This window comes from Clupea harengus, chromosome 3 (assembly GCF_900700415.2).
Source record: "Clupea harengus chromosome 3, Ch_v2.0.2, whole genome shotgun sequence".
Classification (NCBI taxonomy): domain Eukaryota; kingdom Metazoa; phylum Chordata; class Actinopteri; order Clupeiformes; family Clupeidae; genus Clupea; species Clupea harengus.
Genome location: NC_045154.1, coordinates 7,792,828 through 7,859,421, shown reverse-complemented (window position 1 = coordinate 7,859,421; position 66,594 = coordinate 7,792,828). Strand labels below are relative to the sequence as shown.

Genomic DNA, 66,594 nt, shown 5'->3' with positions numbered 1-66,594 from the left:
CTTGTGATACAATGTACATATAACTGAAGGCTGTCACAGAATTACATCTGTTATCAGTTATGCATTTCAGCCAGTCCACAAAAGCACAAAAAAAGAGAGTACAATACAATGTTTAAGATGGGTGACAGTCAAAACACTGGGGTTTTGCAGGCATGCAGCCACACAACATACTGTCACTTGACGACATGCAGTCTCACATGGCACTGAACAAACACTGAACACGTTAAAACAGCAGGGTTAAAGAAACCACACATTCTAATGGCACCCTGAGTGACAACAAACTGTGTTAACTCCCTCTGCCTGCAATGTTCCTTTAATGGCGAGTGAGTTGTAAGAGGCGGGGTGGGGGAAGACTACGGGAAAGAGAACCCCTATTGGCTGTAATTAAAGGGCTGTCGTCCATGGTTTCTGAGGGCAAGGGCCTCTGGACGACCCTGAATGGTGCTTGTGGGGGTGGGGTGGGGTGGGGGGGAGGCCATCTGCTCCTTCTCGCGGTTCATTAGCCATGTTTCTGGGTACAGGCAGTGTGCCCTGACATCAACAGGTACAAAAGGACTTTGTCCACCCCAGTGTGAAGATAGATGTCACATTATTTTTTTTAAATCCGCTAAGACGAGGGCAACACCTTCCTCTGTCTACAGCTTTATCATTTCAACCTGAAGTAGGGGTAACATTGAATCTTTAATGTGTGCTGGGACTGAATGCTGAATAAATGTTTGTTGATATAAGTTTGCTGGTTGTTGTGTTGTGGTAATGAGCTGGCTACTTGGATTTACTCCCTTACCTTCCCAGAAGCCCGTAGGTATACTGTGAGTCTGCCAGCAGTAACGCGATCTCTTCCTTCCTCATTGATATTGCACACTCCTCCAATGCCTGAGACAAAGTAGGGGGCAGTAGTCCATAATGTCACACTGGGTTTAAAGTGCAAAACGTAGTTCATGGTGTCAAAAATAAAAACAAATCTAAAAAGCTAGGGTAACAGTTAGGCTAACTACATTCCTGAACATTCTGTGCATGCAGATTCTTTACTGCAAGTGTTTTTATTTTTTTACAAAAGTGTTTACATTTCCCTGCACAACATGCAACTATATAAATTATATATATACAGAACGCAGGGGAATCTTGGGAAAGACTGTACTTTTTTTATGCCTCTGATACCAGAAAATCACTTGACAGTACCACTTCCACTCTCCTTTAATTACACTGATAGTGTGTCATTAAACTCATATTTGCAGTAATTGCGGTGCCATTTTTAGACTATTACCTCTCTCTGAAAGTAAACCAAAATAAGTTAAACAAAGTACTAAACAGCATTCAATGGCCTTGCCTGAGCATATAAATAGCTTTATTTTCAAGCTGCTACTCTATCCTGGGATATGTGTGTCACTTGTGGTTATGTTACTCTCAGCTCACGACATCCCCAACGGATGATCTAACAGTGAGCAGGTGAACTGATGGCGCACAGGTACACCTGCCCCCTCCATGCCCTACCTTACCCTACCACACCACGCCCCACCTAACCCTGTCCTGGCTCAGGTGCTGCTGCAGGTGCCTGCAGTTACTCACTTGGTTAACGTCCCCTTCTCCGATGACGAACACCAGCTTGGTGTCCTTCTCCACCACCATGCGATCCTCCAGGACCCCCTGCATTTTGAGGGTCACCTGCTGGCCCCAGGCTGGGCCCTGAGCCTCGGGTGGACCAGGCTCCTGTACCTTCTTCCTCAGCAGGCGGTCATCTATTCATGGCAAACAGGCAGGGGCAGCATTGGGTGGTGAGAGGGAGGAATAGGAGGAGAAGGAGGGGGTTAATCTACTTGTTGTTGATGAACAGACCCTTGGGTTTCTCGGTAAAGAGAGGCCTCCTTGGCAGAAGGGAGAGAAGGCAGGTGCTCTCTCTCTCTCTCTCTCTCTCTCTCTCTCTCTCTCTCTCTCTGCAAACATGCGTGTCAGCTTACCGCAAACGCACTCCACAAGTCTGGTTAGCATCTTGAGATGGGACAGCTTGTTTGTGTGATATGTTGTTTTTCTCTCTTTTGTTTGTCTTTGTTTTGGATTTAGTTCATTATTTGTCACTTACCTTACTATTTTACCTCAAAACCTCATTTGTTGTCATTGTGGCTCATGGATTATTAACAATATTACATTTAATGTACCTGTACATGGCTTGCATGTTTTGTTAATAAAGTGTGTGTATTGAATCATTATAGATAATGAGATGCCTCAACCACCTCTTACATGGGAAAATAGAAAAAGAGATTCCTTGACCACCTCTTACATAGAAAGAAAACAGTTCACTTTATTCCAGTGATATTTAGCACTAACTCTCAAAATCTGCCTACCTGTAATGTTAATCCACTCTTCGGCCATGAACAGCTCCTCAAAGCTGGAGGAAGTCCATTCGTCAGTCTCGTAGTCAGGAAACAAATTCTCCACTGAGCTATCTCTCTTTTCCTCTGGCTCTGAATCCGAGGGTTCCCGAAACCGCACCGTCTTCATGAAGCTGGATGTCTTCCTCATCTTCAGCCGCTCCTCCGAAGGAACCTCCTCACTCTCGAGGTCAGGGCAAGAGGCAGACTCGTTGGCTTCCTCCATGCCTCCACCATCTTGTTTGTCATCCACTCCTTCCTGGGCCTGTTCTTCCATTTCTCCCTCATCCTCTTCCTGTTCCCCCTCGCCTTGGTTCTCTACTTCTTTTCCTTCCACCGTGTCCACCTGCTCTGCTGACACCATCTCTGTCCCCACCTCCTCCTCCTGACTCAGGTGTGTGTCTCCCTGCTGTGGCTCTTCCGGAGGAGCCTCTTCGCCGGGACTCTCTGCCCAGTCAGGGTCCAGGGAGGGCTCTGTCGGTGTGGACTCAGAGGAGTCCATCCCCTTTGCCTCCATTACCTCTTCCGGTTCAGGTTCCATTTCATGACACGGAGCCAGGGACTCCATCTATGGAGTCTCCCAGTAGCACACTGGCCGAGCTACGCTGCTCTCCACAGCTGACCGTTGGAAGTGACTGTTGGACGAACTGGCTGACCGGACTGTGGGATAAACCAGCTGACCTGATAAGATAGTGACGCAAAGACCCTGCCTAGTGTTGTCTAAACCCCTGCATCCACATGGACTGTAACAGAGTTGAACTCCAAGCACATCGCCAACACCCACGAATCCCAGCTATGCTGATTGTGAAGTCGCAGGGTTGATGCGTAGGTTAATCCAGGTTTGCGGACTGGCGGTGAACAGACTGTCACACGTTTCAGTTTCTGTTATCCCTTCATCCTTGGGCTAAGACCGCATATGTGACAGAAACAGAAAGTGTCGAGAAATGGTCAATGTATGAAAACTATGCTGCGAAGCGCTCTCCGTCAGCGAGGTTGTGCAGTGGTAATCTGTGGGATTAGAAGAGCAAAATCTAATCTGCTAGAATGTCTCTAAGCTTCTTAATGACTTCAGTGCGCAGGTCCATGATGCCGTTTCCATGAGCACCACCCACCAATAGGATCTCAGAGCTTGGCTGTCCTCTGGACCAGCTTTTACCAGTTTAGTTTAAGAGTGATTGCATTTGTCATTTTCTCACTTCTTACATTGTGAGGAAAGTGTTAGTAGGTGAGAGGTGGTCGAACACAATGTGTCCCACTGACAAAGTGACCTACAATATGATATATTTAGTGTTCGATTACTTAACTAAATGTATTGAGTTAATTTTGTTATATTTTGTAAGTGTTTCTTGTGTACACACAATGTTGTAATATAAATATGTAATGAATTAATAACTATACATAATGATTTATTGTGACATTGTGCAGCAAAATTCAGAAAAAAAGAACCACTAGCCTACTCTAACAACAGGAATACAGTCACAATACAGCACAACAGGAATACAGTCACAATACAGCACAACAGGAATACAGTCACAATACAGCACAACAGAACACATGTGGAGACCGGTTTTTCCAGGTAATGCGGAAACTCTCAATGAGCAACTGTGTGTTACAAGACAAGACAGGTCGTTGTCACAGCCTGTGCACAGGTTGCCTCAGAGCAGCCAAAGGAAGGCTAATAAGCATAATGAACAATACATTATTGTTGGTTTAAACTTTCCCAGTCATATTCACCATAAAGACAATATTTTGCCTGTATGACTGCTGAGTATTAAACATGTCATTGTGTGGATTTATGTAATAATTACGTATTTTACGTATTATTACAGTTCTGGTCATACATGAAGTTTAAATTCATGTGACACTGGTGAAAGTGCTCCCTTCCACACTGGCCGAAATGTTTCTACCTGGACCTTGGTGAGAAAATAGAGCTTTTCTTCAGTTGGGAAACCTTTTAGAGTTTTAGCGCAAAACCATGTGATTCCAATAGGCCGTGAAAGTGGTTGCTCTAAAGCCCCTCTAAAGAATCCGTTGAAGTAAGCCGTCATGTTAAATTGAAAGCGATGAGCGACATGCTGGACACAGTAATCATCTTTTTCACTTCTAAAATTGCTGATCCCCACTCTTGCCACAACTAGCAAAGCCAGCAGCAGCAATCCACCCTGATTCCTCCAGGATCAACTGAAATGTTTGCCCCCGGCCCTTGATCCATAAAGACCCTTCATTGATGATGGTTATGACGTATCATTGCAATTGCCTGACAAATGACAAGACCAAAGTACATCCTTTCATCTATACTGTAAACATTCATAAATGTAATAACATTCAGAATCTGTCATCTATTTATTTAAACTATTTGCATTTACACCTACAGAAAAGCCACACATGTCTTTCCAGCAGGTGAAACCATAGCATTCCTGACACAAGAACAGAAATCCCAGTTTAACCCCCGTGACCTGTATTGTGAACATACCCTCCCCCACATCCTTAGCTTCCATTGTAAATACAAGATGGCTAATTTCAGGAATGAAGATGGAATGGATGTCTGTACTTCATCTCAAGCATAGCATCATGTGAATCTATATTCCGAGGTGTGAGGACATTCCTTTGTTTTACAGTCTGCAGTAGACACCCATGGATCTCAGAAGGCCATATGGCAACTGCACCAGCTCCATTAGAGACTATGAGAAAGCTCCTTAATCCACAGGCCAAGCACCTTGTCTGCTAAGGATTAAGGCTGTCTAATTAACCTAAATTCTCATCTTTTTTATCACTGCCCATTTCACCTCATCTGTTTGTGTGCTTATGAAGGTGAGGGGGATATCCAGACCAGATGTGCTTTCTTTATTTTTTTTTTTATTTTTTTTAATTTTTATTATTTCTTCCTCTTTTCCTTAATGCTCCCTAATCTCCGAATTTATGGCGTGACTGCTTTAGCAATAAATCTGAGTCCAGATAACTATATTTGCTCAGTGTGTAATCTGCTGCATATTATCCACAGCACTGTTTTTCTTCCTCCGGAGACTGAATGTGAAATTATGGATCCACTTTGTTGATATGAATTTTGGAGAATCAAAACATTTATTTATACAGAAAAATCATTGCTCTCTTTTTCCATCTATTTACTTTTTTGTACTTTCAAAATGATGAAGCAGTCCTTCCATGTCGTTGGCCATAATGGTTCGTGGAGTGTTTCTTCTATATCAGTAAACTATAAAATGAGGGTGGTGTGTGCTCCAGGAGAAGGCTAACCCTCTGAAGGTTACACAGGTGATGGGGTTATATGGGATGCATATATTTCTGTGGGGAGACACTGGACAAATTATTATTTTGGAATACAGTACACCAATATATCTTAATCTGGTCTCTAGTATCAAGTTACGTTGAATACCAAAATACCATAAAGAAACATGTTACAATAAACCAGGTATTCCATGGAACTGAAATTCTTTCCCCTTCTTTGATGGTGAAGAATAGAAAACTCAATCCAACAATCCACATCATATGGCTCTTCTGACTAAAAAAAAGAAATGAGTTACATACAGTATATGACCCATACCTGTGTTCCGTTGTGCTGTGCAGAAATATCAATGTTGCTCAGACAAAATGTTTTGGACCACTATAAATGAGAGTGTATCACAAATGTAACATTCAGATATGTGAACTGCAGATTATGAAATTACAGGAACCTCTTATTTGAGATAATTGGGTAATTTTACACACATGTAATCAATTTTATAGCACAGCATGTATACTGTGGCAACATGGGGGTTTTATTTTTTCAATATTGCCTTAGCAAGTGTGTGTGTGTAGGGCCTAGGTGTGTGTGTGTGTGTGTGTGTGTGTGTGTGTGTGTGTGTGTGTGTGTGTGTGTCTTTGTGACGTGTGAGAGTTATCTCCGCCCAGACCCGTGTGACGTTTCAATGAGAATGTCGCCAGTTGAGCTCAGTTCTAGACATGGCAGCGCTGAGACAGGAGCATCGGTATGGACTCTCCTGTGGAAAAAATAACAAAAACATTCCCAATAAGACTATTTATCACGTGAAACTAACCGACACTGCCATTAGAACACTGGAAGCATACCAAAATCTCAAGGTAATGTTTTTAGAAATGTTTATGTTGAAAGCTTTCGCTGGTGATAGTGATTGTTTTATAATAACGTCCGAGTATGGTCTTAAAAGAACAGAGGCACAATTGAGTGAAAAAAGTTGCGACAACTTCAGAAAGTGTCCATATGCTTGTTGGTTCTGATTATTGGAAATATATTCGTCTGCGAAAAAAGGCAGTGATAGACCACAGTTGGCGACGTCTGTCTCTTAACTCATCTTCCATGATGGCAATTAGTCCTTCGTAGGAAGCAGACTCCTCTCTGTGCTTTATGACTTCTTGTAAATATAACAGTGAAATAATTAATTCGCAGCATTTGATCGAATAGGTGTATTTGTCGTTTTAAGTTGAATTGTTTGGTTCCACGTACGTGTATTTGGTTTTAACTGAATTCCAATCCACATCAAACTTTACTCGCTCTGATACAGCCTGGCTTATGTTTTGGGAATGTAAAGATAATACAAACGAGGACATTTTCATATTCATCTCATTGGCAAAATTAAGGTGTTAAGCCTATCAGCTACCTTTTTAGTGTCGTGTCGACTTGCGCAAATTATGGTAAAGGGATCATACGGTCTGAGAGGGGCTCAAGGTTTGATTGAAGTAATAATGCTATGCCTTGAATTTCTTTTACAACGATGTATTCTTTCATAGTATGCAACGTAAACTAAGTAACAGAGTACCTTATCTGCTTGTTGAAATAGAAACCGGCAGTCTATAGTTTCATTTGAATTAATTGTTTATCTAAACGACTCACTGGTCTATAGTCCACCGCTTACGTCGGACTCGTCGATAGGCTATAGCTTGAATGAAACTATTATTCGAGACAGGTTGACCAAACTGTTACGGTGTTTCCGTTGCCTGCCATTTATTTGCATACTTACGTACGTGTAGAGTTTAAAGGGGTGATATCTCTATGGTCGAGAAGGCTGCTGGTAGGCTGCTCACTATAGTTTAACCATGTTGTCATCTTTTGTCAGCTGCTTTTTCAATGTAAACTGTCTGCCACAATTCGTTTGACATGATGTTCTCGCAAGGCTAGCCTGTGATTATTGCGTTTTGGCTGTGGGTCATTTAAGTTCATTTACTTTCGCCACTATAAAAATGACTCAATACAATGAGCCTGGACAGGGTGGCTGGTCAGTTTCACCCCTAGCCTGAGCGTTTTAGCCCAGTGGCTGGAGTTTTTTGTTGATGTACTTTTTGCATTTTCCCCTTGTAAACATTCCTTAACTCGCTCGAACGCACCGCTCATTGGTCTGTCATACTGTGCGATATATGTGTTGTTTGATCCAATCAGTAGGTAAGCCATCGCAACTTCCTCAAGTTTGAGGTGACTGGGAATGTTTTACTGATAGTCTTGCAAGTGACAGTAGCCCAGCCAGTACCTCATAATATACTGCTGGAATTTAAACTTTTTGGAAGCTAAATTTAGAAAAGTCTTGAGAAAATGGACACTCCCTTCTGATAAGAAATATACACAGGGAACTGCATTTCTTATTAAAATGATTATGCTCCTACCCCAAATTTATATGTAGCCAAATTGTGTTGTTAATGGGAAGGATAGACTACCTGTTTGTAAACCAGCTGTATTCAGCACGTGGCTTGCTCTCATTTAACCTTCTGTGAAGCTTTTAGTCTTTCAGCTCACTGAGTAGAAACATAGTGAAGGCAAACCCTATTAATTGTGTTTATCCTGTAATCCTCACAAATGAAAACAAACAACCTGTCTCTTAATAAGGCACAAGAGCTTCATAGAGCAAGGACAAATTGGAAGACCAACGCTGAGCCTCTCCCTGAAGCATCTATAATAGATAAACAGGACTGTTGACCACGGTTACAGCTGGAACTTGTAGATACTGACACATATCTTTTGAACCTACATTGTGGCCTGTGGCATTCATATGTATGCAGACTGTTATTTCAAATAACCCATAGGCCTATGCACTTCTTTGTATAGTGTATCAATATATCCAATTGAATAGGACAATAGCTTTTTACAACAGACTCCTTAGAAGACATTTAATTCTGCGTTTTACCTCACTGTCCTATCACTTTCTGATGAGAAATCAACAGGAAAAAAAGGCATTAGGACGCTGAAAGCTTTTTTTGTGAGTGATGAGGCATTTCCCTTGACGGTCTTCCAATCTCTCCCTCTACCTCCCATCCCCCATTTTAAAGACACACACACACACACACACACACACACACACACACACACACACACACACACACACACAAATTTGATCAACTTAAGTAAGGTTTCTGAAGTGTGAGATGTATTAATTAGATGCATTCCACAGAAGATTAGTGGCGAAACAGAGCCTTGATCTGTAGAGTCCAGTGACACACATGCATTCAGAAAGAGCCCAGTGAGAACCAGTTTCTCTCAGTCCACACATATTACTGCTAGCCAGCACTCACCTCGCTCCAAGCTAGAAATGTGAAACTGCCGTTGCTCTGAGACGTGACCCATAGGAAGGCATGGTTTTCACTGCAGGTTCTAGGTAATAAATACTGGTTGTGGTAATACTTGCCTCACATGGGCAAACAAATGGCATAAAGCTGTATCATGGAAGACGGGACTAAACCTAAACTGCCGTGCACTGTGTTGTTATTTCATACCTTCATGTTAATCACTCCTCTAATGTCTTTGTTCTGCCGTGTGTTCAGCAGTGATATCAGTAACTCTGTTTAAGAATCCATAATGTATCTTTCCTATACTGTCCAGGCCTGGTGTACGTCATGATAAACAGTGTCTCTCTATTCTCTTTTTGTCTCCAGGGATCCTTACCAAATCAGCCAGCAATTTGCTTCAAGGGGAACCAGGGGGTAAGATGAATGTGTTTTTGCTCACCCCTTCTAGACATGGGGCTCTAGAGATGAAATGCTTTAATTAGTCATGATTGTTGAGCCATACAAGAACCCAGGCAAGATTTTGAGCAGCATCTTCTGAGTTTCAATTTTTTATGATGTCTCAAATCATACGGCTACATAGGGGCGACGGTTGCATCAAGTGACACCACCCTTAAGGATTGCAGCGTTGGTTTTGATACATATTTACTGCAAGAGTGGAGCAGCATGGAAACGTATAAGCCTGTTCGAGATAAGCAAGCCGTGTGTGTCATGTGTCATTAATAGGCTATCCATTTTCTTACTATATTCTGTCTGTGATTTTCCATGTGCCATCCTTTTGTATGACATTCAGGAAGGCATAGCTATGTCATATTCCTTGCTTCACATGCTAACATTGGCATTATTTATTTATTTTTTTACCTTGGCTGGAGCAGTGTGTGGTCAGTCCATATATAACTTGGTAGTGCGAGTTAGAAAAGAGAGTGAGAGAGAAAACATTCCTCTGAGACGACTGCAGAGAAAGATGCCTGTGTCTAAACGGATTAGCACGTTCAGCTGTAGCCTCCTCCCCGTCACTGCCAGCTAGCCTAGCGTACATTTAACACATAATTGGGCCTGTCTAAAAGGAGCGGGTCTAATCCCCAGCAAGAGCCGATTGCATTGAGGAAAGTGACTTTGCTCTGTACACAAACGCCGGACTGTGCGCTGGGGCACGGGCCCTGGGAGCCTCCGAGTGGTACTCTATACCCCCAGGCTGCTAGCCAGGTTACTGGGTCAGCCCAGCAACTGGGAAGGCTTTGTTTCCACAGAGGGGTGGAGGTGGGGAGCCAGTGAACCCCAGGGAGCCCAGAGCCTCCGTGCCTGTTGTCTCTGTGCAGACATGAAAGACGTGCGACAAGGAGGGGGGTAGCCATAAGAACGTTCCTTCTCTCTCTCTCTCTCTCTGTCTCTGTCTCTCTCTCTCTCTCTGTCTCTCTCTCTCTCTCTCTCTTTTTCTCGTTCTCTCACTCAGTCTCGGTGCTTGCAGATTCAAAATAGCACCATTGCCAAAGTAATCTCACATACTGAACCTTTTGCATGCATTGTCAGCATTTTTTTGTATGTAGCTCCAACCTTTTATATATTTGCAATTAAATGTTTAAAATTAAATTTTCCAAATGAGATCTGCGTGATTATATCTCGGTTTGGTGCATTGCATATTCAAATTGGATGTGGTGAATATGTGCGTTAGCTTCCCCCTTCTCTGACAATAGGCTGTCGCCTTAATGAGGTATGTGAGCCGTTACAGGAGGGGGTCAGATTAAGCTGTTACTGTGAGGGAGGGGGTGGAGTGTGTGTGTGTGTGTGTGTGTGTGTGTGTGTGTGTGTGTGTGTGTGTGTGTGTGTGTGTGTGTGTGTGTGTGTGTGTGTGTGTGTCTGCGTGAGTGTATGTGTTTGATGGGGGGATGTACGTTAGAGACTTCAATAATGACTGTGGAAGTGGTGGTGTTCTCCATCTTTGGTTAAAGAGTGTGACCATGCCAGCATTCTAGAGATGATACAATAGAAGCACCTCACATACCAAAGAGTCCATGATTTTTTCTGTCTGGTGGTGGAACATCGGCAGCAGACATGGTTAACCGTTCGCCAACAGTTGGTGATCTGGGGAGAGGGTCTCTTTGATGAAGCTGACTCCAGACTGGCTATTAGAAATGCAAATTCAAACAGACACTGTAGCAATAACAAGTGGCCCTCTCTCAGTTGTTCATGAGTGGCTCCACGCTTCCGGAAGTTTCACATGAAGTGACAGTCTGTTTAATATGCTCTCAGGGGTGTCCCTGTCTATCCTGGGAAGGCTCCACTAACATAGGGCTGGACCGTTTCCAGTATTTTGAAATTGAGGAGGTGAATCACGGGGTGCTTTGGGAACTGTCATAAATGGACACTGGAAGGTTCCCTTTAAGGAATAAAGATAGTCTTCACACTTTGTTGTAGTTCCGAAATGCACTGTCAATTATTGACAGGTGAATAGTATTTTGATCCACCAGGGATGTACAGTGTCCTTTAGACTTTCTTGATGCGCTTGATGAAGGGACTATGTAGCAGAAAAAGTCTCCACGTGCTTGGAATATCCTGAATCCTCAAACGGTGTAATGTTGGCATGAGGGGAGAAAAGTGCAAAGGTCAGTAAGGGGGAGTGAGAGAACGAAGAAGAAAAAAATCATGGCTATTGAAGTATTAATTCAGGAACGTATTTTTTTCTTAAATAAAAAGGAAGGCCTGAGAGACGATGATTAATCGTCTACAGTGGTGGGAGAAGAGTAATCCCCATAATGCCATCTAAGGATAGATGGAAAAATTAAGAGAAGAAAAAAAAGGATGATGCAACTGTAGAGAAACAAAACCGTATAAAAACAGAAGTAGGGTATGCAAAAGAATTCCTTTCATACTGAAGGTAGGAAAAAAAGAATTCCAGATCCTGCAGGTTTTATGGAATTTGGATTGCTTTGAAATACTCACCAGGGATTGGGGACTGTATCCAGTTTTAGTTGGGGTGCTCCGAGGCTGGAATTTCACATGTTAGTGCCCATTTTCTTTTGGTGCTGGCAAAGCTGTCTGTTTTACTGGAAACACTTGCCCTTAGGCCCTAATTATCCAGTATGCACTTCTGCAGACATCTGCTTTTCAAAAGCCATCAACAAAGCAATTTCTCACTCCCCTTTGACCAGCCATTGGAGGTTCATAACTAACTGGGTTTGTGGGCTGAGGAGGTTTAAAAAATCTGTTGGGCTGATACTGGTTTCCAGATCTTGTGCTGTCATTGAGGTTGCACACTTTGTCAGAGATGTGGAAACAGTGAAGCGCTTCATCATCGTCCCACTGAGTCCCATAGATTAGTATTGTCATGTAACATTAGCCTGGGCTTCCACTGCTGCTTCCTCGCTCGCCTTGCCTTCGGAAATCTTCATCCTGTAAATGAAGAGATTCCTGTTTGGCTTCCAGAACTTCCTCTCCTTGAAAGAAAATGCAAAAAAAAAAAGAAAAAAAAAAAAAGGGTGAAAATGATCAAAAGCAAGCTATGCTAACTTAGTGCTGACTGAGAATGCACCAGATTCTCAACAATACACAATGCACTGGCAAGGGTTGAGGCAGTACTCTGCCAGCAATAGCAGTCATCTGAACTGGGCTATTGTGTTGAGGGGATTGAGCTGCACTTGGGTGCTATAGCTTGTGTTTGTTGTATTAAAAGGCTTTCCCTCTGCCTTTGGCCTATCCTAAATTAGGGTTGGGGATAGTTGGTGTACTGGGTCAGAGACATAAACAAATGTTTTGTTGGGAGAGAGTTTGTGAATGGGTGGTGTGTATTGATTTTCCTCAAAGTATTTGTCGAATTTAGTGAGGGTGGCTGCTTCGTGGGAGGTAGAATAGGGAGCATGTTCTTCTCTCTCCCTCTTTCTCTCTCTCTCTCTCTCTACCTCTTTCTCTCTCTGTTAGACTCTTTCTCTTTTTCTCTCTCCTCTCTCCCCTGCTTCTCTCAGTTCTCACCTGTTTCTATGCTCTTCTCATTAACTTCTCATCTAACCTCGTGCCTCTGCTCAGTCTTTGGGAGTCACCAGACCTCTCAACTCACGTGTGACGGCTTCAACCCTGCCTGGCCTCTCACTGTCACCATTGAGCAGAGCAAACAAGTGTGTGTCTGTGTGTGTGTGTGTGTGTGTGTGTGTGTGTGTATTCATATATCTGTTCATCTCTGTGCCTGTGAATGTAAAGGCTAGATGATGTGTGTGTGTGTGTTTTCACCCGTGTGGGCCTTTGCATTTGTGTGTATATGTGTGTGTCCACCGCCATCCCCCTCCCTGTGTGTGTGTGTGTGTGTGTGTGGCATTTCCCTCTAAAAGCTAATTAAAATGACAATAAGAGGAATGCGGTTGGAGAGCAGCCTGTCCCCAGTAGCAGTGCTGAGGGAGAAGTGGGGGAGAGAGAGAAGGAAGGGGGGTGGGAGGGGTAGGCTGTCCCACGTGCGTCTGAAAGGGCACACGCCGCTCTATTCATCCAGATGTGTCAAGCTCGGCAAAAGCCAACGTCTGCCTCTCACTTCAGGGCCCCACTGGTTAGACTGGCAAAGCGCTTGGCCCGCTGAGGATGGACCATCCAGCCAGTTTTGCGAGTAGCCAGACTCTCTGAGCTCCCTTTGTAATGCAAAGACTTGGCCTATATTTAGCGACGTATTTTCTTTAGGATAGCATAATTTGGCTGTGTCAAAAGTTCATTTTCACACAGTGTAGTCTATGAGAGTTAACATGAGTATTGTGCACACATTAGGTGATTTACCGTAACTGATGGGCCCTGTGCTTTTGAGGTTATTGACAAGATATCGTGCGTTTGACCTTAGCAAATGAAAACAGGAAGAGATGATAGAACATCAGAGAGATTTTAATCCTTTCATGAGTTGGACAGACCCCATGTTGGTACTTAGCCCTGGCCTGCTTGGCAGGACTTCTGAGAATAAGTGGTAGCATATGTTTTCAGGATGTCTTCAGGACCTGCCAGTGTGAGAGACTGACTGTCAGTTAAAAAAGGTTATAAATCCATCAAGCTTTGTAATATACTGTATCTGCTAGATTTAATATTTCACATGAAATCCTTCCATTGCTGTTGTTTGAATGTTATCATAGAACCTTATTTGTTGGTTGCCATGGAGTTACAATACAACTAGGATTTTTAGTGTTCTAAGAAGTAGGCCTAACCCTTTAATCTTTTGCATTTTTTAATGTCTCTGAAATCCTTGTGCTTGTTTGTTTGCCAAAGACAGGCTGTTGTCTTTGTCTGATGTTTTTGAGGGAATGTCTGTGTGCTTGTCCTCTCTTCACCTTTCATTCTGTACTTTTGAAACATGGATCCTGACCAGGAAGCCTGCCTCTAGTAAATAAATACAATGAGGAAACAAGGTGTTCCGTCACGTCATATGTTTTACTGCGGGTGATATGTCACACACAGAGGATACTGCAAATGAAAGAATGGGAGCTGGTCTGTCAATGCACACTTGGCAATATTAAGTGATCTTAAGCATGGTGAGTTTTAATGTGCGTTTTGACGTTTGGCTTCTTAGATGGTTAATGTGGACATGTTTATATTTACTTGAGCTGCTTGGCTATCTTTGTCTGTGTTTGTCCGAGTGGGGCTTATCTTCCCATGCGACTTTGCTTTAATCACTCCTTGTTTCGAGTCTTTCTCTGAAGCCATGGGCATGTTGATCAAGGCTGGCTGTGGTTTTACATGGACTATCTCAATATTGTTAAAATACTCTAGATCTAGAAAAACAAAACAAAGGCAGAAAAAATAATAATAAAAAAAATAACATCTTGAAGTGAGAGAGAACCTCAGTGTAATACCAGCAAGCTCATGTTTAAAGGCTTATATTTTAAAGGCTCGCATGTGGAAAACAAACACATATGCTCTATAATCAGACCAACAGTAACAAATGAATAACCAGCCTTATCACACTCCATACTGCAGTCTCTTTAAACGATCAGACACCCCCATGTTAAGGGGTCGTGGAATTCCCTCATCCCCGTCACTATAGTAACTGATGGGGTGGAGGAAGAGGAGGCGGTAGCTTCTGTTTTTTTCTGTCTGAATGGGCTTCCCATGAAGGAGGAAGAAGAAGAAAGAAAGAAAAAGCTGCCAGTAGTCCTGCCTTCTTCTTCTCCTCCCCCCATTTCGCTCTATGGAGGGGAAGGGGGCATTTGAAAGGGTAGCAGAGCCCTGGTCACCCGGCGTGTGCTGCGCTTGACAGATCAGCCCCCAGGTGCAGGGAAGAGGCAGATTTCGCTTGGCATTCGAGGTGATACCTTAGGGGATGGAACAGCCCCGACAATACCCCACCCTCCCCAGCAATACCCCATCCTCCCCAGCTCCGCTTGCCAAACCAACCCCCATGCCGTTACAGACTCTCTCTCTCTCTCTCTCTTTCTCTCACACACTCCCCCCTTCCCCCACCTCTGTCCAACCCCCACAAGTGTAGCTGACTTCCAGAACAGGAGCTAGCTTAACATATCTCTTTCTCTCTTTCAAGAGAAAAAAGATGAGTGCGATATGAAACGAGGGAAGAGGAGGAACTCTCCAGTTATGAGCCACAGAAGGGTCGTCGATCACACGTTAAACACTGCAGACAGCGCGCGGAGTTCATCAGAAATATGACAAGGTCTCCCCTGGTGCACCGTGGCCCTGAGTTATCAGCTATTGTTTGCTTTGTCCTTGTAGCCATGCGTTTGCCTCCTAATGTCACTCGTTAGCCACATCCTTCTTGTTTATTTATTTTTATTTTTTTATTCCCCGACCTGCAGCCAAATGTCAGTGGTGGTGGGCGGTAACTATGGAAAAGAATGCTGGCTTGATTGCTCACATTTTGTCCTGTTTTTATTCTTGTTGCTCAAGATGATCACACAGGAGGCGAGAGGCAATTGTGAGCTTCATTTCTCGGGTGTATCCAACCAACCCCCCATCCCCTATCCCTCTTGCTTGAGTGGCTTAGAAGAAGAAAAAAAAAACTCCTTCCAGAGAGCGGGAGACAGTAAAGTGGTGTCTGTTGGTGTCATGGACCAATTTGGGGAGGCACATTGGGATGTGAGGGACCCCCCCAGCCCCCCACCTCCACCACCCACCCCCTCTTTTCTCCAGGCCCCATGTCCTCGCCGTTCATGAATAAAACAGTTGCATCGCCGTGCCATCGCATGTGGCTCAGCAGATAGAACAAAAGGCAGGCGTCTCCGGGAAACCGTGACTGAGACACACTGCGACTGGGGAACAATGGGGAGGAGTGGTGGCAGCGGAGATATGGTCTGAGCAGGGCAGAGGACAACGCTCACACGGGCAGGCTGCCTTGGATATGTGTTTAGTCCTAGTCCTTTGACGGAAATGTTAATTTCAGTCACAATTTGGTCATACCCTTTTACGGTTAAAGTCAGTCTAAATTTAGCGCAGGGGAGGGAGTCGGACGAGCTGGAGAAAGCATGGAACAGAGATGGATGGCTGCCTGTGAAGGTGGATGGGAGCACAGGCGGAGAATTATAACACACCAATTACTCTGCCACGCAATAACAGCTCTCTCTTTCGGCCTTGTCATTTTGGCCATGGCTGCTTGTGTAATCAAAAATGAAAGGGGTATTTCTTTTTTTTCTTTCTTTTTTTTTCTGAAAAAAAACAAGACATCTTTGACTTTATTTCCATCTTTTTCTATTGGCCTGAGATGTCGTGAAACAGCTTCATTGAAAATGATGTATGAGGCTTCTTAAAAACAGTATTCTCAGTCGTCTTCTAGTAGCGTACAGTCTCAGTTGCAGGCTGGTGAAAAACAGCACCTGAAATAATATGACTTCTACCCCTCCTTTCCAAACAGATGTGTGATTCACCACAGAGAAGAGACAAATATGTTTAGAGTGTCCTTATTAAACAGAATGTCTGTTCTTTTTCTTTTTTTCACCTGACATTAGCTCTCAGCCTGATGCTGGAGTGTATTATATAACCTAATAAAAAAGTGCAAACACTTTTAATGCTCTTTGGGGGAGTTAAGCAGAGGGTGAAAGTGGGGGTTATGGAGGGGTTGTTGGGAGATGTTTGGTGGCTACCACTGAGCGTGCCCTTTGTCTCCTCACCAATGGCAAAGCCCCTGCCAAGTTGTTCTGTTCCAGTCCGGTTCACACCTTACAACAGCCTGCAAGTATTTGACATCTCTAAACACACACACACACACACACACACACACACACACACACACACACACACACACACACCACACACACACACACACACACACACACACACACACACACACACACACACACACACATGCACAGGCCAGAACGCAGCAGATGTGGCCGGAGCCAGAGCCACACAGGGAGTGATTGTATCTGACTGCGCACCCTCCGCGGGTCGAGGACTAATCCTGACAAGGTGCCGAGGATTGTCAATCCGATGCCATTTGGCAGCAGCGGCTACTTGGCTTCGGGGGCCAAACTTAGCCCACTGTGAACACGCTCTCTGGGTCTTTGGGCAGACTTCTATCTTCGTGTCTCTCTCTCTCTCTCTCTCTCTCTCTCTCTCTCTCTCATGCATGTTCTGTATCTCTGTCCCCCTCGCTATAGTCTCTCTTCCTGGCAGTGTTCTCCTTTAGTAAAGAAAGAAATCCAGTCCGGCTGAGCGTTGCACAAGCTTTCTTCTCGTGCTGCGCTCCATGTACTCTGTGTGTGAATTACATGGAGCGAGTAAAAGATATTTCTCCCCTGTTGATAGGTGGTGATAATGATAGCATACTGAGCCTTAATGGAAGCCAATGGGTTGAAACTCAGCCTGGGTTGAATCAAGTGCCCTCCTTACACACAAAAACACACACACACGCACGCACGCACACACACACACGCACACAAGCACAAACACGCACAAACACGCACACAAACACATACACGCAGTGGCGGCGCCAGAGATTTTTTGCTGCAGGTGCTATGGGGGTGCTCGGCGTTTTACCGAGGGTGCTATGAAATTAGGGTGATAGCATACGTGTCACATGGTTCTCTACTACAACACCTCCCCACCATATCGTCATATCTGTTTACATGTTTGCTCTCTGAAGCGTCTTTGTGGTCCATGAAAAGCGCCATACAAATCGATCGTAGGTCTATTATTATTATCATTAGGCTGCTTCCGACGGACGCGCACATAGCCGTGTTCCTCTGCGACGGTCACTGACAAAATGCATGCAGCATCAGCATGTTATAGATTCCGCAATCCCAAATACTTCACTTACTTCATTGGGGGTTAAAGTTGGCGCCAGATGACCACCAGGTCACCACTACCATGTCTGACAAATTAAACTAAACATATAAATAGTTCAATACATTCTAAACTAAAGGGGGCAAATTAGAATAGCAGATAGAATTAACTAAAACAGTCAAAGAGTCAGAAATGCTTTCAAAAAGTATATATTATTTCAGGTCACAATCAATAAAAACATAGAAGCTTATGTATAACTGGCTAGCACAGACAGACTGCTCGTCCTAGGCTAGAAGCTCTGATTTTTTAAGGCGGATCCCGAAAAATCCCAAAAAGAGACCGCATTCATTAATGTTACACATCTAACAAGACCGTTCCACCTTAAATCTTAAACGGTGTAAAGATGCAGGCCCCTTTTAAAAGTGAATGAAACAAAACAGTAGGCACTCAAAACCACAATAATCAGAGCTAGATCATTGTACAATACAACTCGTAAAGAACAGGCAAAAATGCAAACAAAACTATGCTGGAAAAGCAAAATCCGGGCAACCCAGCAGACCAGGTGTAGCACGGCTAGCACTCTCAGTAGAGGTGTAGGATTGATCTCTTTGACCACGACGTTCCTCTTCTTCTAAATCAGATTCAGATACCCCTTGCATTTCTTCTTCTTCTTCAACGTCACATGATTCTTCTACTCGTAGAATTTTGGGTATCAAAAACCGATCCATTATTGTGAATTTGTTGATACTACCGCTTGACTTTGACAGTGCACTAGCTCTCTTTCTCCTACAATCGTCAGGAAACGTCAACGTTCACGCATGCGACTTGTCTCTGTCGTGCTACGTGAACAATCTGTTCATTTCAATCTGTTATTATTTTCTTTTGTGATTGAAATATTATTATCACACAATAAATTAAATTAAGAACGCAGAATTAAATTAATAACAATAATAAATAAACCATTATTTTCTTGGGGGTGCTATGGGGGTGCTATGGCTAATCCAGGGGGAGCTATAGCACCCCCTAGCCCCCCCCTGGCGCCGCCCCTGCATACATGCACACGCACACACACATGCACACACACACACTAACACATACACAAACTGCTAGATTGAATCAATTCTCTTTTTTAGAATGTGCTAGGCATCAGATATTAATTTACCAAAAAATGTTTCTTCTCAGAAGTAGAAAAAATAAGTGTCACAATGAATATACATTAGTGTGAAGAGAGGAATTTAAAGTCACAGACCATCTAGATTTTTTTTGTTGATTTCTGTTTCTTAGAACCTACTACAGGTTTTGCTCGGAGAGAATTAAAATGTTGTCATGGAGAATTATAACACGAACCATTCATGTGTTCCTGTGGTAGGCGATTTGTCAAATGGTGTGGAGGCATTGTGTCAGTCTTGCCCGTCTCACCGGGAGCATCCCCCATTTCATTTTCATTCCTCTACCCAGTTTAGCATTGCCATGTTTTATGGGGCCCTTAATCTCCTATTCCTATCCGATTGTAAAGCCACTGTTGTGATCCCGCAGCCAGAAAAAACAGTTATGTACCCCAGGAGAGCCGCGCTGGGAACTAATGGGTTAAATGACATATGGTTATGAAGATGGAGAAGGAAGGCGTGAACAAAAGAGGGCAACCTCACCACAGACTGACCTGAGTGACATTGATTAGAATTAGAATGTGAAGTGTGTATGGTCCCGGGGATGGGGGACGACTCGCAAATGCGAGACTTGGCCAGGGGGGCTGGGGTGGTCGGAGATTGGGTGCGGATGGATGGGGGTGTTTGTGTTTGTTTGTGTGTGTGTGTGTGTGTGTGTGTGTGTGTGTGTGTGTGTGTGTGTGTGTGTGTGTGTGTGTGTAGGGGGTTGGGGGGTGCGTTGGCTTGAGGCCTAGGAAGGCCATGGTGAGGTGGGGGCATTTATTTAAAATTGTTTTATTTTATTTCTTTTTTTGAGAGGTGGGGGATGGGGGTGTGGATGGGGGCAGGGTAAGTGGTCGGAGACTGTAAATCCTCAGCTAAACTCTCGGCAGCAGACTGCTGTGCTTTTGTTCATCAGCGCGGCCGTTTTAAACACAAATCACTGCCTACTGCAATGCTGTGTGCCGTGACCTAGTTCTGAAACCCCTTTGAGGGACTTGTTGCATGTCATTTTGGAGATGACAACCACCACTTTAGACAGACTTCAGTGCCGCTGACGGCCGAGGAAGTGTTGACTTGTGCTCGCTTTATTTACTCTGATGCATTTTCAGGGGAAGAGGGCTGATGATGGGGGTCAATTAGTCCACCAAAAAAGTGCTGTCACAGCACCTTAGAAGCCGGAGAGGGGACAGAAGTAGGTCACCATGAGAACGGTCAGTCTGGTGTCTGAGGAGCCCATAGCTTTTATTGGCTGCTGCCTTGCATGTTGTTTTGAAGGGGGTCTGTGCGTATGTTGTGTACTGTTAGGAGACCTAGCACGGCGATGGGGGCAGGGCGCATGCTGTTGTGGGCCAGGGAAAGGGTGTGTGTGTGTGTCTGTGTGTGTCTGTGTACGTCTGTGTGTGCAGAGGAAGGGGGTAGGTTAGGGTTTGCGAGCTAGAAGAAGAGCTGTTATTGGCCACACACCACAGAGACAGCTTATGGCTGTGCTGCATGACTGGGCATTTGTGACAGCTAGAGTCCTGTTTGCCACATCTGCCCGAGGCAGCATGCACTCTGCCAGCGAGCCGGGAATCAATCAGCCGCCACAGATAACTAAAGAGGCAGCTCCAAGGCCCACCGACTCTCCTCTGTTTGTTGTAGTGGCCATAATAAAACGGAAACATTACTGCAAGTAGCTTCCCTTTGTGACATCCCAGCAGACAATTAGGGGACAAAAACAACCATGGCTGTGGTTAAATAGCTTTTTTCACTTAGTTAGTTTCACAAAATAGGATGAAACTAGGAAAATATGTTTTTCTCTGTTGTTCAGTTCTCATTTATTGCATATTTAGAGACGTGTGTGCCAAAATGCAAAAAGATAGTTCACGAGGCATATTTAAACAAAACTAGCCTTTCAAACCTGAAAGGTCCTTTGTTCTATTCCAAACGTGCTATGAAACTCACCGTCAGTTAGACAGATGTTAGACATATCCATACATTTTTATGTCTAAAAGATTCCATAGACATAACTGCATGATTTGGCTGGTTTACTCTGTAGTGCTTTAAGTATTACGCCATCAAGACCTTTGGTTGGATCAGATAGCAGTATGATTGATAGCTAAGAGATACTGACTACCCAACCTAGTAATTATAACTATAGTTATTATAATAATTATATTTAGTTAAGTTAATAATTATGTTTTTGTTTGGCATCTACCTAAAATGTATTTAAGGCAGACATTTACTGCTTAACTATTGTTTTTTGTTTTTGTTATGCTTTCAGTTTGGCCTGCTTTTAGTGTCACTTTTATTCTCTTAGATCTTAACAAGCTCGCTGAAGAATCTGTCTGGCTTCTTTACCCTCTGTCTGGCTGTGTACCCTCTGCAGACAAAGACTCCAGTGAGACTGGAGCCCTGAGCAAGGCCCATGCAGTACACAGGCATACGCACAGGCTCAGGCCCAGGCTCAGGCTCAGGCCCAGGCTCTTGTAACCACTCAGTTGTTCCAACACAGACCTCTAAAAGGCAGAAAAAAAGCCCTCTGGCTCGTTCTGACTCTCTCTGCTGAAAGGCTGGTGGAAAGATCGCTTAGCTGTTGTTGTTGCTCAGTTGTGTCTGAATGCCCTTTGAAAAGAGTTTATTAAACTGACATTTATTTAGGTGGCATTTAACAATAAAATACTAAATCTAATTTGCATCTAGCACATTATGCATAGAATTCTTCGTTCTAAAATAAAAACCACTCAGAAACACAACACTTTTATAATGCTAGGTTTAATTATTTTCCTAAATGATGCCAGCATAGAGACATAATAAAACACAGTCCATCCCTATTGAATCTAGGGCACTGCTTCTACAAAACGGTCAATCAATTTCAATGTCTTTTAGCCTCAGGCTATTTCTGAAAGACAGGTCCTGATTTTTTTTCAGGTCACAACTGTACCTGTTGCTTAACAAGCTTGTATGTGGAACTGGTTTCCTCTGAGTGAAAGTAGGTTTTAGGTGAGGTTCAGGCTAAGCTGTCAGTCAGGCATAGAAAATGACAGACATATACTCTGAAGAACGACACACCACGCACGCACGCACGCACGCACGCACGCACACACACACACACACACACACACACACACACACATAAACTCAAACTCCTGACTGCTGGCATGCTGCTCAGCCCCAGAAGGCCAGTCCAGTTTTTGTGTTGCTTTCATAGGACTTTGAGCTGGCACCTGTAACCCGCCGTCAACAAACGGCTGCAGGGTTAAGTTGACTTGGATCAGCTTGGGGCCAGATGAAATCAGTTACAGTACTAAATAACCTCCCTGCTCTGAGCGAAATTACCCCACAGGGCCACAGTCAAGTTCATGCACGTTTAAACAGGGGCAATCAGGGTAGCATAGTTTCATGGAGGGGGATCAATGATATATGATTCAATGACAGGCTGAAGCTTTCCAGACGCCAAAGAAATCATTTTTCTTTTTTTTTTTTTCATAAGTGAAGCTGGTTTCCATCCAAATAGTTACCCGCGTTGCGTGACAACATGCATTTGAGTATTCTCTCCTGCACGGCCTTTTCTGAAAACACACCAAATGAAGGTATAAAGAGGTATGAAGAGACTTGCTTGAAGAGTTTACTAGCTAAATAGGAATCATTATTCTATAGTAATATGCACAAATGATATGGAATGAAATATATTTTTTCAACTAAGGAAAATTTTAAACTTCAGTGAGTGTGACTCTGTGATGATATGTGTATAATAGATGACATTGTGTTGGTATGCTTGAAACAGTATATTCAGTCAGGTAACAAAGTGCCTACATATACCCACACAAGAGAGTGCTTCTAGTGATTTCAGTCCCTGGGTACTGCAGAAGAAAAGAGTCCATAGAGGATAGGGTTGGACTAGTAAGGGACACAATAGCCATCTGACACAGAGAGAACTGAACTGTTGTTACACACACACACATGCACGGTGTGGCATCCTTACAGCAAGCGAGGTCTTCCCCGGCATGTCTCCAAGGCTATGGGCTTTCCACACATTTGCCACATTAACAGAGTAGCCCCCTTTGGCACTGGTGCGTTGTTTAGAGCTGATTGCCATTGAGAGCTGAAGCGCTCTGTCAGCTGAAAGAGCGAGTTCTGGCTTGTGCTTCTCACACACAGGTGCAAGATATGAAAGCAGCCTTGCTCAGAATTTGTTGGCTTCCAGGAGATTGTCAAAAAGGGGTGGGCTCTGTGTGTGTGTGTGTGTGTGTGTGTGTGTGTGTGTGTGTGTGTGTGTGTGTGTGTGTGTGTGTGTGTGTGTGTGTGTGTGTGTGTGTGAGAGAGAGAGAGAAAGAGAGAGAAAGAAAGAAAGAGAGAAAGAAAGAAAAGGGATCAGGCAAAGAACTGAGGTGAATGTGGCTGACAGACTCAGTGTAGGAGGTGGGCCAACATGACTGACTTGAAATATGTCTCCAACATGTCTGCCCCACAAGTGGTTGGATTTACAGCCATAATTGTGTACTTGTGTGGATGGACTCATTCTGAGTGCACTCAAATACCTTTAAGGCCTGGCTCTGCAGTCACCCACAGGTTAAATGGCTGTTCCATTTTGCCAGCATGCTCCCCTAATTGTCGCCCACTACCTGTTCTTTTTTGTTGTTGTTGTTCTCCCAGAGTGCAGCATTAAAAATCCACATTAGAGTCATGATTCAGTCACCTGATATGAGCACAAACAGAGAGAGAGAGAGTGACCCTTTGTTGATAACATTGCTCCTTGTTGTAACTGTCATGAAAAATATGTTAGCAGACGAAGTGGTGCTGTTTTGGTCCATTACGAGACTCCTGTGTGGTGTCAGAAGCGGGCGAGTACACATCATGCTGTGCCATAGCAGGCTTGGCACACTGAGTACTGCAGAGATGACTGATGATGTTAATTGCTGGCCGAGGATACAGCACTCAGTCATAACTATAAGAGCAACACTGTTGTGGGCAGAGTCTCTCTCTCTCTCTCTCTCTCTCTCTCTCTCTCTCTCTCTGTTTGTCTATCTCTCATCCTCCCTCTCTTAGCAAAACATGGATTGCGTTGCTGTGTGTTATCATTCATCCATGCCATCATTTTAATGTTAACAGGATTCCGGCTGGAATGGTGAATCATTTCTCTCATGTGATAAATAAATCTGCTTATCGGCAACAGCACCCTGACTAGGGGTGGGCGATCTGCCCAAAAATCATATGGCGATCTTTTAATACACAATCACGAAAGTGAGCTACACTCCGCAACTTTAGAGACAGCTCACTTCATCCCACAGTTTATCACGTTCCAAGTAGACAGACTTTGCATATTAATGTAATTGCTAATTGAAGACTAACTTAAAAAGAGATGAAGTCCTCCATTTGTTGCACCAATGATATGTGTTGCCTTTGATAGCGGCAATATGAGTATTCATCTTGACAAAACCACATGGAAAACTACAGTTTTGCATGACAACATGGGTCACTTTCATTTGCATACATCTCAGCATTTCATTGGCCACAGTTAACATTATGTCTTTTTAGATAGTAAGTATCTAATGTGAATTAATTGATGAGCAATGTACTTTTATTTTAGTGTATGTTGTTACAAGATATCCTTGGGGTTATAATATGTATTGTAATACAATAACGTGATAATATGTAGGGCCTACTTGCACGTAAAGGAAGTATTTATGATGTAAATATGTAGGTCCACTGTGAAAAGGACGTGTGATATGGGAGCAGATCATGTCTAATAGCCTCTATTGTCTCTTCCTTCCAGTACATCAAAATTCCTGCTAGCACCCCTGAGGCTCCCGATGCACTGCGTGTCTTCTCCTTCTACCTGTCCAGCGACAGCAAGGACAAACCTCAGGCCAGCTTCGACTGTATACACCAGTATGTCTCGGGGTAAGAGCAGAGGCCTATACAGTGATACTAATGGCATATGACTTCCAGACAGTAGCAACTGTTATCGGACATCAATGCCTTGCGCCCCTCTGTAAGGATAGATAGATCAGTATTACATGTCACCAAACAGAAGAAGTGTACATTGCATCGCATTGCATTGAAAGTGTGAATGAATCTCATTTATTGAGATGAGTTTGAAATAGAAAACAAACTAAGGATAGTGCAACCACAAAAGAACATAATGTGACCCTTCAACCCATGGTGACATCACTGTATTAGTGGTCAGCTTTGGTCCAAAGGGCTCGTTACTCTGTCAGAGTGGCGCTGATTTGCTGAAACGCAAAGTAGTCTTGTGGTCTCACAATGGCTCACTTGTTCCGTGGAATAATGGCTGCATATTGGATGTGGGAAATGCAGACTGTTGTCACGGAACCGGTCAAGAGCATTAGTCAGAGAATCGTCATTCACTTTCCGGTTGCCTTGTTGATGGCCATAAATACATCCATACTCTGCCGTAGAGTAAAGTCTCATTTGGCATAGTATTGGATGTTTTTTTACTTGAAACAATCAAACAAAAACGTCTCACAAAATTAAATTTATATTTTTTAATAAGATTTCACAAGACCAGTCTCAAAGTTTATGGCAAGGACATCTGTGAAGTGTGTGAATATTACACTATGGGCAGAATGTGTGTGTGACTGTACGGACACATGTGGTGGAAGGTCACGGCCCTGACACCTCCTCTGCCCCTCTCCTCCTCAGGGATGGCTGGGAACATCTGGAGAGCCAGGGGAGCATCCAGGATAAGATCACGGTGTGTGCCACGGACGACTCCTACCAGATGACCCGCGAGCGCATGTCCCAGGTCGAGAAAGACATCATGAGCAGGTCGGCCATCGAGATAAAGCCAGGCTCCACGCGTCCGAGTGAGTACCCTCTCTGCATGGCCTTTGGTGCTGCTTCCTCCTTCCTTTGTCTGCCTCTTTGAAGTCGATTTTCTGTTTTAAATGGAAGAGATTCCACCCTTCAAGTGTGTCAGCTACTGTAAATGAAAGAGGCCATTTTTTATTCACTGTTTTTTTTTTCTTCCTTTGAAGTAAATGCATACAGTGGCTCGGACTATATTATACTGATGAATGTTAAAGAGATAGTGTGTGCCATGTTTGGCGTTCCTCTCTCTTCGTTTCTCTTCTCTTCTCATCCAGCTCATTTATCTACAGCGCTTAGGCACCATGCCAGAGACTTTCTCCATTAATGTGACTGAGATTTGCCAGAAGTATGCGCTAACAAGTCTCATGCTGGGTGGATGAAGTTTAGCCTGAGATTTTAATTACCATGGCTGGGATTCAATTAGTTTTCATCTGCAGAAGCGCTGAATTATACATGGGGGTCCTCTGAAGCAGGGTCCATAATTCCCCCTAAGTGGCAGAGGCAGGGGGGGGGACCCACAGCCACTGGACTGGCGTCTCAGAGAATTTCACCCTGCTGTCTGAAGCGACTGATGTACGGTCTCCTACTGGGAGGTGTGTGCGTGGCAGCACAGTGGTGCTGGTTTGGCTGGATAAAAGTGAGCCTGGAGACCTTTTGGAGAAAAAAGATATGGCCTTTTTCTTTTTTTTTCCTTCTTCTCGATGCCATGCTCCGTGGCAGAGGGAAAAAGTGTTCCGGCAGAAAATTCAGTGAGATGAAATTTGTTTGTGCAGGCGCCATTTTGTCTCAAAACATGTTGCATGCAACCGCTCTGTCTATGTCTTGGAGATATTTTGTGTTGTTAAGAAGAGATGAGAAGGTCTAGGGCTGTATTTGTGATGTGACAGCAAAGCTGCCTGCGGTGACAGACTGTATTTCTGTGGTCTAGTAATGGTACACTCGCTCTCTAGAGGATCCTAAATACCATCCTGGAATCATAGCTTTCAGGCCACATTAAATGTATGGCAGGTATAGGGGAGGCGGTTTAGATTTATAAATAGAAGTTAAAGTTGCCTCAAGGTCAGCTTTGTTTTCAATGTAAATTTCGACTGGAACATTATGGAAGTGCATCTCACTGTTCTCCTTTGAGGATAAGATGTTTGTCTTTCTCATGCTGTCTGAAAACAGTTATGAGAATCAGCTAAGCTGCCAACCTCCCTTGTTCTTGTACACTGTGTGTGGTATCAGTAGCTTTGTTCCTGTTAGTCAAGATTCCTTAAGCCCTTGATGAACTTGTTACGTTTCTGTTCCGTCAGCCATACTGCCATGTGCGGTCATTGCCCTCATCAGCTATGCTGAAGGCTATTATTAGCTTTACCGTAGAGTAGCCAGCCTCTGAGAGAGTGATGAGCTGTTTCAGGAAGCACACTGTAAAGGGAATAACAAGGCCTATGGGTTCAGCTCCTCACACATCTGTTCCACAGACTGATGGGGGTGACGTGTAATTCTGTGGTTTGATGGACAGCACTTTACCGGAGGAAGGTGAAGCCGTGTGTTTTTACTAGGCTGCCAGTAGACCACCCTTGTGATCAGTGCTTTCCACCACTATACCGAGAATGTGCATTTCTGCTGGCGCAGTCCTGTCAAATGCGTTTGCTGATGAGACAGCCCTCATAAATCTGTACGAACTCACTTTTATTGTGTTTTGGAGTGACTCCACAGTTAATCTGAAATCATGCAGGCACAGGTTATCTGCATGTAGGGTAACATCTGATTATGAAGACCTGCTGGTATGACTTCTGATTTTAGAAACCGCCATGTGACCTAAGGGATTAAAATTATTGTTTTTTGCTATTTGATCCTTAAGATATGTAGGCTATGATATGATTCTGCCTCTCCTGTGAGACTCAACATGTTGAGGCATCAAGGACAGCCCTGTCAGCACCACAGTTGTCTATCCCTCGGCTATTATCTTCAAATCTACACAGAATATCAAATAAACAGGCACATTATTCTAGCACAGGAACTGGTATACTCTCTACTCAAACAGTATAAAGCTTGAACGTCACCCATTGAGTACAGCTTCAGTGTCATCACCGTAACCTCATCACAGTGAGAATGGTTCAGTGCATTAGAAATGGCAAGAAAGCAGAGGGGTTTTATTTGGAAAGTGTTCTGAAACCCATGGACTGGTTGTGTTTGGTTGTCCTGTGGCAACCTCTTAAGAAAGGCTTAAAGTTTTAATGGGATTACAGGTTGGCCGATATGTATTAGCGCTGCCGTGTTTTGCTGGCCAGGCTCCAGGTGTATTAGCATGTTTGTGGTAGGAGGAAAAGGGCTCTAGCTGTCTGCTTGGGGGTTGGCCTCAGTGGCCCACTGTTTGCACAGGAGAAAGCAGGAAGGTTACGCTCAGCAGCCCCCTTTCACACACTTCAGTCCTCACATGCTGCACAGCAACACTTAAGTGTGTGCGTGTGTGTATGTTTGTGCGTGTGTGTGTTAATATGCAGGTGTGTGTGCTTGTGTATGTGCACGTGTGTGCGCACACTAGGTGTGTTTGTTCATACGCACACTGGTGTGTGTGTGTGTGTGTGTGTGTGTGTGTGTGTGTGTGTGTGTGACTCAGAGGACGAGGTCAAATGAGTCCTGTGCCAGTGTGTTTGTTTTAAAGGCACGTTTCCTGAGCGTGATGTGCTGTTCCGGTGAGCGGGTGTTTGCAGTACTGTAAGCAGGCCAGACATCATTATCCTTCAAGGCAAAGTGCAACATCGGCCGCATCCTGTGTGTCTAATTTCAACCACCCCTCCCCGCTGACTCCCTACCCCCTCTCACCTGCATCCACGGCTTTGTTTTGGCATAACGACAGCTCAGCCAATCTCACCAGCCATCTGTGAGGTGCCGTGATATTTGAAGAGGCCCCCTTGTCTTTTGAGATCCGAGGAGGCAGTTGGGATACCGCTAATCCTCCATCCATTTACGTTTCATTTAGTGTTGCAGGCCCTTCCTGCCCACAGGGCTTTTCAGCCTTAGGGCGTGTGTGTGTGTGTGTGTGTGTGTGTGTGTGTGTGTGTGTGTGTGTGTGTGTGTGTGTGTGTGTGTGTGTGTGTGTGTGTGTGTGTGTGTGTGTGTGTGTGTGTGTGTGTGTGTGTGTGTGTGTCAGTTGATTTACCTGAAATATGAGCACTCTTTTACTTCAGCCACACTACAGCCCATGGCTAAAGTCAACAAGTTAGGGATTCTTTATGGTTGGTCTCTGTTCTCATTCCTCTTTTTCTTCTTCTTGTCATTCAGGTAAATTTATGAAGATAAAGAAAAAGCAAGGCCTGCCCCCATCTGTGGACAGTATGAACAAACACTCACCCAACAACAAGAAGAGTGGGGCCCCTAGCCCTGTGGCCCACCGGCCCCTGAGGGACCGCGTCATTCACGTGCTGGCCTTAAAGCCCTACAGGAAGGCCGAGCTGCTGCTGTGGCTGGAGAAGGAGAGGGCTAACCCCAAGGACAAGGCCGACCTGAGCTCTGTGCTGGAGGAGGTACGTGACAGAGAGGCCCTGTTATGTAACATACTAAATCACACACTCATTCACACACCCTCTCTCTCCCCCTCCCTCTCTCTTAACCACACACACACACACACACACACACACACACAGACTTCAAAACTCTGATAAAGAGATAGACACTCGCAGTCAGCTTTGGAAGTGAAACATTTTCCTTTCACAACATATAACTTAAAACTGTATTATGCAGGCTTTTTTGTTTTACCACTTCTGAGGTATATTTTTGTAGGTAACTAGTTTTTCCTCCTTTGATGGCAAATGGTCATTTGAAGATTGAAGCAATTGTTGTTTTGTCTAGCTGCAAAGCCTGTTCATTATGTATTTTTGTGATTCATGCCCAAAACCCTGCAAAGATGTAAGAACAGATTGTACAGCACAACATATATCACCAGTATTCATCAGTTAGCAAGCTAGCTATATATCAGTGCCAACTGTATTGTTGTTGGTGTTTGCAAAGTAAGGCTGTTTGCTTTTAGCTAGCTAGCAAAGACACAAATGCACACACTTAAAGGACGCTCACATACATAGTTGAGACTTTGTACGATTCAGATACACACAGGCCTTATGTTGCATGAGAGGGACGATAATGAGGCAAGGGAAAGTGAGAAATGTAGGGACGAGTCTCTCGCAGCCTCAGCACCTACAAATCACAGCAGTCCGGTGTGTGTGTGCGCAGCTGTTGAGAAGAAAAGCAATCTGCCACACATAGACAAGCAGCTGTACTCTGAATACTTCACACATGTAGCACTGACACACACACACACACACACACACACACACACACACACACACTGGCATGAACATGAACACATGACTTCCCATACCGATTTAGAAATACCCACAGACTGTATATAAAAGCATTGGAGAAGTTGAACTGCCTTATATTCAGAGGGAATTGGTTGCCTTCCTGTCTGAATGCTGTCTGCGTTTTAGGCTTATCTGCTGCGTGTTTCCTGAGCTGCTTGTGTAGCTGGGAGTCCCACTGCAGTCCTGAAGGCGAGACTGCGGTGCTGGCGGCTGTAATTAGGGGCTGTGCTTTTGTTTTTTAATAATCATGTTTATTAGGGCTGTGCTTTAATTATCTCTGGAGGTGAAGATATGTTTTGACAGGAGAGGGGTGGAGTGTCTCCAGTTTGTAGCATTCCAGTTTGGGCATATGTGTGCTTCTTGCGGCATGGATGAGAGGACGTTTGAGTGTGTATGTGCGAAGGCACATGGTGAAAAGTGGCCCCTTGCCTTTTGAATGTGTTTGTGTGTGTGTGTGTGTGTGTGTGTGTGTTTGTGTGTGTGTGTGTGTGTGTGTGTGTGTGTGTGTGTGTGTGTGTGTGTGTGTGTGTGTGTGTGTGTGTGTGCTAGGGAGCACAGGGTGGGGTAGCAGGATTGTTGAAACAAATTCAACAATTTTGACAAGAGCTTCTTTAGAAAAAGAAAGAGAGTGATGTGTGATGGTGGTAGTGACTGTAACACCAGCAGTTCCAGTGAAATGTTGACAAATTGAACCCATGCGAGTCTTTGTCCTCAAGTAGTTCTGTGTATGTTTTCCAGGTGGCTAAACTCAACCCCAAAGAGCACAGTTTCACCCTGAAGGATGAGTTCTACCGACAGGTACAGCGAGACTGGCCAGGCTACGTGGAGGAGGAGAGGCAGCTCATACACAGACTGCTCACCAGGTGGGTTTGCTGGCGTCTCCCATCATCACACACATCACTGACATACACAGGGGTTGTATTGCTCTCTACCAACCTGGCCACAAAGAACTCACTGGAGCAGCCATTGTTTTAATATTAAACCCATGTTTGCCTCAGGTAATTATACTCCTCTTCTCCATTAATTGGGAAGAGTGATGCGTCTAGGACAACAAACTGCCATTTACCCAGCAAGCCCATGTTCTTGGCTCCTAACTGCCAGCGTGTTGTGACGAAAACAGGACAAAATGTGTATTTATCTGTAAAGATGGAATTCGTTAATAAGCATCTCAAAGTAGGGGGTGTTTTGTGGCCTGGTGTTGTCTAATGAAATCATTCAGAGGGCAAATGAGTTACTACAATTACCGGTAGCCCCCAACAATAGGAGAACAAGAGTTAGCCAGCACTAGCTGTGCCAAGGATAGAGCTTTGGCAGTGAGAACCAATTGTGTGTTCGGGAGGCCTGCCACCTCCCACATGCTGTTTAATTCCCATCGGTTTCAGTATGTTTCTGTGGTTTATGAGAGGTGACAAGAATGACTGCTGGGAGAGGCTGTCTGTTTGCAGTGCTATTGAGGTTAAGGTTTCAATACTGTCATGGGAATTTTTGTACTGCATTTATGTACAGGGACTGCAGTAGCCCAACTGTCCAGCAGTACACAGCTGAGCTGTGTATGTATAAAAGAGAGAATTATCTACATATGAGAATAATTCTATCAGTACATATATAGAGGACCAGTTTCTACTCAAATAAACCAATCATTGTTGCATTTTATGTGTGGGATTTCCTGTACACAAATAGGTGCTTTTCTTCAGGTTGTCCAGCTTAGGAGGCCAAAGTGAGACTGCTGGGCAGGAATGATTTTATGTGTGACAAAACATCTGAGGAACAAGCTGTAGGAAGCAGATTGCCATTGGCGAGTGTGTGTGTGTGTGTGAGAGAGAGAGAGAGAGAGAGAGAGCGCATCTGGCTCCATTGTTTTCCCACGCTGGACACCGCTCAGCCTGGTGCCTGCCTACCGCAGATGTTATCGTTACCCGGAAACACACGAGGAACTGTAAGAGTTAGGCTGGACGTCATGTCAGAGACTGGATCATTGAGCCTAGTCCCCCCATCCCCCCCTTCTGACTAGTTTTGTGTGTGTAGTACTTTTTGATTTGAAACACGTTTGTGTTTAAAGAGAAAATCAAGACAAGTGTTTTTTTCTCCATTTTCTTTTTGAGTGCGGGTGGGTGTTGGCTGTGTTGATTTTCTGAAGTTTGTTTTATGGTTGGTGAAACGGCAAGAGTGTTCAAACTGATTACCAGCCTTGTACCTTCCAAGTGGATCATGGACCTTGATCCCAAAGATGACAAGAGACAAATGTTTCTTCCTGTTTGAATTTCTAGACTCCCTGTAAACGTGACCAGTTCTCTCTCTCTCTCTCTCTCTCTCTCTCTCTCTCTCTCCCTCTCTCTCTCATATGTATCACAGTTAATTATTATGGACATTCTTATGAATTTCTTTTGAAACATGCAGGAGTCATAAAGTGATAATGTGTGGCATGACGTGCTGAAATTAAATCTCCCATCTCCTGCTCTGATATCACACAGAAAGCTGCAGCCCCTGGGTCCCGGCCAGACGAGGAGTTTACAGCCCAACCATTCATTCCTCAAAACCCCGGGGGATTCTCCATCCCAGCTCAGTCCAGTCAAGCCTCCCTCTGTGGTAAATACACACCTATAAAAAGAAACTTTTCTGAGCACACACACACATCCAACTCTAAAATGGCAGTGGGAGGAGTTCTTATAATTTAACAGTTGTAACGTGAAAAGCAGGGTAAAATGGGGAAAACTATTGGTTACAAGAAATGTTGAAACCACTGTGTCTTAAATCAGTCAAATCTCTCTCTTTAACGAAACGGAGTAGTTGCCACTGAAAAAGTCTGATTGATTAACTGAGGGATGAAATGAAAGTCTTTCAGAAGAGGCCCTTGGTGTGGCACCATCTGCTTTTTATTTATGGATGTGCTGGAGGCAGCTCGGTCACTGCCATTTTGCAGGAGCTAATTAGACTGCTGGCCTGTGCTATGGCAGTTCCCTCTGCATGTTCATTTAGGTCTGTGGGGCTTTTTTGAAACTGATTTTATGTTTCTTTCACCCAGAAACGCCCAGTGCCTTCCGACCATTCGGAAAGTCCGACTCCCAAGAAGCAGAGATTACTAGACCCATGTTTGCCCCTCCAGTCACCTTCCAACGGACATCTGAGCTCCTCGACAGGCCGTGCCTCGTTAGGCCCGAGGAACAGCAGTTTACCGACAAAACTGGAGTTTGACCGAACTAGCAGTAGCATTCAGGACAGTCAAAATGGCCTCTACCCACGACACAGCCATAACCTCAGCGAGTCTGACGGTGCTGCCAAGCCAGAGCGGTTGCAGCCCAACGGCCCCGTGGCAAGCAGCCCCAAAACCCCACGGACTGACCCCCCAGTATGCAATGAGCAGCCGCTAGCCAATGGCCAGCACAAAAAGAAGAAGTCCAAGAAGCACAAGGACAAAGAGCGCGAGCACTTAAAAACAGAGTGGGTGGAAACCAGCCCGGATCTGAAACACCATCAGGAGAATCTCAACGGTAGGCACATCCTCCTCCTCCTCCTCCTCCTCCTCCTCCTCCCCCGCTCAGCCCCATTACCCAGCATCCTCTTTCAGAGCGTCCATATTTGCATTGACTGTACCACAGCTTCCCTAGGCTTTCACCATGACCGATAACGGACCATTGTTTATCTTTTCTGATACCTTTAAAGGAATGAAGATGATAAGGTTATCCTTTGCTTTAATCAACATACAATCCTGAGATGAAGTGTGATTTTAATTTGAGGTGTTGGCCCTGTATGATAACAACACTATTGTATGACAAGCAGACCAGATACAGTACACACTGATATTTAACCAACAGCTATGGGGACAGGATGATGGTAACTAATCAACTCTTGTTATGGTGATAAAATGGCAGTGCTGTTACAGTGCATTAGAGTATTAGTATATGGAGAATTAGAGTTCCCTAAGGAAAGACATTTATCTGAGGCTTTGAAATGGGGTCACAGGGACAGAGGATAGCCGTGGTGTGCATGTCAGGCGCTTGTGCCTCTGCTCCTGGTCGCACCCAGCCCCGTGGCAAACTCTGTTGATGATTGACTGAGCAACAGCTGTGTGACCCATGGTCCCGCAAGTCAGCAGGCTGCACAGACACCCAAACCCTGCCTGAGTACACCTCCCAATCTGGCCAGTGTTAGGCACTGAGCAGGGCGCCTTATCAGTCTCCCTGATAAACGACTCCATCAGGCCTGGAATGATGGGGCCTTTATCACGTTTGCATTGGGAGATTAGAGTAACCCATTTTTTTTTTCTCCTGGTGCGTGTGTGTGTGTGTGTGTGTGTGTGTGTGTGTTTGTCTGGATGTGTATGCAGATCACGACATGGCCAATACACCTGTCAGCCCAGGCTCTCCAGAGGACATTCACGACTATTTATTGTAAGTTCAGTTTCTTTTTCTTCCCCTCTCTGATATTTGCTCATGATGGGCTGGTCTTGTCAGTCAGACCAACAAACTACATTTAAATAGGGTGTGTAAAAAGTGATTTGAATGTCAGAGACTATGTGCGAACCATATCTGTCTGGTAACCTTCCCTGGAAAACACTAATTGCATCTGATCTGAATGGATGCTGAATTGATTCTGTGGGTTTGAGATGTCTCCGAGGAGGGATTAAAAGATTATTTTAAAATCATCATCATTGAATAAACATGATTAGTTTATGAACTCCAGTCTTTTTGAATTGGAAGCCTATAATTGAAGCTGCCTGTCTGTGCACATTGAAGAGTTAGAGCTATGGCACATCACCCTCTAGCCATCACACAGGAGAGAGAGAGAGAACAGGCAGACAGTGCCCCTTGTTGGAAAATAAATGGATGGACAGTTATATTATTTTGAACTGTATGCATTGTTTATTACATGAAGAAAGGTATTTTTAAAATACTTTAAGATGGTTTGGCATATTTATGTACATGTCCTCTTTACTTATTAATATTATTTACTAATTATAAAATTCATTCATTTATTGTTTATTTTACATTCTGTCTGAGTAAAATGTTTGAAAGGAACAGTCGAGCAACATGCCATTTGTTTTGTGCTGCTTTTATTAACTTTATTTCTGTTTGACATCTAGAAGCATTGTGTTCTCATGAACAAATACATTTATATTTGCATATTTGCACTGTTAACATTACCAACCTTTCCACAGAAAATACATCACTATAATTGGCAGTGAGCAGCGTCAACAGTATAAGGAGGACTTCTGTGCTGAGTACGATGAGTACAGGGACCTGCACGACCGGATCGGCAAGGTTACCGAGATGTTCATTCAGCTGGGCTCCAAAATTAAAACCCTCTCACCCGGCACGCAAGCGTATAAGGTGTGTGACAAAATATGTTCTTATGAGCTACTGTGACGGCAAGCAGCAAGCTAGCACTTAAAACACTCTATTTTTCCTCTTTTTGTCTTTTATTCCGTGTGATATCGTTGAGGGCTGATACACAGTAAATATTTATTTAAGTATCAGTCTAGTAGTTGTACCGAAATAATGTAGCCTTTTAAATTATATTCAGTGTTACTAGATACTATTGGCAGACATTAATATGTATGAAGGAGTGACATCGGTGATCAGTGAGTATGTATTAGTAATAATTGCAATAGAATTCTAAGTAATACCTTTGTTTATTTTGCATTTCAGTTAATGGAGGACCAAATACTGGAGAAGTATAGAAAGTATAAAAAGGTAGGTAATAATGACAATGATTTTTGGAGATTTAAATGTTAATATTAACTAAAGCATATTTTGGATATCTGACATCAGTGAACTATTTTTTCCCAATGATTACATCATGTCACATCATTCTGACTGGTTGACCTTTTCCCCTCCTCTGCAGAAGTTTCCTGACTACCGGGAGGAGAAGAAGCGTTGCGAGTATCTCCATCAGAAACTGTCACACATCAAAGGCCTCATCTTGGACTATGACCGGTCCCAGACCCCCTCATAGTAATGGCTTCTCCTCACTTCTCTAAGTGTGGCAGGACAGACCAAAAGACTCCCCCCTGAGGAAATGCCCAGCACCAAGCCAGGCATCTAGCCCTGCCAGAACCCAGAGCTGCTTTCACACTTTACTTCTCTCAAGGAAGATAGAAAGAAAGAAAGACAAAGAAAGAAAGAATGGAAAAGGAAGGAAAAAACCAGCCTGCGGACATAAGGAAACGAGAGGAGTAACACTCAAGTTGGCCCAGACCACCAACTTGTAACAATGCCTTTTAATGTCCCTGGTTTTACGTTCACCAGAGCGAGAGAGTGCGAGCGTTCACGTGGGCTGGGATTTGTGGTGTTGTATATATTGTGAGACACAATAAAAGCCAAATCCTTTTTATTTCTCTTGCTCGCTCTCAAATGAAATGGGGGATAAGGCTTCTGCCGCCCTTGCTATTTTTACATTGGTATGTGGCCAAGACGGAGAGGAGCCGCTATTGTGTTCGATTGGTACAATCATAAAGACAGGATGAGTTAAGAGAATCTTAATACCCAGTCTGCTGTTTGCTCTGTAATTGAGCACTAAATGCAGTGTCTATTTTGCTATATTACTGAATGTACATTTGTAAAATAAAAACATGAGATCACAACATATATTAAAAGATGGGTTTAAATCACTGGATATAATAAGGGAAACCTGAGAGATAGTCTATACTGTGGGTATCTATGGAAGACGTACTCTGTACCTGGTGATTCTGATGTGTGTTTATTTACTAGCCCGGCCCTGTTGAACTTGCCTCTGGTAGGGAGCCTCTCACTGCCTCCTCATCCACTAATTTGCATCAATCATGGCCCTCTGCTTAAGTGATACGGAAACCAAAATGAGGATGAGGAGGACGGGCGGCCACTTCTGTCCTCATCCAAGCAAAGCGGAAGACATTTCTCCATGGCAAAGTGCTAGCGCTGTTACTCACATGTAGGATTCATGAGGACAGCAGCAGCCTTCGTTCCCTCACCACTGTATCAGGAGGCTTTTTCTCCAACCACTACAGCACAATGGTGTCCTTATTGCCATAATAATAATAATAATTACTACATGTCATTATTATTACTATTATTATTATTGGACACTGAAGATATAAACAGCAGACACAATCATGATCTGAAAGCACATTTAGTTTGTTTTTCTATGTTCTCTTGAACTTTTCTTGTATTTTCTGAAGTCTGTACATTTGTTCAGTTGAGCCGTGTTTTTTGTTTGTTTGTCCCCCCCAACCACAACTCTCTGTGTTAATGTTTTGTTTCTGTAAAAATGTCTTATTTTAACCATTCCACTTGGAGTCCTCCTGAAGGTTACCTATGGTGACAATGCAATGCCTTAGACCCATGTAGTGTCCAATGATGAGGTTTAACCGATTGTGCACCACATTCTAGAATGTTCTCGCCTCATGTCATGTGAGGAGCAATGTTCCAAGTAGTAATCAGAGGATGACATGTTCTCAGTCTTCTTCCTCTGGATTGGGCTCTGCTGTGTTCTCAACTGACCTGCAGTTAAAAGACCAAAAGATGAGATTCTTTCGGTCAGATGGCTTTTCATTCTGTGCCATCAACTGACAAACACATATATCTCCAGTGTCCTGAACCTGCATCAGATAGCTATGCCCATGGCCTTGTGTGCATCATTTTCAACTGACATACACTCATATATTTCCAGTGTCCTGATCTTGCATCAGATAGCTACACCCATGACCTTGTGTGCATTGTTTTAATGGAAGAAATGGATAAGTATTTTGTGTCATTCTTGCGCTTTAAAGTTTCTCCTCTGGAGAGTGCTGAACTGTTAAGTATTTCATTCAGTGTTAGTTCTCAATCAGAATTCGGTTCCGAGCAAGAAAACTCTGATAGATTTGCCAAATTAGGATAGTTCTTTTTTATTGTACGTTTGATGTTTCATTCCTACATGGGGCTACTTCATGTTTTGTTGTAGATGCCTTAAATAAACTGGACCGCATACCTGAAGCATTGTGTTTATGTTTTACTTGTCACACTGATCCACACTCATTTTCCTGTCTTTAACTCAAAGAAGTTTGAATAACATTTTACAAGCTACTAACCGTAGGCTTCTTTATCTTAGATAAAGTTGCACATTTGGATTGCTCTCTCTGTGATGCAATTTGTTAGTTTTCCTGCTTTCCATAAAAACGAATGAATAACCAATTTCATTTGACCAATGCATTTGCACATGGGCAAACAAGAAAATTCTGTCAATCATTGAAAACATTTGCCCAAAAATATAAACGGGTCTCAGTGTGAACCAGTTTCCACGCAAGCAGTTATCTGTTGATTTGTTATGTACCAAAAGGCAAGTTTAAGACGATCGCTGCTTGGACGATTATTTTAAGATAACTTCACAAGACACAGTAACTAGCTCCAGTGCACTTTGGATTTAGAACCTTAAACGTAAAGATGTTCTCTAGAAATGGGTTTTTATATGCATTTGCAACATTATATGCATTCATATACAGTTACTGTATTTCCTACAGGGCAAACTCCCTGTTCCAATGAAGAGCCAACCAAATTCCAACAGGCATTACACAATAGCGTCCACATGGTGTCACTATAATAGCACTATTTGAAACCAAGGTGGTCAGCATTATGTATTACAATCGTGGCATTTTCAATTCATCTTTCACACACTCATAAGGTCTTGCGTGTGGGACTTGGATGGCTGATGGTGTTACCAAACCACTGCAGTCAGCTACCACTGGGTATTGAGTAAAGCGCCGCTAAGTTAGTGAGTCATGGATGTCACATTATGCAATTATTTTTGCAAACTCGTTAATCATGTTAGGTAGGACATGGTAGCATAGGTCAGACTCATGAAATAGTATTACAAATAAAGAAAATGTTCGCTGACAAATTCATCACTCAATTAGAAATGTATTTATTTAATAGATACAAATTTTAAATATTTAAATATAAACAATCAGTCAAACCCCATTTTAAGGCTTTGTGTTCAATTGCAAAATAAAGAATTCTCAGTTCCACAAAGGAACTAATTCCTATTTTAAATAATGACCATGATTCCATTTCATTCTTTACAAAGAGTTATAACCACAATTAAACCAAACAGAATTTCAAATGCAAAAATTTGTATTCCTATAAATACAATCCAGACTGTCTAATATAGTACAGAGAATTTGAACAGTGAACCGTAAACATGAAGTTGAAATACTTGAATAGTGAGGTAGACTAAGAAACAGCTGGATTGCCAGGGTGAACAAATCCAACACTATGTCAGTAAAAATGTATACTGCAAAAATACTGCATTTCCAAGAAACTACAAAAGACAAAAAAATGTAAGGATGTGACATGAATACTGGAGTCTTGTGAGCAGTGGGGCATATCAAATTTGGTCATCCGCAAGAATCACAAACACAATGCATCTACTCTACTGTGAGTGACTTAGTACCTGAAGGACATACTACTGTATAGTAGTATACACACAATATGATTCTCTGTCTTCAAAGAGGACAAGCCATGACAGCATCTAAATATGGCAGACTGAAACCCTGTCTGATTTAGTCAACAGATCATTCCCTTTTCAATATTTTCAAAATATTTTAGTCTGTGCATCTTCATTCTTTGAGGTGTTTTTTTTTTTCTCACCTCAACTCTCTCAAGAATCTGTGCCATTCCATCAACTATCACATTGGCCCCTTATATAAGTGTGATACTTAAGAAGGTTAAGAAGAGTGACAAATCTCAAAGATTTTCCAAACATGGCTAGTTTTTTTTCTGTGAATCCTTCCAGTGTTAGACTATTAAGCGTTTAAATTTATTCCATATTTGTATCACTTCTTGCCTTTCCTGAAACTGTTGCTATGGCTTGATTTTCAGCTGGGGTTTAAGGACTGACAGTATGCCCAGCAGGGAAGACAGGAGTCCGCAGAACCCCACCACCCCTGCATTGGTTTGATATACGCCCAGCCTGTCCAAAGGACTGAAGAGGTCACACAGATTCTTGACAGTATCCAAGGCAACGGCAGGGTTGCTTTTGAGGCACTCGATAAGCAGAAAGACCAAAGCATCCAGCTGTGGGACCACCACGCAAGCCACATCTGGATTCTCATTAAGGTGTTGATGGAGCTTCTGCTGATAACACCTATCTCGCGACCTTTGCACCATCAGCTGGGCCATCATGTACACGTCGCGGGTCAGGTTCATCACCAGGGACACAAAATAGTAGCGGGTGGCGTTCAGGCTCCAGCGCTCCTTGTTGATGTCTCTGACGAGCCCGATGTTTCTCGCCCAGAGCACGTTGTCACAGATGAAATAGAGGGCACGGCTGAGGTTGGCTACAGTGAGGCAGCATCGGAGGATGGGGTCAGACAGCACCAGGGTTCGCTTGGCTGCGTCAATGGAATTGATTGTGTTACCCAGTCTGAACACTGAAAGAAAGTACAGGAAGAGAGCATTTTCTTCATGCGATGGGGGGTATTATATTATTTGGGCACAACAATGCCAAATTGAAGGTTTATGGAGAGAGAGTATATTCAAGGTTCATTTACATGCTACAGACTGGTGGATTCTTATTCAATTCAACAACGGCAACTTGTGTCATTAATTATCTTCATGTTGGCTGTGGTGGCTCAAATGGCCGAAAAGCCGTATCAACTACAGCAGATGCTGTCCCAATAGCCCGTTTTAGTCTCCCGTGTCAGTCTACAAGGACTGGGTTTCCTGTTCGGTTCACAATGCATAGGGACAAGTCAGTTCTCCATAAATGTTGCAAACTCTGTATGTTTTAAAACCACCGAACACGAGAGGTTGATGTAATGAAATTCACCAAGTCAATGTTTCATTAACTTTGCTGTCTCTGACGATATATTTGACGTGAATGTGTCACTCACTCAGTGCTACCTATAACGCGATCGAATGTATTTCTCTCCGGTAATTGAATTCGAAAACGTCAAATTCAGCGTTTAACCGCGATTTCCGTTTTTCTTTCTGAATTCACCGATTCTGTCCGCGTTATTATAAGGCCCTAAAACTGCAACTTCAGTACTGGCACTAGGATACAATGAACCTGTGGTGACTACATGCAACAGAATGGTGTGGAGTCTGAAGCTTCAGTACATTGTGTCCTTTCTCATTTCGCGCACCAACCTCAACACATACGATGATGTTTTTACTCACATTTGCGTCCTGAACTCATGTTAGATTCAAGACTTTGCAGCTTCATCAACAGTTTTTGCCTGGAAGGTTCATTTCGAAGCAAATAGTTCGCAAGAGCGCACGCATGCTGGGTTGCTCTGTAAGGAACAAAACTTGGTTAATTAGCTGCCTAATGTTAAATATACAGCTAATATCTGACGATATTGAAAAAGAGTGCAAATCGGATGACTATTGTGTCCTAAATAGAAATGCCAACGTTAGCTACACTGAACACAAGTTGTAGAAAGTAACACGTTAGAATGAATCAACGTTAACAGAGACTATAAGTAAACGTTAGTTCCATGTCCAACATTTGCCGTTCGCTATACCGCCTATGATATTTTTGTAACACTAATTGTTTGACAGACCTTAAAATTCGATCCCTCCCTTGGCTTTGGTTTGTGAATTGTATGCAAGACTCCATGACAGCTTAACGTTGGCTTAGGTTTGCTTCCCAGATTGTTAGCCAGGAATGCGTGCTTTGACTACTTAAAATAACAGGCTACCCGAGGAAGGAAACGATGTCTGTTGTATCTACTTATGTTTGTAACCTGGAAAAATCGTCACCGTTTACTATGTTAACAATTTACGTTCACTGCGTGTAAACAGTTGGCAAACTTGAGCTAATATAGCTAGCTAGCTTGAATCCTCAGCCCTCCCCTTTAACTAGGAAGTGGTGTTCTTGGTTCACAATTATGGACAGCAAGAGTCCCTAATGCACGTGTGAAACAAAGTCTACTCTCTGTTGGGTCCCGTCCAGAATTATAAAGCAGGTAAAACAAATATGGCAACAATGCAGAAGTTGTAAAATACATTTAATTTTTTTATTATTATTTTAATGTAACATTTTATGAAGGCTATATGAATGTTGATCCAGGCTAAAAACAGCTTCGACTGTTAAATAAATAAAGTAGCAAGTATAAATAAATAGCCAGTTCTAGACCTACAATGAATAAAAACGGTTTTAGGCCTACACCAATGATGTAGCCTTAGGGCTGAAACACACCAAACGCGTTTTTAAAACGGCAGACGCTTCAAAAACGCCTTGGCAAAGTGCGGCGGGCAAAACATTCGCAGGAACACCAGGCTGTTTTGCCCGGCGCCTAGGAAGCGGAGCTGTGTGCGCAACCTGCCTGGGCCGAGTGTGACATTGATGAGCGGTGCGCCTCCGCGCCTTGCGCTGGAAAGTTGAGAATAGTTCAACTTTTAAGCGCATCTAAAAAACGCCAGAAAGACGCAACGCGTGGCGGAGAAAAGGCGCACACGCAAGGCGCGCCGTACCATAGGAAACAATGCATTTGCTAGCGTCCCGTTTTTAAAAACGTGTTTCAGCCCTTAGGCCGCGTTCACATTTGACTTCTTTTTTTCGACTGCCAGCGTCTTTTTTACATGCAACTCTATGGGAAAAGGAAAAATAACTTTTTAAAAAGCGGCCGCCTTTTAAAAACTTCTAAAAAAGCGCAACTCCCGACGCCTTTTTGAGTTCAATTTTCTCAACTTTTCAGAAAAGCTTTGATAAGACAGCAATTATTCACGATTGTATCAACGTGCTGCATTTCACTTAACAGGTCAGTCATTCCCTAAGTCTTTAGGGATAGAATACAATTGTATATCTGGGTTGGCGCAATCAACAGCACAACATATCCCCTAGCGCAGGGGTACTCAATAGGCGGACCGCGGTCCGGATCCGGACCCAGACGCAATCAAATTTGGACCGAAGCCAAAATCAACATTCTAATTTAATCATGATCAAGCGAGGTTTCATTGGTGCGTGATTTCGCGCTATATATTTTTTTCCTACTCGATGTGGTTTCTATCTTCCGTGTCCAATCCAGAGGTCCAATCAGGAGCTGTAATATAACAACATCACTATGACAACTCACTCACTTACTCAATGTTGGCCGCGAGTTCTGTGGGTCACGCAGGTTGTGTGTGTCAATGGCAACAATGCCGGCAGATAGATATGTGAACGGTATTTTTTTCTCAGCAAACGAAAATCATGGCGTGCTTTAAACCCGACAAAAAGAGAAAAGTTGATTCCAAAAATCGCGAATTTAAGACAGAGTGGACTGACAAGTATGCATTTGTGCTGCCTGTGGGGAGCACAAAACCGATGTGTTTAATCTGTAACGAGACGGTTGCCCTGAAACGTCACTATGAAACAAAGCATGCACACTAAGAAACAAAAATACCCGCAGAGCTCTGAGGTAAGGGGCAGAAAAATAAACCATCTGCAATCATACCAAGCAACATGCAGTGTAATAGTTAGATCAGCCACACAACAAGAGCGTGCATACCTCAACATACATCAGAATCAGAATCATGTTTATTGGCCAAGTACATTTTCATATACAAGGATTTTTTTCTGAGTTTAGTTGCTCTCAATGTACTTAAACTGAAAATATGCAGTATAACACAACAGTTTAGGATAGAGATACTGTTGTGAGTCTGCCTTTTCAACCATGAATATGGTGAAAAACAAATACAGGAGCACACCCAATGAACACTTACATCAGCCTCCGCCTGGCCGTCACACCTTTTATGCCCAAGTTTAAACCACAAAAAAGTGTCACCTTTCACACAAATAAGGCCAGACCACATAACCTTTTGTGCATACGGTAGTTTGAACGTTTTTGTTGGAGTTATGTTTTTGGATTTTGACCGTCACTGTTCCGGACCCTGGACTGAATGGAAATTTGGCGAGTGGACCTTTTGGGTTTCTAATTGAGTACCCCTGCCCTAGCGTTTTGAACTTTCTGTGGGTTGTGACCATAGGTTGTGACCGTAATGTGTCTGTGTCGGACATAAATATGGCGGCGCTTAAACACAGTGACGTCACATGGTATCCATGAATTCTGAAGCGCTCAAAAGGCGTTCAAAAGGCGCTGAAGGCAGCGCTTTTTTTCTAAAAAAAGAAGTCAAGTGTGAACGCGGCCTAACTCTGACGAGATAAAAGAACAGTTTTACAATATCTGTTTAATTCTAAACATCTTGCTTATCCTATCTGTTTCTAAAATTATTTTGCATATTGCATAAATGGGTCTGTTTTCATAGCTCCAGGTCGGATATTGCAGTAGGTGTGGTTAAGATCCGTCCCAGTATCTTTTTGCTATTTTGGTGGGGAATAAACTAGACTTCAGCTAAAAGATACAAAATATTATAATGATCATGATATCCTTATCTTAGTTTAGGGAACAGATTGGCCACAGATGAGTTGTTAAAATGATCCCATTTACCTGTGTGTGTTATAGGCAGACCCAGCTGGAAATGTCCCCGTTCTGGTTCTTGAGAAATGAGGAGAGCCTCTCCAATGGTGAAGCTGAGCTCAAGCAGCTGCCCGGTTCCATGATTGTTTGGTGGCAGGATTTTGCTCTCGCACTGTCAGGCTGTATCTTTAAGAGAAAATGGGCTGATGTATTTGTATTTTTTCTTGTCAAATAAAGTCCCTCTACTACTAACCCTAGGTCAAATGGTTAAGCTTGGTAACGTATTAATCACTGTCTGTCACAATGATAGTGAGCTGTCTATTACAACAGAACATAATTCAAACATTGTACCTGTGTTCTTAGAATGGAAAAACAGATTTGGGAAGGGGGTGGTTATTGTTTTTAAAACACGTTAAACAGACAATAAAGACCTGGCTAACCATTACCAGACTTGTCTTGCAAACACCACCAACAGAACAGCTGGCAGTGTTAAGAACTAAATTGATGCATTTGGCAACGTAAAAGCTTGTGGGGTTTCATGCCTAATCACAAAACATTAGCCTGGGTGGCTAGTGGGAATGACAGTCATAAGGATGACTGTCCACAAACCTGTCGTTTGGAAAAACGTGGAGTCCCAGCGCGTCTCAGTTGACATCCACATTAATAATAGACTGAGATGACAGAGCCAGTGTAAAGTACTGAGCATGACTCTGAGAGCACAAAAAGCCTTTCACAAAAAATAAAACCTCTAACTCTATTAAACCTCTAACCTCATGCACCCTGATGGATAATTTGATTTCCTTGGTGTGTATTTAATGATAATGATCATGAGAGTTATGAAGTTATCAATAATTGAGTACAGAGAATCCTCATGAAAGCCAAAATGTGAACTAAGTCCAGAGTTTAACCTGGTCTTTTGAACTTATTCAGATTTAGAAGAGAAAAGTGAGCTTCTGAGACACAATCTGGTCAAGCTGAACCTCCTCCTTTCCGCCAATTTATTTCACCACTGCCCCCTCTCTGCAGTCACACAGTTCCTCCACCTTTTGCATATGAGTTCAACCCGAAATAAGGTGAGTGAAGTGTTTGAAGATCACTTAGGTTCCTCTGAGTATGAATAGTACATCATTCAGGGTTGTTTGATATGCTTTTTCCAAAGCCTCGCTCACAAGTATCTGCAAATGGCTTAATATGATATGGGCATCAGACCGCCTCTCAAGGAGGGTGGATGGATGTTGTAATTAGTCCAAAGCTTTGAGAGGATAATGTTATGCAGATTTATGTTTGGCAAGGTATGTTTATAACTTCACCTTGGCAACTTGACCATGGCAAGGTAATGCAAGGTAATGTTTAGACTTCCCAGGCAGCATCAGCACCATGTTGGAAAGTATTCCCTTTCATTTTGACACCACAGTGGCCATACAGTATATTATTTTATCATCTATTGTTTCAGTGGCATGATCACAGACTCACTCTGTGCCTGGATTTGTTTTTTTCTGTGAGGGGGTACTGTTTTCCTGAGAACGTTTTATTTCTGTTTTCAGATTTCGTTTGTATTGGCAGTAATGACTAATGAATATTACCCAGCTACATATTACCCAGCTACAGCAGAACTAATGAGACATTAGGTTGCATTACTTAAGGAAATACTATTACATCTTTTGACTTGAAAGTGTACAATGACAACTTCAGCAAAATGTATCTGTACCACCATGCTATACACAGAGCTAAATGGACATCGAATAAGTATTATATCAACCCGAAATCTTATTATATGAATAATAACGACGACCAAGATGAGATTCTACAGTTTATGTTCAACATTTACAAAGATCCTCCATGCTGCCTGGAACCACTTCAACCTTAAATGTGCTCTTGAGGCAGCGAGAGCACAATGTGTGTCTTTGTCATCAAAGGCTTCTCATCCCATCTCATAGGATGCTTGAACTTTATGGATGGATGGATAGATGGATGAGCAATACTGGCTCCATTTTCTAAAAACATTAGACTGTAATAAGTATCTCTACCACACCACTCCCTAGGTTCAGATGTAATTCTTCTCATTAATAATTTGTGTCTTTGCGCTTCTCACGTGTTTTATACATTTTTGGTGCATGGTAAGGTTTCATAACTTTGATTTCTACATGGGTCATGATGTGCACTCTGTAGCAACAGCAGTAATGAATTACTCAACTCACTGCCCTAGAATTTCTTACTCTCTGTTGCAGCCAGGAGAGTGTGATGTAATGTGCATTTTTCCCCATCTGAGATATGACAGGAGAAGCATGACTCAGTTTATCCCAGACACCCTTTTTATCTTTCCATCTTTGTATAAGGGGCTGTTTGCCAAAGAGGGCATAAGCTTGCAAAGTATAAAAAAGGGATCATTAAAACATGCCCTCAGAAAAAAATTGCATCCTAGAATCATTTGGCATGCTATTTGCAGACGAGATTCACTGACACTGGCCAGACTTTGCACAACATACAACAAACAAAACACCACCACACTGCCCTTGTTGGCATGTTAGCCTGAAAATTACATTTCATGGCTTTGGAGTTGTTGGAGGAAATAGAGAGATCAAGTAAGACTTCAGGTCAGAAAGCAGAGGAAAGGGACTGTAATGTGGTCCAGACTTTGGACTTAGGGGTGATTTACCTGGTTTTATTCATCACAAAGCAAGGTGAAGACAGTGGAAAGAGAAATGCTATGCCAATGTTGAAAAAAAAAACCAGTACTACAAGTCTGGCATTTATCATTTAATGGCTTCCCTGGTTCACTGCATGGCACTCAATACAAAATTAGGCTAGTTTATCTTTACCCAAGATAGAAGGGAAAATAAAGGAATACGTGCTACAATCTTCAAGGTTCACATAGATTTGGTGAAAGGCATATTGGTGGCACGGAATTCACTGTCAAGAGTTAAATACAAATTAATTTTCAATAATAAAAAAACAATGATTTGGTTGTTTGGCATTTTTGCAGATTTAGAAATATTTACAAAATGTGCAATTTGCAATTTACCACCATACCACAGCTTTTAAGAGTACATCATGAGACACCACAAGTGAGAAAGGAAAATGATTCCTTCATTGCATGATAATTAAAGTATGATATTCCTTGTCCTAATCAGAAACTCAGAAAGAGACTCAAATGTTTCATCTGTTCAGGAAGCTCATTACAATGTCAATTATTTGAAGCAAGCTGTGGGGGGGGGGGGCATGCACTCATTAGGTAACGCTGACAAAACAAATAAACAACCCCTTCCAGTATTACTATCCATTAATCAACAATGTGGAAATGCAATTTGCCACTGTTTCCTGTTTGATTTGGATCAACACCGGAGCATTTTCATTCGGAAAGAAGAACTTGCAGAACAAACAAAACAAACTAAATTAGGATGTGTACAGTTATTTTCTCTGCCTCCCTTTCATTAATGCTTCCCAAGCACAAATGATGTATGTTCTGTAGAAGGCATTACGTTCTTGCAAATGAACAGTTAAGAGTACTTGGCATTGAACAGAGAGTGGGTACATAACACACAGCTAAGAGGTTGTTGACCAGGAAGCTGTCCTTTTGGCATCCTTCAGACCTAGCAGTAAGTAAACAAATTATGCCGCCTGCAGGCAACAATCAAATATTTGTTGCACAGAGTACACTAGAAATAGATTCCTTTCATCTGCCTTGTTTGAAAGAACTGTTTGTCTGCAAAATAGAAAATATAATGGACAAAATTGAGCATGAATGTAGTCCTGCTTTTTCGTTTATTTTTTCAGTTACATTTTTATAAATTCATATGGATTGTTACAGTAAAAGAGGTTGCACATATCATGAATGACCGACAGTTTTATTTCTTTGCATGTTGCACAACATTTTTCTAATGCCCAAAGATGTCCTGATATCCCCAAGAGATGTAACATTGAGGCATCTACCCATCCGCAAACAAAAAGAGAAAACTACTCACCCAATATTTCAAATGCAGTTTGTCATTTTTCTGCTGGGGACATCAGCATGGATTTCTTTTTTATGGGGTCACAGAAATGACAAATGCCCCGGACATAAAAAAAAAAGCATCGTGGCTTGTTTTGCAACATCATGCAAAGCTCACGTGGATTAATTTGCAAACACAGCAGCAGCCTGATAACACAGCATTTAATTTGTGTTTGATTTATTCAGTATCACATTTTCTGCACTGATAGAGAAGGAATTAATTTGCAGTTCAGTGCTGGTAACATTTTTTTAAATGCCCCTGAATAATTTGGAATGTCTATCATTTGACTGTGATCGCTCTCACCTCAGTTTCCTGTTTCTGTGTGTTGAGCCCATTGCTTAGGAAGTGACATCAGCTACACGGTAGTTGGTTGTGTTAGCTACATTTAATTGATGAAGCTGTTTTTGTGCCTGTAGTGGATGTCCAATTCTGATGCTAGTGTAACTATGATTGGCATCATCATTTCAGACAATAATATTTGACTGTAAGTGGATAAACAATAAAAATGTATATTGGACAAGCACAGCAGAAAACATCCTGTCGCACGACGTGACAGCCTTAAGGATCTTGGATTGCTTGGCCTGTCAGATACTGGAAAATCAGGGGGGGGGGGGGTGTGGTACACCAAATTACCTTGAACTGGAATAGATGGACAGATGTTGGGAAGGCAGAAAGCTCGACTTTGATACTGGTCAGTGTTGTTTACAGAGGTTTAGTGTCATGTTGAACATGGTAATTGCAATTTCACTCAGGTCATTAATGTCTGCAATTGTATAGGCATCAAGGTAGCACATACAATAGCACTTACAGAAGTCAGTAATAACCTCGGGTAAAATGGCTCTCTTTGGCACCAGAATATTCGGACAGCTCCTTTAACTGTGAAGTATGATACTGATCTCAAATTGGGTGCGCATCACCAGTGAAAAGATCATTTGATGATTGGACTTCTTGCCTCAATATTTGCCTTAGTCTGTCATGTCTGATGAGAAGCAGGGTTCACACGACGCAGCAGATTCCAATATATTAATCACATATCAAGACCATCATGCATGACAGACTTCACACCACACACTTGTTAATTTGAAATTGAAAAAAAATAGAGCCATAGACTTGAGAAATGAAAATAATGCCTGTGAATACATGGGTCTTCAGGACGGTGTTGTTTTTGTATTAATCACAAGGCTCCTGGTGCTGCCATCAAAGCAGCATGAAATATCAGAACACATCTCCTCTTTCATGGTCTGATAGTCGTGGAGTTACTTACCGAACATACATTACAGAAGTACATGAAAGTATGTTAGAGTTATCTCTACCAGACTTTTACCTGTCTCACTATCTCCTAGGCTTCAGGGTGTAATTAAAGTGACCTATTCTCTTTACGCGTAATGCAAATATATATTTTGTTCTGTTTTTATAAACTGCGGAAGTCACCTTGAATCTGATTTATTTCACTCCAATTTAATTGAAATGGGCTTGTACTGTTTGTGCTGCTGGAATCCATTACATACATATTTGATTGTAATTCAGGTGACTTGTACTTCCCTCAAACTCGACATTCCTCATTCCTCGAGCTGCCTTCCTAAAGTGAAACGTGGAGGACCACGAAATGGTTAACAGTGAAGAGATAGGGAGGTTATGTTAGACATGTTTCCCATATGTTCCTGATCCATACGGCACAGCAATAAAACATGGACTGCATTTTCGAAAAGCTTCATTGTACCGCTGTCATCTAATGAATGAAGAGGCAGCATATTGAACACGTGCTCTCTTAATTACAATAGCTGTAGCTCAACAATTGTTTTGAGAAGTGCTACTGTGAGCAACAAATCAGAATTGGACATGCTGGCTCACAGTTACGATGCAGCCTTACTGAAGGACTTTTTATTCACAAAAGTTCTCATACTCCAGCATCAGCAGCACTTTTGTTAGGTTCACTTGAAATCTGTTTTTGTTACATTTATTTTCGCTTGTTGTTATTGGTTCTTTGCTTTTGACAAAGGAGTAAAATAATAGAGTAAAAGTAATAATGTTGTTTTTTTGTGCAGAATAAGCTAAAGTTGATTATATACTGTGATGTGATTTGGCCTGGGATTATAGTGTATTTCAAGGTCTTCAATGCTTCTTTATTGATATCATTGGCCAATTTACCTCTGTCAGCTCAATGTCTATTTACTGGTCTGACATACGCGTTGATACCTTGGAACTATTCTTGGATGTCTGTGACAGCTGTCTGTTACTATAATAATATATGCTTCTTTACTGATGTACAACTGAATACAGAAAGAACATGATGTGACAATGTAGTTAATCAATAACACAACAAGTCTTATATTGGGGTTAATTAAATTTGAGTTGAATGTTTAGAACTTCCCTTGGTAAATTTTAAATAGCATTTTTATATTATTCTCAATGTAAAATAATAATGAGTTACAGGCAGGAACAGAGAACTGAATTATTCCTGTGTGGCATTGCCTGGGGTCTTGTTTCGTGTTTTCTGCTTGCACGACCATTGTCTTATGGGTGTACGAGCTTGTTTTAAAGAAGAAACCAGCTTTGACATGTTATGCACCTAATGCATGTGAAAGCTAAGTGTGTCTTCGGCACACACACATGCGAAAACACACAAACTGTATTGCACATATTTTTATGCTCATATAGATTTTCAGTCATAATTGTATCAGTTCAATGATCTCATGCGTATGTATGTAAGGAAAATGCAAGGGGGGTGGGGGTGTGAAGTATGTCGGCGGTCGACTTTTCATCCACTTGAAATCCTCATCACTGTATAAGTATATGTTGCAAAAGCGTGGGCGTCATCTGCAGATAGCAGGAGCTGATATGCATATGGCATGAAAGATCCCCCTTTTGTGCAGTGAACCCACCCAAGTTAAATGCATCTTTTATAGATCCATGGTTTAACAAGTCTATGGCACAACTTTACAGTGCTTGCCATCTGGGAAGTCATGAGATCAAGAACATTGCAGCTAAGCAAACTTACATCAGAAGAACGTATTATGACAGTGACACAAACACACTCACGCAAAATAATGAACCCAAGGAAGAAGCTGACGAATTAAACATTCACTAGTTTTTTTTTGTTTAACAATCAGTATAATAACCAGTGTGTGTAGCCTATTAACAATCAGTATAATAACCAGTGTGTGTAGCCTATTAACAATCAGTATAATAACCAGTGTGGGTAGAATATTAACAATCAGTATAACCACTAAGATATTCATGATAACAAGCTATTTAAACTACTATACTACTACAAAATGATTTACACAACTGATGTGAATTACACTATGTGCACTCTATGTTTAAATATGTATCAAGTCTGGACATATTGATGTGTGGAGAATCTTAGGGGTGACCGAGGTAACTGTCCACAGGATGGCTGCGGGAACTCTCTGCATGCCGACTGAGGGTCTTAGGAGCCTTCCCTGTCCTACTGCACACTCATTCTGGTTTTAAAATCGGCACGTTTTAGGCTCACCTGTCCCACTGCACACACATTCTTGTCCTGAATTAGGCAAGATTTGTCCTGAACGACCACGAACAAAGAGTTTTATTCAGATCAGAAAAGAAGAGAGTCACAAACCAAGAAATCAGACAAGACGGTTGCTCCACACTGTTTGAAGGATGGGTCTTGTTCCTTGCCCCAGATCTTTAGGTGGTTTGGAGTTGGCAAGAGGTCACCCACAACATGCAGGAGGAAGGTCAACTTGCCCAGACCAGTACCCCAGAGTTCCAACAACCCCTGGTCCCACTGCATCCACTGTCCCTGGCAGGCGAGGCCCACCGTTTTTACGCGACAGTCTTCTTCTGCTGCCTCTTGCACCACAATACCTCCCTTGCCATTGGGATTGGTCTTGCTCCATTTCTTGGCGTTGTTGTTTCCAAGTCCTAGTCAGCTTTGACACACCACCCCAACAATCTCCTGGGTTATTTGCACGTGGACTTGCCTTGGTGAATTTCCACGCCACGATCATTCTTATATTTTCCACCGCAGAGGTTGCTTCTTCTTTTGGCTGTGTCCTCCTGTCTTGCCGCAACCAGTCTTGCCCTTATACCAATGTAATGCTTCACCCATTCATTATCACGTCATCATGTCACATTTTTACAATGATTCTTCATAAATCTAGTGATTGGGTTTTCAGCAACGATTTTCAGGCCAGTTTTCAGGCCATCATATCAGGTAGGACAGCCACTGAAGCTAAGCTAATGCGGTTGAACTTGTAAAACCAGCACTGTATCCCTTATCTATGCCCTACAGAGTGGGGCATCTCACACCTCCAGCATGTTTGCCAGATGTCACATGACATGATGTCACATACAAAGCCAGTGACATGCCCTTCTGTGGATATTTCCATTAAAAGCCTGAAACACGGAATAGGTGCCTCCAGGGAATTGGTGTGATGGTCTGTTTACCCCCATAGGGGAAAACAAGATCAATAAGCGACTTCACAAGAGGGGAAGTTATCCTTTGGAAAATATATGACCAGAGAAAGTCAACTCCATTTACAAAACAAGTCATTAGACACACAACCTGTGATAATAATTACTCTCAAGAATCCAAAACAGTGTGTAATTTAAAGTGTGCATAACAATACACCTTTTAAATCATTGTTCCCATGCACAGTAATATTTCTTAGGTTGGACATCACAGATCTCCTCTGACAATAGTCAGCTCAGCTGCCATTTTGTTTTAGCAGAATATGTGCCACAAATACAAAATAATATCAAACAAACGTCTAAAATTGTAGTTCCTACCTTTTGTCATCTGTAGGCTTGGTGTTAAGTGTTTTATCTGTAGTCTGTACTTCATAGTACCTTTATTCTAAGATTTTATAGTAATTCTCAGAGTATGATGGTCAGAAGAATATTTAGTGTAGTGAGGGCAGTAGAGGGGAAGATGGTTATACCCCAAATTATAGTCCGACTACGCCACCCCAGGGAAAATTTACACCAGTAAGCCCCAGGGAATACTTGGGGAAGTAATTGTCAGTATGCTGTTTATTATACTATTAATTTCAGTTTATATACCAAGGCAAAAACAGGTTCAAAATGCACGAGGCGACAGACGGGATTCCAGTTCAAGAATGTTTATTAATAACTGGGAAGGGAGAGTGGGAGTGAAGAGGTGGATCATGTAATAACCTGCAACGAGACTGACAAGTTAGCAAGATACAAAAATATATTTATTGAATATCATTTATGTCAGTAAGGCTAAAACAGGGAAACTATTAGACTAGAGTCTAGGCAGTGCTAAGTAGGACTTACCTGAGGGAGGCAGACTAGCAGACGGCGTGCTCTTGGATCCACACCGCTCACACGTGCACACACACTCAAAGAAGTGGTTATAAGGTGAACTATGACACGGCAAGCAACCCACAGCACACTGCACACACAGCACAATCACGGCACACCCACAGCACACTAACCAGCTTGATACACCCGCATGCAGTGACAGGGGCCCACCACCAGGTGCCTAGCCTCCCTCTGGAAGCACCTAGCAACTGCTTAATAAATGAAATGAAAACAATTATTGCACCAGGAGATACCAACAGTCCATCATAAGCGTGAATCACTCAGACAATAATAGCAATCATGTATAGAGACTAACTACAGACCAGAACAAATAACAAGCATGCACCAGGACAGCTACAGCGTCACCAGCCTTATCCACAGTCACATGCAGACAGAAAACACACTAGAAAGAAGCATTACCCCAGTGGAGTTGACAAGATGGTGCAATGCCCAGACAAAAAGAACATGACAAAGAAAACGAAAACCCAGCTCAGAGATAGTCAGACCAACATGCACAACAACAGTTTTGGCAGAGTCACGAGCATGCTGAATCATACACGCATTGTCAGGCTAAACAAAACAGCAGCACCTTTGTGATCAGGCCCTTCAGCAGGGTCACGGAGTCTCACTGTCTAAGCACAGGAGGCTTAACAGTTATAACAGGAACGACGAGGTCAGCGGCGAAGTACGGTTCCTCACTATAAAACATATGCGCTAATTAGAGCCAGTGTGAAAAGAGGCTACTCATCCAGCGTTAATGAAAATAGGAAAGGCCTACCTGAACATGCAGGGACAAGGACATACCGAAGGCGAGCGTCAGAGGGAAGGCTAGGAATACAGGGCTACAAAACAAACACGAAAAGGTAAGCCCAAAAGTAATAGGTAAAAGTTGTACCACTCGCCAGCAAACAAACACCTACCCGGCAAATCAGGAAAGCACCTCAACAGGAGAAGGGGTGTGGTTACAGACACCGTAATGCACGCACACAACGTCTGGTCCTTTTATCTCCATCTAAGTGGAGGTTATCAGTGACTAGGCTGACGATAGTTGGGCTGATTGAATGTAAAAGCAGGGAGTGTAGGTGTAACAACACCACCCTACCACATTAGTAAACAATTCTTTTTTTAAAAGTTGGTGTTTAGCATCAGCTAAAAAACATTTTAAGGCAACTTGTAGGTGTTTAACAGTCAAATTCAGTAGTCAGATGTACAGGACTCTGCTATCAGATGAGGTAGGCCCAATCAGTTCTAAAAGGACCCAATGACTACATTAACGTGCATCTAAGACATCCATTAATAATCTGACTAATGCGCTTCTGAAATGTCAAAATCAGGTAGTATTATGCACATCCATTTACCTAGCCTGTTGATTTGCCCCCTGCTAATTGATTGCTCGTTAACCTTCTCCAATGATTCAAGTGTGTTCATGCAATGAATGGAGCCATTTAATGAATCGTTGTTGGTAATACTGGCAGCTCTCTGAGGCAGGCCACAAGATTAAATGCTATGGTGCTAAAGCACTGTGGGACACAATGAAAGAAGGCTGCCTAACCTATTTATGTATTTTCATTACTTCATTAAAAAATATATTCATAATACTGATAATGGAGTTCAGTGATTTCATAACAGGTAATTTAACTCAAGAACACATTCTAACATACAGCATATTCTGTGTCATCATTGCGCTCAGGCTCCAATTGTCCCTGTTGTCCATGTGTATGATTGGCCATCTAAGAACACATGAGTTGCAAAAAAAAACACAGCTGCTTACTCATGTTGCACTTCACCTGGTCAGTTTATATCTGTTATGTTATACTTTTGGGCCCTTTCAGACATGTGTGTCTTTTCACCGGTAGCTCTTATGAGGTTGTGCTGACACGTGTCGAAAAAAAGAGTAACACAATTAAAATAGGCCCAAGTGAAGGTACACACTTGTATAGTGTTCCTGAATAATGAATTCTCCATTTTCCTCCTTCCAGTTAATTTAAAGTACCCACAAATGTTCATGTTGAACCTAAGAATTTCACCACCCTGCAGCACCATCTGTGATCATTACCACCTGAAACTATTGGTTTTATCAAATTATGATAAAATATGTCAATTGGTGATGGATAATGATAGGAATGGACAAGGAAACCAGTGACAACAAGCTGGTATGTTTCTGAAAAAGCCTTGTAAATATCCCTTACTGTGGAATAAGTGCTCTGTAGCTGGTGTTAATCATCTATCACCATCACTAATCATAACCATCTCAAGTCTGAATGAGAAATACTGCAAGATGACATCCGGCCGGCGTATGAAATAAGCTGTAAGGTGAAATTAGTGCATCTAATTATGAATAGTATCAAGGACCATCCACTGATGGACAAAAAGACACTTAAGTGTCCTTGTGTGCATTGTATCTGTGGCTTCATTAAAGATAATTACTGTATATGTCTAACATCGCAACTGTGTAACCTTTTCAGGGCATGAAGTCAGCTACCTGGTGGTCTGTAGGTTAAAGATTATAAAGGCAATATGTGTTGAAGTTGATACTCCTAAAGGTAAGTCCATGACTCTAATTCAATTCAATCCAATCCAATCCAGTCCTCTAGCTGTCTGTTCAGTGTGTGCACTCAAAAAACACTTTTACACAGTCCCGACTGTGTATGGGAAACATACTGGCTCAGTCTTGAGTCATTAAGAAGTCCAGCCAATTAGTCTACCTCTAAATACTTTTTCAGGCCATTCTCTACATTGCCCTCTTAGAGGATATGAGTCTTTGTTCAAGGAAACAACAAAGTTAGAGGTTACGCAATGTTATTGGGCCTTTTATTGCAGAATGACACAACACTACAAAACAAGATGTCACCTATTGTATATATCTTTGAAAACCCTTTGATTTAAAATGTCGGGCCTTGAACACCTCATGTCTCACACATCTCAAGCTGAAGAAAGACTATAATCCAGAATGATCTGGCCACTGAAGAAACCTTCTATACAGGACTAAAAGGATTTCTACCTCCATTGTAACTACCTATGCTCACAGTTCCTCCCTCGTATTTACCTACAGTATGTAAGTGTGGCACATGCACTACACAGTGAAAAGAGAAACGGCATTGAATTGATGTTATGTGATTCCACATGAAAAGAATGTGTTAAATCAACACTTTATTTCTTTTTCATCTGAGGGAATAAATTTCATGAAGATTTCTTTATTTAATCATATAACATCACCATTATAGTGTTATGTGTCTTAATAAGTAGGCACGTACTGAGCACAAGATTATGCTAGTTCTATTGAAAATATTGAAATATCACTGTTACTGAATGTTTGTATGTGGTGTCATGTCAGTAATGTAGCAACATTTAGAAGCATTTATTACCCTAAAAAAGCAGATGAATAAAACCACTGAGATCTTGAACGCAACGCTGACACACTAATGGTGGGAATAAAGCATGGCAGATTTCAAAACATAACACATGCCCCAAAATTCTATGAGTATCTAAATACAGATAACATTAACAAACACGTACAAACTGTCAATCATGTGATTGCATTCCTGGTTGTGAACTTACGTTTTTGCTTTATACTTATCTTTCATGATTAAATTGGATGAATTGAATGCTGTGTATGGAATTAGTTAGCTCAACATAATGACTTCAGGCTTTGAAGAGAAACAAGACTACTTTATGTAATTCAAATGTAACATGGTTTAATATTTTTTACAACTCATATTTTTCTGGGTATTGTTTTCAGTGCATGTTGTTTGCTGTTGTTTACATAGATCAAACTGTGCTGAATAAAGAACTTAAAAAAGTTAGAGAGATATGTGAGATTGAAAGAGGAATTAGAAAAAGATGGAAGAGAAAGGCGAATGTGATTCCATTACTGGCTGGAGTGAATTTGAGGTCATGACAACGCTATTATTGCCCGAGATAAACATTAGCGACAGCCAGTGCTGCAAGGTGGATTATTTATTTCTTTAATTAGTCATTACTGATAAGAGACAGTTGGTCTTGCTGTTGATTTGGTGCTTCAGGTTGCCCTGGTGACTGGAAAGAGTGGCTGGTGAGGTGTAAAGGCATTAGTGCCTGATCTGTGTAAGATCATTCTCAGCTTCCTCTCGTCCCCACAACTGGAGTCTGTGTAACAGCATTCTCAGTTTTCCCTCATCCCCACTAAACTTCATGCATGCTTTTGTCATGACTGTTAAGTCCAAAAGTTGAACCGATCTGTCTGAGAGTTGAACAACAGGAGTTTTCTGTGGTTGTGTGCCGTGCGCAGGTTTGTACTACATGTTGAAGGAGTGTATCATCCTTATGGTGCTCAGATGAGGTTGCACTGGTTGCTTCAAGGGTAATTAATCTCCATGGTAACAAGAGCTTTGCAGATAAATAGAGTTACTGTTTTAAACAGGTATTTAATATACAGAGAAATAGCACTATAGCTTGGCTCTACCTATTGCTCACACCTCAGTTTTCACTGTGACTATAGTTTGGAAATTCTGTTCACAAGATGGGTCGCTTGGTCTCTCTGAGTGGCATCCAATCAGGCACCAGTGGGGCTGGCTAAGTGTGATGGAGTTGGAGCGAAAATGGCTCTGATTGCTATTAACATTTAGTCCTATGCAGAGTTCACCAACATGAATACAATGGGTCTTGAATCTACATAGTTTTAAACAAATTTGATATATACAATTAATTTACCATTTGACATGTACCACAAAAATAAAGTGTATCAAGCAGAAATAAAGCAGCATAATTCTTCTACAGTGTTCTTGGGGTAGATCCTCACTGGTGTCCTTGAAATCCACCTGTATGAAAAGAAAAACTAAATGTCTCTTGGACAACTGATTGTAAATACCAACCTCCATCAAGTGAGTAAAGAAAGCATTGAGAGATCATGGGGCGGACTGGGGGAAAAAAGTGGCCCGGGAGTTACTGTCAGACCGGCCCACTCAATACACGGCGCGCGGCCCACTCAGTACACGGCGCGCTGCCCACTCAATACACGGCGCGTTGCCCATTCAATGCATCACACATATAGACCAGTCAGTGGCCTACTTGGAAAAATACCCATACACTTAACATTATTTTGGATGATTACAAAGAAATTACATCATATATGTTTTTTTTTAATAACATTTGGATCCACCAATTTGCCTGGGTGGACACATGGAATAAAATGATACTGGCTATTGTAACCCTCCAAGGTAGGTATAGTTTGCTAGATGAATAGGCTTAACTCTGGGCTAGTATCAGATGGTTATACGTATAACTACAGAACATTAAGGAATGCATATCCACACAATAAAGAAACTGGAATCAGAGGGTAGAATTAGTATGAACTATATTGTAGAAATGAACAGAATAGAACATACGATGGGGTGTGAACATCAGTGGTATCAGTAGTGTTGCATGCTGGGTGTGTGATTGTGTGTGTGTAGGGGTGTTGAAGGCATAGACATATATGTCTATGGTTGAAGGTGCATAACAAAACAATAAGTTAAGTAACAGAACCTAAACTAACTCTGCTGGCCCGGGTGCATTATAGTCACATGATAATAAAAAACAATATCAGTATAATCATGTGTTATTATGACCTCACTATCTAATCTAGATAACATATTAACATTGTTTATAATGTTAGTGTTGTGTGTAACACGGTGATTTTAGCATAACAAGCTAGCTGGTTAACTTATTTTACATAAGTTATTAGAAATTATAAGATTGCCCTCTTTACAACTACCACCATGGATAGCTTGCTCATCGATTGTAAACAAGTGACTACGGCTAACATGTGTAAGTAGACCATCTTGATGATGACAACAGTGCCAGCTTGCTTTTTTTTACCAGATCATAACGGTCTCAATTTTGGACATTTATCTACCTAACGTTAGCTAGGCTAGTTGGTAGTGAACGTTACCTCATCTGTGAAAAGCAAGCTAACATTGGCCAAGTCAACGCCACAACTTACCTTGTATCACTGTCACTGTCACGCGAAATAACAGTCGTAAATGGCCCAGAGTTTTCTTAAATGCAATTCCTCAAAACTACCAGATGCCCCACGGGCCGCTCCGTGTTAGAAGGGCTGACGGCACACGTCACTACGGTTGCGTGCCCTGGCGGGTCGAGAATCCTTATCCTCAATGAGAATCCTTATCCTCAATCCGCACACCTGAGAACACTTCGGCTGTGTAAGAACCCATTTTCAGGTGTTCATTAATAAGGTGGAGATCGTTTCTTACGTTGAATTTCTGAAGTCCGTAAGAACACATTTCAGAAGACACTTCAGAACATTTTCGAAAAATAGACACCATGAATGTGAATACATATTGTGAGGAGGAGTATAAAAATCAGTCAGTGATTTAATTTCTATAGTTAATAGAGGAAATAATACCTGTTCCGAGTAGTATGGAAAATAGTGGAAGGTGGCGACGTAAGCGCGAGGGCCGGTTGGTGATGGAAGTGTCCCAGTATTTTGGACCATCCCAACCTCGTCGGCCCACCGGGGATTCCCCCGGTATCCCCGATGGCCAGTCCGCCCCTGGAGAGATCTGAATACAGATGCTAAAGGAACAGTCAGGATTATGACGCACTACTGTTTAACTTCTCCAAAAAAAGATCAAAAAAGTAATTTACTCAGTGTCAATTGCTCAAAAAGTTTGTCAGGTGCACTGAATACACTGAAGTTTATTTCTGTCTTCAGTTTATACTTGCCAATCATATCATATGACAAACAGAAAACCCTGAACCCAAAGCTGAGTCATTCAAGAAGTGTTTTACGGCACTTAATTGGTTGGATATTGGGTCTCTCATCATCACATAGTGCACCACATTTAAGTAGGTGAACTCTTAGGACAAGGGTGCTGGTGCTCCCACAGCTGTGAACATGACACTCATTTCCCACCGCTCCACCCAGCAGAGATGTCACCCTCAGCAAACCGATTCTTATCAAGCACCACTGATCTAAGATCCTAGGCCGCGGTCCCGTCTCGGACAATCAGACCTGTGGAGTTGACAGCTGATGGAAGTGAGCTCCTGCATTAGTACATCAATACATATTGTACCATAGGGTCAGACTCATTCTTGTATCTGTAAACTCCCCACTCCTTGTGAACATGTTCTCCCTATGTACAGTGGGGAAAATAAGTATTTGAACCCCTGCCGATTTCGCAAGTTTGGCCACTTGCAAAGAAATATGTGATCTATAATTGTAATAGTAGGTGTATTTTAACAGTGAGAAACAGAATATCAACAAAAAAATCCAGAAAACTGCATTTTATAACATTTATGACTTAATTTGCATTTGATGCAGAAAATAAGTATTTGAACCCCTAGCAAAACATGACTTAGTACTTGGTGGAATAACCCTTGTTGGCAAGCACAGATGTCAGACTTTTCTTGTAGTTGGTCACCAGGTTTACACACATCTCAGGAGGGATTTTAGTCCACTCCTCTTTGCAGATCCTCTCCAAATCCTTAAGGTTGCGTTTTCAATGGGAGGGAATGAGGGAATGAGGTTCAAGCCCAATATTCCACGTTACATGGCCCCATCCATAGTCCCCTCGATGCAATGGAGTCGTCCTGTACCCTTGGCAGAGAAACAGCCCCAAAGCATAATGTTTCCACCTCCATGCTTGATGGTGGGGATGGTGTTCTTGGGGTCATATTCAGCATTCTTCCCCCTCCAAACGCGGCAAGTCGAGTTGATGCCAAAGAGCTTGATTTTGGTCTCATCTGACCACATCCTGTCTCCCAATCCTCCTTAGAATCATTCAAGTGTTCATTGGCAAACTTCAGACGGCCCTGTACATGTGCTTCCTTGAGCAGGGGGACCTTGCGAGTGCTGCAGTACTTCAAACCATTACGGCGTAGTGTGTTGCCAATGGTTTTCTTGGTGACTGTGGTCCCAGCTGCCTTGAGATCATTCACAAGCTCCCCCTGTGTAGTTCTGGGGTTATTCTGCACCTTTCGGATGATCACCGATACCGCACGAGGGGATATCTTGCATGGAGCCCCAGACATAGAGCGATTGACAGTTGTTTGGTGTTGCTTCTATTTACGAATAATCGCACCAATAGTTGTCTGCTTCTCACCAAGCTGCTTGCCGATGGTTTTGTAGCCCATTCCAGCCTTGTGCAGGTCTACAATCTTATCTCTGACGTCATTGGACAACTCTTTGGTCTTGCCCATGGTGGTGAGGTTGAAGGTGTGAAGTATGATTGTTTGGACAGGTTTCTTTTATACACGTCACCAGTTGAGATCAGGTGTACCTTGTTAGGCCTAATGAGGACTAATCTGTGTGCTTCTTGAGCACATAACTGGTCATTGGGAGCCAGAATTCTTGCTGTTTGCTTGGGGGTTCAAATACTTATTTTCTGCATCAAATACAAATAAAGTCATAAATGTTATAAAATGCAGTTTTATGGATTTGTTTGTTGATATTCTATTTCTCACTGTTAAAATACACCTACCATTACAATTATAGATCACACATTTCTTTGCAAGTGGCCAAACTTGCGAAATCGGCAGGGGTTCAAATACTTATTTTCCCCACTGTATATGTGATTGATGTATGTATGTCTGTGAGTTGTATAAGTGTGTAAGCTACTGGATGACCTAAATTTCCCTCGGGATTAATAAAGTATCCATCCATCCATCCATTACCTTGGATGGCACAGATCCTTCTTCTTCCTCCAGGGATATCAGAGGTTACATGTCACTGATGTTTCCATGTCTCCATTTCAACAAGAATCACTTCCTCTAAAATTAGATGTTACAGCAGTGGTAAGGAGATTTCGCCAACAGCAGCAGAGTTACCACCAAAAAAAAGCATGGTGGTTTACTGCGTATTTTGTTGATATATTTGGCAGCGTCATACCCTAAAAGTTAACTTTTTTGTTTTTTCTTTGCAGGTTTCGGACACATAATATATCGAATAGCAGGTGTGGGTAGTGGGAATGACGTGTATTTTCCTGGCTCTCATATGGACATATACCATAAAAATTAATTTGAGTATATTATAAAAGCTAGTTACCTTTAAAAAAACATACCTGAAAACACTTAAGACATGCATGATGTGCCTTTAACGTAAGTGTAAAAATCTCTCAATGTGTTTCTGTACTATTATTATGCTCTGGTGCTGTCGCAGTGGCGGTCATATAGTGTGATAGAGAAATGTGAAACTCAAGTAATCATATATGTATGTGTGTTAATCATATGCCTTTGTGAGCTGAAACATGACGTTTCTGTCTCTGTATTTCTTTGATTCTTTAAGTGCTGACGTTTTCTTCTGTGTGTGCGTAAGTGAGGGCTGATAAGAAGAACTAGTACCGTATTTTCCGGACTATAAGCCGCTACTTTTTTCCCACGCTTTGAACCTCGCGGCTTAAACAACGATGCGGCTAATTTATGGATTATGATACCTGTGACTGTATACGGTGGCTATGTGTTTACGGTGGCTTTGTGGAGCTAGGATGCTAGCATGGATGCAGCCGCATGGATGCTTAGCTCCACGCGATTTCTCAGTATCTCTCAATAACTTAACTAATGTCAAAATAACCACAGTCTACCAGCGTAGACAGAACACAACTCAAAACACTTTAGAAAATAAAATAAAAGTTTACAACAATACAAATCCAGTCTTCAAGTTCTTTAGCTCACTGGTTTCAAACTAGCGTCTGTCTTCAATCTAACGTTCTAGCTTCTGATTGACTCTTGCGACTGTGCGCTCTTAAAGCAACAGTGCACTTATCTAACTGGCAAAACTAACTATTGTATTAGTTTTGATATTCATTTTAGCCTGTGTAAAGTTAATTTGCTTCAATGTTGCGGTAGGCACCTGCGGCTTATAGACATGTGCGGCTTATTTATGTTAAAAATAATTATTTTTTAAAAATTTAGTGCGTGAGGCTTATATTCAGGTGCGCTCAATAGTCCGGAAATTACGGTAGTCCTTCTTTTCTGCCTTGCTGATGCATAACGTTGCCAAAAGCATAGCAAGATGTCCTCGGACGGGGAAACCCACTACAGTATGTGGTTATCTCTGCTGACATAGTGCTTTGGCATCAGAAAATATAGGCATAGAAGCAGTGGTGGAGGAAGTACTGACGTTTAGTACTTAAGTAAAAGTACAAGTACCCAGGAAAATAAAAGTAAAAGTAAAAGTACTACATCAACAATTCTACTTAAGTAAAAGTAAAAAGTACTTACTTTTAAATGTACTTCAAGTATTAAAAGTAAAAGTACTCACGCAATGGGTTGTCTCTCAATGTCTAGGCTGTGCCATTTTGATAAAGAAATAGCTACTGGTAATAAATGCCTCTACAGATGTCACTACTAGTAATAATTATAAGCAACAACATTTGTTAATTGGAAAGGTTGGTGTACTTATTGTGCCTACCATCTGTAATACTGTTCACACTATACCTTACAATTCTGCGGATGACAAGTTATCTACCAGGGATTATTTGCAATGTTAATACCATTAAGCCAAACCAATAAAGACATCATGTGATATCTTTAAATCTTTTATTTAACTGTAAGCGTGTAAAAAAGGGAAACATGGAACATGAAAAACAAATGTAATTGTAAAACTGGACAGAACAAGGCACGCTAGCTTGACATAGCTAACCTACCAGCTTTATCTTACCACTACGTTAAATATATAATGAAGATACAATCATGTTTTTTGATGCTATTGCTGTATGTCAACATGCATTTCGCTAGATAACATTATAATATCATGTCAGTAAACGAATTAAATACATATATCAATATTCAAAAGTCAGGGACATTAACTTAGCATAGCAATCACTCTGCTTACCTCGATATGCTACTTTAAATTTAAGGGCGAATTATTGAAGGCTAGCAACTCTTTTTTTTGAGGGAGACAGGAAACGCATTGAAACCTCCAGGAGTCATTCTTGGGGGCTTTGAACTCGAACATATGTTTTAAATAGGGCCAAGGGTGGCTCATATTAGGGGGCTCAGTTCAGGCCGACTCTGGATCCATGTTGAATAGGCAGTAGTCAGGCTGTCTGTTGAATGTTCAGGTATAACAGGCAAAGATACCGCTAGTGCTGCTGCCAAACGCGCACTCTGATATCATTAGAGTTGATAGAGACACCTGATTGGTTTAAAATTCCAAAACAGCAACGCAATCCATAGTTTTGTGTAGGCAACGTTTTGCGAAACTGTGTTCATAAAATATAACGAGTAACAACACATATTGTAGAAATGTAGCGGAGTAAAAGTATAGATAATAGCAAAAAAATTTAATGGAGTAAAAGTAAAAAGTATGCACCATTATTTAAGTATTATATAAGTAAAGTACAGATACGTAAAAATGTACTTAAGTACAGTAACGAAGTAAAAATACTTCGTTACATTCCACCACTGTATAGAAGATATTTACCCAGTTTCAAACAAATCAGCCATAGCATGTTGCTACAACATGTTTTCCTCAGTTCCTCTATCATTAAAATTGATTTTGTCTTTAAATTCTTACGTGACATTTACAAAACTCAAATGGTCATCTTTCACCTGTTGATGTGGTCAAATCATTCAACCTTTCACTTCTTGGGGCAGTTCACATATTTTGCTTGGACCCCGGTGATTGCCGCTTGCAGCTATATTTAAATGTATTGTTATGACTGTGTATACTCCTATCCTGTTGTATATACTTATGTAATTTTGATACTTGTATGCCAATATGTAGCATTTAGTTTAAATTTAGTAAGGTATTGAAACCTTGCCTTCAACTAATATTCCTACATTTTATATAGACCTGCATATATTTCCAAACTTTGTAAGTAGAGTTATGCATTGAATCTCATATTGTTGCCTATGTATACATGTAAATTTCACAAAATTAGCTCAAGAACATATCTGTTAAGTCACTCTTTCAAAACCGCAGAATGTAACTCGTAGGAAATGCTTCACACAGCCACCACATCCACAAATTACAGTTCCATAAATGTTCACTCAGAATAACATATACAACTAATTATTTAGTCTATTGTTGCCAGAAATGTAATCAATCAAGATAACAAACTTTTCTTGAAATGGAAAATATTATTTCACTTAATTCTTACTCATTCACTCGCTTTCTGAGGCGGTATGCGGTGCGTTCTGTTCTCAGGTCAAAATGGTTTCCTCTTTATTCCCTCAAGTCACAGCTGAATACTCAATGTACCTACCGAGGATCAAAACGCTTTTGTCATGAGGGTCTGGGCTTTAACTTCATTTATAGGAGCTTTTTGTGTGAACATCTCACTACTGTTTGAGAGTTATTCAGTAGCGTCATTTTACAGCCCTTTCATGATTAGCAGCTTGGTATGACTCATTCATTGCACTGTGTTGTGTTATTTTGATATCACCTAGACAGGTTTCAGTTGATGTGTGCACTGTTGAATGCATTGTTTTTCTTTAGTTTGCAGAGGCCCTTTCAGTTTTATGATAACTGCATGGCTGCATTTTTTCTTTAGAAAATAGCCAAACAACGGGCTAATGATGTATTCCAAATGAGTGTACACCCTTTATGAATACGTCATAGATTATGTATACAGTCCA

The 66,594-nt window shown here is 42.1% G+C and overlaps 3 protein-coding genes and 1 long non-coding RNA gene across 5 annotated transcripts in view; 1 reads left to right on the top strand and 3 right to left on the bottom strand.

Moving 5' to 3' along the window:
* The window catches only part of fkbp16 (FKBP prolyl isomerase 16), a 35,904-nt gene extending 32,509 nt beyond the window's left edge, over positions 1 to 3,395 (bottom strand). The window contains exons 1-3 of the mRNA XM_012833568.3: positions 2,340 to 3,395; positions 1,567 to 1,736; positions 785 to 873 (exon numbers count right to left, since the gene is read on the bottom strand). Coding sequence (XP_012689022.2) covers positions 785 to 873; positions 1,567 to 1,736; positions 2,340 to 2,934 — 854 coding nt within the window. The 5' untranslated portion in view covers positions 2,935 to 3,395. The remainder of the gene's footprint in view (positions 1 to 784; positions 874 to 1,566; positions 1,737 to 2,339) is intronic.
* A 2,902-nt stretch (positions 3,396 to 6,297) lies between these two features.
* Positions 6,298 to 38,333, top strand: LOC105905602 (RNA polymerase II elongation factor ELL). The gene is made up of 12 exons (XM_012833630.3): positions 6,298 to 6,461; positions 9,258 to 9,305; positions 24,981 to 25,108; positions 25,871 to 26,034; positions 29,309 to 29,550; positions 31,123 to 31,247; positions 32,856 to 32,970; positions 33,407 to 33,872; positions 34,709 to 34,772; positions 35,540 to 35,711; positions 36,030 to 36,074; positions 36,226 to 38,333. Exons 1-12 carry the CDS (start codon positions 6,324 to 6,326, stop codon positions 36,334 to 36,336), a joined length of 1,818 nt encoding a protein of 605 aa, XP_012689084.2. The 5' UTR covers positions 6,298 to 6,323; the 3' UTR covers positions 36,337 to 38,333.
* Positions 38,334 to 39,234: 901 nt separating this feature from the next.
* pex11a (peroxisomal biogenesis factor 11 alpha) lies at positions 39,235 to 44,942 on the bottom strand. Of its 2 annotated transcripts, none has more exons than XM_042703356.1 (3): positions 44,768 to 44,942; positions 41,514 to 41,629; positions 39,235 to 40,765 (listed from the first exon to the last, which is right to left on the bottom strand). In XM_042703356.1, the coding sequence occupies exons 2-3, from the start codon at positions 41,557 to 41,559 to the stop codon at positions 40,197 to 40,199; spliced, it is 615 nt and encodes a 204-aa protein (XP_042559290.1). In that variant the 5' UTR covers positions 41,560 to 41,629; positions 44,768 to 44,942; the 3' UTR covers positions 39,235 to 40,196. The 2 variants fall into 2 exon arrangements, with proteins under 2 accessions (XP_042559290.1, XP_012689048.1); XM_012833594.3 differs by lacking the exon at positions 44,768 to 44,942 and adding an exon at positions 41,900 to 42,465.
* An 8,919-nt stretch (positions 44,943 to 53,861) lies between these two features.
* Positions 53,862 to 55,087, bottom strand: LOC116219511. The gene is made up of 3 exons (XR_004163201.1): positions 54,957 to 55,087; positions 54,815 to 54,878; positions 53,862 to 54,734 (listed from the first exon to the last, which is right to left on the bottom strand). It is a non-coding gene; the product is annotated as an uncharacterized LOC116219511 (long non-coding RNA).
* Positions 55,088 to 66,594: the final 11,507 nt, after the last annotated feature.

Excerpts from the sequence above, each read along its gene's own strand:
- LOC105905602 (XM_012833630.3), top strand. The coding sequence starts at position 6,324 with ATGGCAGCGCTGAGACAGGAGCATCGGTATGGACTCTCCTGTGGAAAA. Across the intron at positions 33,873-34,708 it reads CCATCAGGAGAATCTCAACG|ATCACGACATGGCCAATACA; the intron begins GTAGGCACATCC and ends ATGTGTATGCAG. Across the intron at positions 35,712-36,029 it reads CCGGCACGCAAGCGTATAAG|TTAATGGAGGACCAAATACT; the intron begins GTGTGTGACAAA and ends TTTGCATTTCAG.
- pex11a (XM_012833594.3), bottom strand. The coding sequence starts at position 41,955 with ATGGAGTCTTGCATACAATTCACAAACCAAAGCCAAGGGAGGGATCGA. Across the intron at positions 41,630-41,899 it reads GGGAGGGATCGAATTTTAAG|AGCAACCCAGCATGCGTGCG; the intron begins GTCTGTCAAACA and ends TGTTCCTTACAG. Across the intron at positions 40,766-41,513 it reads CATGAGTTCAGGACGCAAAT|TGTTCAGACTGGGTAACACA; the intron begins GTGAGTAAAAAC and ends ACTTTCTTTCAG.